Source organism: Heterodontus francisci, chromosome 38 (genome assembly GCF_036365525.1).
Source record: "Heterodontus francisci isolate sHetFra1 chromosome 38, sHetFra1.hap1, whole genome shotgun sequence".
Taxonomy (NCBI): Eukaryota; Metazoa; Chordata; class Chondrichthyes; order Heterodontiformes; family Heterodontidae; genus Heterodontus; species Heterodontus francisci.
This window is the reverse complement of record NC_090408.1, coordinates 34,053,250-34,125,338: the sequence shown is the minus strand read 5'-3', so window position 1 is coordinate 34,125,338 and position 72,089 is coordinate 34,053,250. Positions and strand designations below refer to the sequence as shown.

The 72,089-nt window shown below is 45.3% G+C and overlaps 1 protein-coding gene across 1 annotated transcript; it reads left to right on the top strand.

Moving 5' to 3' along the window:
- The first annotated feature begins 34,221 nt into the window (after positions 1-34,221).
- On the top strand, positions 34,222-64,094 carry rhcgb (Rh family, C glycoprotein b). The gene is made up of 11 exons (XM_068018070.1): positions 34,222-34,405; positions 37,563-37,755; positions 44,368-44,518; positions 45,694-45,835; positions 51,440-51,606; positions 52,400-52,537; positions 53,231-53,367; positions 56,539-56,663; positions 58,020-58,093; positions 59,762-59,855; positions 62,292-64,094. Exons 1-10 carry the CDS (start codon positions 34,222-34,224, stop codon positions 59,852-59,854), a joined length of 1,404 nt encoding a protein of 467 aa, XP_067874171.1. The 3' UTR covers position 59,855; positions 62,292-64,094.
- Positions 64,095-72,089: the final 7,995 nt, after the last annotated feature.

The following is a 72,089-nucleotide window of genomic DNA, read 5'->3' as shown; positions in this document are numbered from 1 at the left end:
TACCACTAACAGCCGTCCATGGATCTCCAATGCTGTCACGAAGAGCTGCGGCACCTGCAAATACTGGAGGATCAAGGCATAATGGCAACTTCCAGGAAAGCGTGCACACCGGCATAAAATGCTTCCTGTGGCGGCATGGCAGCTTGACGTTTAGAAAGTGAAATCCCATCCTGTTGAGGAATTTCCCTGGCTGGTCAGTCGGTGCCTCGCTAGCCACATGGGTGCAATTAATAATCCCCTTCACCTGTGGACATCCAACATGGGGGGGAAAATCCTACTGTGCTTTGAGCTTGAGTGCTGATATCTGCCTTGGATTCAATTTAGTCCCCTGTCCTCTCAAACAGAGCATTTGACACCTCCGTGATGCAATAGTCTGATCTGCTGCTGCCTGTGAGATGCCACCAATGTCTACGGCTGCTTCTTAGAAGGAGCTGGTTGCAGAAAGTGCAAGGCCACTGTGACTCTTAGAGCCACGGGAAGGCCATGGCAATGGTTCCTGCTGACGCTCGGATGACCCTCAGTGAGAGCACTCAGGTCAGCAACCATCTGCCTGGACAGGCACAGGGTTCTGCGGTGCTGAAGCTTCGCCTTCTCCAGGCAGCTCTGCCTTTGGTGGTGGATCCTGTGCTAAGGGTATCATCTGCATTGCCTTTCTGCCCCTGTCTCCTGCGCTCCTGTTGCCCAGGGGTCTGCCTCTGCTCCTGCAGATGCTGCTCCTCATCGCTGGTTGGACTCAGCTCGGAGTGGCTTGATCCCAATTCCTCTCATGTCCTTCCTTTCCATTGGAATCTTCCTGAACCCTCCCTGTTGTGAACCCCTGCGACCCATAAGCAGAAGGACCCGACCAGCCATACCGTCCACCCCCAGCCTCCCCAATGCCAGACCTCCCCGAAATGCCCTTGTCAAGAGATAGGAAAGATAACTCTCACTGAGCACAACTGCCTGCCTGTGAAGGAGGGCCTTCTCTGAGTCTTCTTACTTCAATAGTAGCTCTTGTTGCTGACCTGCCGTTCCAGCTGACTCCCCACTGTGTCACCACCTCTTCCTGTCCTGGTTGGGGCCCTGTCTGGATCTCGCACCTTAAAAAGAAAATTCAAACCTGTCCCTTAACAAGCTGACAACAAGCTCGTTAAGAGACTTAACTGGCTATTTAAGCATTTCGAGCAGGTTGCCTCCTCTGGCTCCCATCGCAGCCTTTTAAACCTGGAGCTGGTCAGTTTCGCTTCGGGAAACCGACACGCTGACCTGAGGGGCAACTGCCCCCACCCAATCCCGTCCTCTCAATCAAATAAAAATCCTGCCCTCTGTCACCGACACTTCAGTTTTTATTGTGGAAAAGAGAAAGGAGCACTCTCCCAAGAAACATCTGCGACTTTACTTCAGAGGGTACATCAGTTGGCAGAGTTTTGTAGGCAGCTGTACCTCCCTAACTTTTTTTGCCATGCTCCTGATCAGCAATCCACTGTTTCCCTCTGCCAATAAAGCACCTCTGGATGTCTCTGTAGACGAGAAAGGTTACAGAAACATAAGTTTTGTGCTGTGCCCTGTTGACAGACTTCCATCCTGCAGATCCACTGCAAAGCATGCACAAATCCTTAACAATAGCAACCTTATACTGATGCTCTGTGAAACCAGGGAGATCAAGAAATATCAAACTGAGAAAAAGAACAAACAACTTGCCATTTTTTTTTTGAATAAAGCGGATGCCAGACCTGACACATGAGGAAAAGGTATTCAGTGAAATAGAAAGGGTGAAATGTTACTCTAGCCTCCCTGTGTCCCATTAATTGTGCTAAATTTATTAGGCTTTCCAGTTATGTCATGTAAAATAATTGATGATATATTGAGTTGCACAAGATAACAGAAACATTCATTATTCTGCCATTGATACTCTCTCTGGACAAATACTTTGTGTTTTACTACCACTATTTACCACTCCCTTGGCCTATATTCCAAGACACCTTTTCATTTAATCTCTCACGCTCTCTGCCCAATCACAGACCTTCCCTTTTGTTCTTCTTCCCCTCCTACCCCCTCTCACTTGCTCAAAACCTATTACATTTCTAATCTTTGTCAGTTCTGATGAAAGTTCAATGACCTAAAGCATTAACTGCTTCTCTCTCCACAGATACTGCCAGACCTGCTGAGTATTTCCAGCACTTTCTGCTTTTATTTCAGATTTCCAGCATCCGGAGTATTTTGCTTTTACTCAGAGACATATCATTTTTAATGTGATTTCATTACACCTACATCACGTAACAGACCTCTCGGGATGTCGAAAAAGAGGCAGCTGTAAAGTGTATCCAACCTGTTCTGTATCTGACCTGGGAATGCTCAACAGGGAAGTTTAGAAGGAGCTTTACTTTGCATCCAAAGCATGCTGGATCTAGCAGTGGAAAGTGCTGGAAATACTCAGCAGGTCAGGCAGCAGCTGTGCAGAGAGAAGCAGAGTTAATGTTTCAGGTCTGTGACTCCATCGTCCATTCTGGTAGTCACATGATACAATAATAATTGAGTTGATCATAGCAGGAGTATTTCCAGCACTTTCGGTTTTTATTTCAGATTTCCAGCATCTGCAATATTTTGCTTTTATTTTAGTGGAATACTTGATACTAATAATGAATATCAAAAGGGATCCAGAAACTGCAATGTGATAATGACCAGATAATCTGTTTTTTGTAATGTCCATTGAGCAATAAGTATTGGCCAGGACACCAGGAATAACACTTCTGATCTTCAGCAAAACAATACCACAGGATCTTTTACACCCACTTAACAGGGCCTCAGTGTAATGTCGCATCCAAAGATCTCATCTCTGACAGTGCAGTACTCCCTCAGTACTGCACTGGAGTATCAGCCTTGACTTGTGTGCTCAAATCCTGGAGTGGGATTTGAACCCACAACCTCCTGAACACAGAAGTAAGAGCCACCGCTGACACACAATAGAGAGCTATTGCTATGATTTACTCAATTAATCAACTCAATTATCATTGTATCATGTGACTACCAGAATGAAAGAAGGAGAACAAGATAGCTTTTTGTCTTTTATTATCTAGCAATTTCTATGTTATCACTCGTGCTAGTACAGCCCTGTGTATAATTACATCACACCTATGCACACACCAGTTATGTAAGAACGTAAGAAATAGGAGCTGGAGTGGACCAGCTAAGTATTTCCAGCACTTTTTGGTTTTACTGCTGTCTCCACTCCATGTGAACTGTGAACAAATATTTTTTCCATAACAACCCACTTCATTATAGTCCATGATAAGCGATCGCTCACAGCCTGGATCATGGTTCATTGCAAGTGCATCAAAGGGTGTTATGCAATGACTTAACAATTCTGCAATGATGTTTGATAACATACCAGTTTATCGACACTATCTGCAGTGGTACATTGTATTAGATAATCCAATGCCAGTTTAAAAAAACCCCACCTAAAATAGCACTAAGTCATACAGACTAGAAGGTTCTATGGCTCTATTTTAACTCCGGGTCAATGTGAGGTGAGTGAGTAGAGGTGTGGGTTAGAAGCCCACGTGCTGCTTTAGAAAGGTGGCTCAGGGTATTTTAATGGGAAGGGGCCGAAGCAGTGAAAAATAACACGGCCTGGAGGCCACCTATTGAACTTAGGTAGATTGTGGAATCAGCTGCTGTGCTATTCCCTGGCAGTCTTAGAACAAGAAGGGTTATTGGGGGATATGTGAGGCCGTGGTAGGGGTGGCCTAAGCTTCCCGTGTGGAGCTCAGAAGACCAATCCCGCGGTACTGCCTAGATTTTCCTGCTCAAGTTCGGAGACTGAATTTTTGGGCCCCGCCGAGGTTGGGAACAAAGACGAAGGGGGCCCGAAAATTACCAGGCCAGCTGGCGTGCTGCTTTCCTGACCCTGTTCCCGGCATTGGTCATTTTGGTTGGCACGGGTTTGGTGCCCGCACGAGGCGGCAATTCGTGTCATTAAGAGTCTTGTCAACCAGGGAATTAACAGGCTGATTGGAATTTTACAGTCAGCCTCCAATTTCCTGATGTATCAGGGAGCAGATTAACTGCTTGGAGGCTGGCACCCAGCATCAGGCTGGGGTGCCAATGCTCCAGGCAGTCCTACGGGCCCTCCCTGCCTGCTTGATAGGGATGAAGGCAGAGGCTGTCCAGAGAGGGGCTACCCTGCTGCTGCTACCACCAGCACCCGCACCCCCCTCCCTCTGGACAGTGATAGCCTGGCTGCTTTCTGTATTTTTAATCTAAATTTTTAAAAATATGGCTGAGAGGGCACCTTCTTGTTGACACCCATCTCAGTTACTTAGCTCTTACTGCAGCCGGGTGGTCCTCTGAAAATGGAAGGCCTCTAATTGGCTCCAGCTATGAGAGTCCACCCACTGTCCTTAATTGGACAGGGAACCTGTCTCCATGCCAATTAAGGGGGTGCCCAGTCAAAATTCCATGTCAGTGACTAATTTCCCTCCCACCCCCCACCCCGACCCCACAAGCAGGTTCAGGACCCAGAAACAGTCCTGGCTCCTGTTTCCTGCCCCCCGGGCAACAATTCAGCCCCTGGAGTGGGACTTAAAGGGAACTTTCTAATTCTGAGGCAAGAGTGGCAACTGAGCCACAGCTAACTCCACAGGTAAACATCAGGAACTGTCCACTCCAGCTTCCCCATAGCGGGTTAGTAAATGGACAGTTTATCTGCCCACTAAAATAGCCCCACTAATCTTTGCTGAATCAGCTGATCTCATCAGTGCCACCAGTAGGCACTACTGCGCTTAGCTCACAAAGCAAAAAGAAAATTCAGTCAAGGTTCCTGGTCCTAATCACAATTCGATGACCCTTGTTGGAAAAGGCTTGTACACAAGTGTGGATATTCGGTGAGGACAGGATTGAGTTCGGCTATGATGTTGACGACAGTCAAATAAATAATTTGGTAACAGATCTTCTTCTTCAATGTGTCAACTGAATGCTTAGTGTTAAACATGGGGAAAAGGAAATGGAGCCGGCAGCCCAATGCATTAGGTCTCATCCTTGACAACACTGTCCCAGGATTTCCGGAGCTTCCCGGTAATAATGATCCAGAATTTTGTAGAGATATGCGTCATTGTAATGGCACATCTACATTAGAAGGGACCCTTCCATGGTGCAAAAAGAGGAAATTATGGAGTAAGTGACATACGCCACACTAGAATTCCTTGGGTCTTAACTTTGCTAAAAACAGTGGCAGGTAAACTATCATAGCCGTACTACACTCCTTTAAAATCAATGGTTCTAGATACTTTCCTAGATTAATGCCAGTTTTCATGCTGTTGTCACTTAGACTGAAAAATAATATCACTAGTAAGCTAGCCATGATGTGGTTAAGCGGCAAAAAGAGTGTTTGGGTGAAAATACTCATAAAACTTGTAAATATGAAACGACAATTTGTGTGAAGTTCTCGCCATTCGTAATTTCAATAAGAACTGGAACTCAGATTGTCCATGTAAGAATGGAGCTGATTAATCAGCCATGGATGCTCACTTTTGAATTTGGATTGTGCTGTTGCTTCTTGGAGCAAGCAAGTGGAAATTGCTTCTGATAACATCGTGTGTATAGCTAGCTGGCTGAAAACTGCATGTACTAAAATACAACAAATCATTTGGATTAAAGAATGTGGATGTACAGGTTTTACCGTATGCTGTGGCTACAATAGCAAGTCAGAGACTGGGCATTTTGGATCAAGTGGCTCACTTCGTGACTCCCCATAAACCTCTCCACCATCTACAAGGAACAAGTCAGGAGTGTGATGGAATACTCTCCACTTGCCTGGATGAGTGCAACTCCAACAACAGTCAGGAAGCTCGACACCAACCAGGACATAGCAGCCCTCTCACCACACCTTCTTCGACAGTACCGTCTGAACCTGCGACCTCTTCCACCAAAATGGCAGCAAATGCATGGGAACACCACCACCTGCAAATTCCCCTCCAAGCCACACACCATCCTGACTTGGAACTATATCGTCGTTCCTTCACTGTTGCTGGGTCAAAATCCTGGAACTCTCTCCTTAACAGCACTGTGGGTTTATCCGCACCAGATAGACTGCAGTGGTCTAAGAAGGCAGCTCACCACCACCTTCTCAAGGGCAATTAGGGATGGGCAACAAATGCTGGCATTGCCAACGACGCCCACATACAATGAAAGAATTAAAAAAACATGTCCTAATATTTTCTTATGTGGCTCAGTATTAAATTTTGTTTGACAATCACTCTTGTGAAACTCCTTTGAACATTTTGCTTTGTTAGAGGTTTTAGAGATACAGCAATGAAACAGGCCCTTCGGCCCACCGTGTCTGTGCCGACCATCAACCACCCATTTATACTGATCCTAAATTAATCCCATATTCCCTACCACATCCCCACCATTCTCCTACCACCTACCTACACTAGGGGCAATTTACAATGGCCAATTTACCTATCAACCTGCAAGTCTTTGGCATGTGGGAGGAAACCGGAGCACCCGGAGGAAACCCACACAGACACAGGGAGAACTTGCAAACTCCACACAGGCAGTACCCAGAATTGAACCCGGGTCGCTGGAGCTGTGAGGCTGCGGTGCTAACCACTGCGCCACTGTGCCGCCCTTGGTGTTATTTAAATACGAGCATTGTTGTCATAGGTACCAAATAATGGCAACATTTTGCTTTGTTAGAGCTGTTAAGCATCGTTGTTATAGGCACCAAGGAATGGCAGAATTTGGCCAGAGAAGGAAGGCTTGAGGTGGTTCAGTCAGATCTGCCAGTCAAACACCAGGTGCACTTCTGTTTGCACCTTCAGATTTCTTGGTGTACAGGTGGGAACAGTATTGGGGGATCAGAGTAGGAAGATCCCAAGGTTGATCCCTGGTCCACACTGGTCAAGCTAAATTTGTTAATGTCCCTGGCTTATAAGGACAGGGAGAAAAATTAGCCAATGTTCCTCCTCAAGATCACTGCCGATGATGGCCCATGTGCAGTCCTCAGGTGAGCAGAGGATTAGGTCTGGCTGTAAGGTTGTCCATGGCTGAACACTCTGCTGGTACTCACTGGGTGGGCTCACAAAGAATGATGAAGTACCACACCAAGCCCAGCACTGTTGGAACTGTATGGTGATGTATCAGAGGGCGACTGGCACTGTAGGAACTGTACCCCAGCATCAAGCCCAGCTTCAGGAGAGAAGATCTAAATGAAATTATTAAAGATATGCCATTTTCTCAAAAAAAAAGAGATAAGACTTTACTTTGGTTATATGCTATACAACAAAGTAAAATCATCACTGCACTTGCTTGTGGCGTTGAGATTGCAAAGTGGCACAAGAATTGTTGGCTCTTTTCTCTCCCTTGGAATGTTTTTTCATTAATACCTTGCCCCTTTAAGATATTTGGGAGTACTTGTGCACATGGCTAAGGTAGAACTAGTTGAGAACTTTTTGAATATATGATTGGCGGTTTTAGATTCCCGCTGCATTGTTATATTTGGAAACGGCACATAAATCACCTCTCATTGGCAGTCGTGAGACAGCAGACATTCCAAATGGTGTGTTTTTCGGTGAGTAAGTCACAATATATCAGACCACAAATTTAACATTTTTCTGTCAGCTGCGGAAATACTCTTCTAATTTCCAGCTTTCTACTGAGTGCATTAACTCAAAGTGGTTTCTTTTTTCTCCATGAACATTGTATCTCTGGATATTTGGGCGAACTCTAACTCAAAGAGTGCCCTCCTGTCTCTTAATCCTTGTGGTCAAGTTTCTAAATGAGATCAAATCTGTGTGCATCGACAACAAGAACAATTTGCATTTATATAACTTCTTTAATGTAGTAAAACATCCCAAGGTGCTTCACAGGAGTGATTATCAAACAAAATTTGACACCACAATACATAAGGAGATATATTAGGACAGGCGGCCAAAAGCTTGGACAAAGACCTAGGTTTTGAGGAACATCTTAGAGGAGGAGAGAGAGATAGAGTGCTGAAAAGGTTTAGGGAAGGAATTCCAGAGCTTAGGGCTCAGGCAGCTGAAGATACGGCTGCCAATGGTACAGTGATTAAAATCAGGGCTGGAGCCCATGTAAAACCCCTCAGGCTGTATGCACCAGAGAATGATTCACAGAAAATGTAAATGCACATTGTAAATATAACCTGTAATGGCAAATGTAGTGAAGCACCTCATGTACTTTATTGAAAGAAACTGATCTGTATTACACTTTATGTAATGCCAAATTTGAACTCTTATGTAATGTATTTTTACAAATTTTATGAATAAAGTATACTTTTGGAAATAAACTGATGTGTGAGTAGCCAGAATTGGAGGAGTGCAGATATCCCGGAGGGTGTAAACCTACAGTAGGTTACAGGGACAGGAAGGGCGTGGCCATAGAAGGATCCACATCCAGGCTCGGTGCAACATAGACCAGAATTTTACACCCCCAAAAAGAGCGGGCTGGTGGCAAGGTGGGGGAGAGGTGTGTACATAAAATGAAATGGGAAGCTGGGGGGTCCCTTCCCAACTCGCTCCCGCCTCTGCTGCAAATTTACGGGGGGGGCAAAGAAATGGCCCGCTCGCCCCAGGCCAATCAAGGCCCTTAAGTGGCCAATTAACTGGCACTTAAGGGCCTCCACACGGCGCCACACATATTTTACCCTTGGCTGGCGGGCGACTGAGGCCTCAGAAAGCCTACCTAGGCAGCTTCTGGTGGGCTGGTGGGGGGCTAACTGATTGGTCATCTTGTGCCCCACAGAAGGCCGCCCCCAAAGCCCCAACTGCCCCCTGCGTACAATATGCCCCCCCCGCACCCCTAACTGACCCTCCTTTCCTCGCCGGGTCCTAAAAGATTGTCCCCGGTGAGGCCCTAAAAACGTACCTTTTTTTCCGGGGCCGTCCATCATCTTCCTCCTGAGGTTGGGTGTAGTCCCAGCAGTGGCCATCACTCCTGGTGGCACTGCTGGGACTTAGGGCTGCCGGCCTGCTGATTGGCCAGCAGCTCCATTTGGCAGGAATTCCATCCTCAAGGAGATGGAAGTCCTGCCCAAGACCAATTAAAGGCCTGGGGACCATAAAATCTGGTCTGGATCCCCAGGCCCAGTGGAGGTGGGCTCACCAGCAACTTTTTGGCTGGTGGATGGGTCTCCCCCGCCAAGCGAAAATTTTCGGCCATACAGTGCATGTTGGGGTCACTGCAAAACAATTGGGAGCAGATGGATTTTCCCCTTTCCAACCCATGGACACAAAGGCCTATTGTAGTGCCATACCACTGCCCTGGCTCAGATCAGCATAGACCCAGAAATCCAACAGGGATAGTCTTGATCTCTACAGACCTTGAAAAATGAACTGAATGTTTTAAATTTTAAGAACAGCTTAGAAAACTTCACTACAACTAGAATATCGATCAGATCCTGGTGTAATGCAGTATTTCAAGGAGAGGGCCCAACTAGATGCTTTCACATGCATTACACGGTCTGGTCTGTTTATTGCTTAAGTGCCCGAGCTCAGCAGGATTCATGAAACTTTTTCCATAAGTGTACTCGAGAAAATTTTCTGTTGTCAATTACAGGCAGGAAAATGAAACAAGTTACAACTATATCTTGCTGAAAAAGTATTTGAAGAACTGTCCTTCATTTATAAGCCAACGTATAAAAACGCGGAAGTAAATTGTCTTGAAACCAATCATCTCGTCAAAGTCAATCATCCCATCACCACCTTGCATGATGTTGCCATAACAACAATAACACGTGACTGTTCTCCCTTTGCTAACAACCCTCTCACAAACCATCAGAGAATCAAAGGGCTTTTGAAGGTTATACTTTTGAAGAGTTGCCTTTCCGAATATCTAGATAAGGTAATGAATCAATTATTGTTTGGTCTGTGAGACCATCCATTTAGCATATGACCCACCTTTTCTTTGGTGCCTCTTTTTGTGCTGTGGCTCAGTGGATAGCTGTCTCACCTCTGAGTTAGAAGGTTGTAGATTCAAGTCCCACTCCAGAGACTTGAGCACAAAATCTAGGCTGATGCTTCAGTGCAGAATGTACTAAGTTCAATTGCGGTAGCGGATTTCCGCTGGGAGCCAGAACTGCCCTCAGTGCCTGACATATTTTTGGACTTTTTTGACCAACTTTACACAAAAAGGACTTGGGTAAAAGAGTTTGTTTTTAATACTAGGGTTTAAAGGCAATATTTAATCTTATAATTTGGGGGTAGTTTTGACATGTGGAATTGTGTAAAATGAGTGATGTTGAATTGGCAGCCCATTTTAAATTTCTCCCAATACATAGTCTCACAATTTACGAAAGAAAAAAAGAGACACTTGCATTTATTGGAAGAGGATTAGGCCATTCAACCCCTCAAGGCTGTTCTACCACGCAGTGAGATTATCTTTATCTTAACTCCATCCATCTGCCTTGCTTCTACATCCTTTTATATCCTTGTTCAGCAAAATTCTATCAATCTCAGATTATTAATTATTATCTGAGCTATTATCGACTGTCTTTTGTGGGAGAAAATTTCACACTTCTACCATCCTTTGAAGAAGTGTTTCCTAACTTATCTCCTGGCCTGGCTCTGATTTTAAGGTTAAGGTTATGCCCCCTTGTCCTAGACTCCACACCAGCAGAAAATGTTCCTCTCTATCTACCCAATCAATCCTTTCCTTAAAACCTCAATCAAATCACCCCTCAATGTTTTATATTCCATGGAGCCCTGGTAACATTCTGGTGAATCTGTACTGCACTCCTTCCAAGGCCACTATATACTGGCTGAAGTACAGTGCCCAGAATTGTACATGGCAGTAGAGCTGCAGCAAAACTTCCTCCCCTTTATATTCTAGTGCTGTTGTTATAAAGGCTAACATTCCATTAACTGCACAAACCCGCGATCTCTACCACCTAGGACAAGAGCAGCAGGAGCATGGGAACTCCACCACCTCCAAATCACATACCATCCTGACTTGGAATTATACTGCCCATCCTTCATCATCAAAATCCTGAAATTCCCTCCCTAACAGAACTGTGCGGGCACCCATACCACATGGACTGCAGTGCTTCAAGAAGCTGGCTCACCACCACCTTCTCAAGGGTAATTAGGGACGGACATTAAATGCTGGCCTTGCCAGCGAAGCCCACATCCCAAGAATGAATAATAGAAAACGTACTAACATCTCTCATCTGATGAGCATGGAATTCATAAAAGAAAAGGTTTTAAATAAGTTTTAGTGTCAGTGAGTGCATTCATTGGAATATTTAGAATGTTTCTGGTAAGCTATAATGTGCATGCAGAGAGGCTAGGCTGGAACACCCTGTCCCCATGCTGTGGCACCGTTCAGCACCACGTGAAATATTAAAAATGTAAGTAAATTAAAATGATAAATCAAAGAGTGGTCTGTCACTTTACCACTTCTCACATGCAGCTCTGTTCTGTGAGAAGGGAGCTCCATTCCCATATGGCTTCACACTGGCCACAATCAGCCCACATAACAAGGGATTGAACCACCATTGTGATCTGGTGTCCTCCATCGTAAGGTCAGAAATGGGAATGTTCACTGATAATTGCAGAGTGTTCAGTTCCATTTACAACTCTTCAGATAAAGAAGCAGTCTGTGCTCACGCGTAGCAAGACATAGACAACATTCAGGCTTGGGCTGATAAGTCACAAGTACCGTTCATGCCACACAAGTACCATCTCCAACACAAGAAGTCTAACCACCTCCCCTTGACATTCAATTACATTACGATCATCGAATCCCCAACCATCAACATACTGGGGGTCACCATTCATCAGAAACTTAACTGGACCTGCTACATAAATACTGTGGCTACAAGAGCGGGTCAGTGGCTAGGTTTTCTGCGACACGCCTCCTGACTCCCCAAAGTCTGTCCACCATCTACAAGGCACAAGTCAGGAGTGTGAAGGAATACTCTCCACTTGCTTGGGTGAGTGCAGTTCCAACAACACTCAAGAAGCTCGACACCATCCAGGCCAAAGCTGTCCGCTTGATTGGCACCCCATTTACCACTCAAATGTTCACTCCTTCCACCACCAGCGGACAGTTGCAGCAGTGTGTAGCATCTACAAGATACACTGCAGCAACTTGCCAAGGCTCCTTCAACAGCACCTTCCAAACCTGGGACCTCGACCACCTAGAAGGACAAGGACAGCAGGAGCATGGGAACATCACCACCTGCAAATTCCCCTCCAAGTCAGACACCATCTTAACTTGGATATATATTGTTGTTCCTTCAGTGCCACTGCGTAAAAATCCTGAAACTTTCTTGCTAACAGCACGATAGGAGCAACCACACCATATGGGCTGTAGCAGTTTAAGAAGGCAGCTCACCACCACCTTCACTAGGGCAATTAGGGATGGGTAATTAATGCCGACCTTGCCAGCAATGCCCACATCCTGTGACAAATAAAAAATCATTCAGAAAGTCTGCCATTTCTGTATTTTCATTTGCAATATTATCCTAATTTTTTTTACAGGATCACGTTACTGTTGAGTACACTTTGTCGTCTTACATCAGTGTAACAGCTTTTTATATTAATTTTGATATTTATTCCTAGCAAGTTTCATTTCATGCTCCCTTTGCAGCTCTTACTTTCTATTTTGTCTTCCTTTACTGCTCTTTATATCTCTCCCAGTCCCCTGGATCTACGCTATTCTTTGCACTTTTATATGCTTTTTCCTTTGGTTTTATGTTATCTCTAAGAGAGGGCAGGTGATCGAGCCAACAATCCGCCACCACATCTACCGGCCGACAACTGATGTCCCCACTGTGATACGGCTGATAAACCATCTGCAAACTCCCAGCCAATACTGACATCTCACCTCCATCTAGTGATCAGCAAAGAAGAATCGTCCTCAACATGATGATGATGATGATATCTCTCACTTCTTTTGTTGACCATGGATGTTTTATTTGGCAAGTAGAGCTCTTTCTCCTTAAAGCTATATATATTGGCCCTGTATTAAGTTAAATTAGTTTTTGAATGCCTCCCACTGTTCATCTGTAGTTTTACCTGATAATAGATTTCCCCAGTTGGCTGTTGTCAGTTTCGGCCTCATCTCATTAAAATCAGTTTCACCAAAATCTAGAATCTTACTATGTTAAATTTCTCCTTTCCAACTCTAACATTGAATTGGATCTTAGTATGATCACAATTCGATAAATGTTCCCTTACTGTTAAGATTATTAACTAAGTCTGGCTCATTGCTCATTATTAAATCTATTATGGAAAGCCTGCTTGTTGGTCCTGGAACATATTGCTGTAGGAAACTATTTGGATATAGTGCATTTCAGGACCTCAGGACGTTTCAAAGCACCTTACAGCCAATTAAGAGCTTTTTGTGGTACAGTCACATTTGTAACGTAGGAAACGCAGCAGCCAATGTGCACAAAATAAAGTCAACATAATAATGACTGGATAATCAGCTTCTTTTAAGTATTGGTTGAGGGAATATATATTGGCCAGGACACCAGGGAGAGCTCTCCTGTTCTTATTCATAATAATGTCATTGGTTCTTTCACTTTGACCTGAGAGAGCAGATGAGGCCTTGGAATAACTTCTTATCCAAAAGATGGCATCTCTAATAGTGCAGCACTTCGGGGGCAGGAATTGATAGGAAAGACACCAACAGCAGAGGACAGCCCAAGCCTTGCTGCCTACAAGACCCACCCCGCCCCCAGCCCAATGTCACCCCAGCAGAACAAACCCACCATGAGAAACCAGGAGGGGTTTCTGAGCCCAACGAATGTGAAACAGCTTGCCAACACTATGGGTATGCAGGAACATACCCAAGGACTGGGACGAGCAAAGACAGCTGGTGTGGGAAGCAACAACTAACTTAAAAATGGGTATAAAGATTGCTTCGATTAATGTGCGTAGCATTAAATCCACTACGCAATGTGGTTCAACCTTGGACTACCTCGCCAAGGTCAAAGGCAACCTGATGCTTCTGCAGGAATGTGGAATTGCACACCTCAGCACCGACAGGCAATGGTTGCGATGGTGGTCCCACGGGCCATCGATCTGGTCAGGATGAAATGATTCCTGTTCCTCTGGCCTGGGTATTCTGCTGCGGGGAGGTAACTTCACCATCTCTGAAGTTAAGGAGGTGGTGCACAATCGCCTCCTTGTAACAGATGTAATGTACAACAATGCTCCGCTCCGGTTGATCAATGTGTATGCCCCGGTTCAATGCAGCGAGCGGCTGACCATCCTCCAGCAGCTCCCACTGCTGCTGGCGACGTCCAGGCCGGTCATTCTAGGCGGTGACTTCAACTGCATCATCGATGCAGCTGGACGATCCGGCAGCGACGACAGCAAACAGTACGCTACGTCCAGATTCCTAATGGAAACAGTTAAAGATGCCAAGCTGCACGACGTCTTCAGCAAACCTGCAGACGGAGCACAGCGTAGATACTCATGGTCAAGAACGGATGTGTCTGCCCGTTCCAGGATTGACTTCCTGTTTGTGTCCCGTGCTGTCACGGTCAGATCCACCGATGTCAAGCCAGTGTTCTTCTCTGACCACTGCCTCTTACTGGCTGACTGTCACTTACAGGACGACCAGCGGGTGGGCAGGGGGACATGGAAGCTCAATGCTACACTGCTAACCCCAGAGAACATTGAGGATCTCAAAAGGGATTACAAAGGTTGGAGAACCGTGAAACCCCTCTTTGAGTCTCCGGTGCACTGGTGAGAGGCGATTAAGGAGAACATCAAGAGATTCTTTATCTTCAAAGGTGTTCAGAGAGCGAGAGAGAGTCAGAGGGAAATGTCCCGACTCCAGAAAAGAATGCAAAATCTTCTCCAGCTGCAGTTGATGGGGGTCGAGGTCAAGGAGGACCTCCAAGAGGTGAAGAGCCAGCAGGCTTCGCTCTTTGCCACGGAGACCTCCAAGATCATTTTCTGGTCCAGAGTCCGCTCCATCGAGCAGGATGAGACGTGCTCGCGCTACTTCTTCCAAAAGGTACACAGAGAGAGCTCTGTTATCAGCAGCCTGAAGGAAGAGGATGGCTCGGTAACGTCTTCGCAGTCCAACATACTAAGGATCAGCAAAGCCTTTTATGCTGGGCTGTACGATGTGAAGCCCATGGACAGCACGGCCTCCCAGTCCTTCCTGTCATCTATCACGGAGGTCTTAGATAACAGCATGAGGGAGAGACTGGACAAACTGCTAACTCTGGATGAGCTGACAAAGGCTGTCAGGTCCTTCGACATGAGTAAAACGCACGGAAGCGACGTCTTACCGGTTGAGTTGTATTCGGCCCTGTGGGGCTGGGTCAGCCCGGATCTGCTGGAAGTATACGAGAGTATGCTCCTGGCCGGCAGCATGTCCGAATCCATGAGGAAAGGCATCATCACCCTCATCTACAAGCGGAAGGGGGCGAGGGCAGAAATCAGAAATTGGCGGCCCATCTTACTGCGTAATGTTGACTACAAGATTCTGTCCAAAGTCATCGCCAGGCGGGTCAAGTCTGTTCTGGAGTTGGTGATTCACCCTGACCAGACCTGTACTGTACCCGGCAGGAAGATCTCTGATAGTCTCGCACTACTCAGGCCTATGTATGGGACAGGAGGGTGGACACCTGCCTCATCAGCCTGGACCAGGAGAAGGCTTTTGACAGGATATCGCACACCTACATGATGGGCGTGCTTTCCAAAATGGGGTTTGGGGAGGGAATCTGCAATTGGAGTCAACTGCTCTACACAAACATCAGTAGCGCTATCTCAATCAATGGGTGGGAATCAGAAAGTTTCCCAATCCAATCTGGAGTCAGACAGGGCTGTCCTCTCTCCCCTGTCTTGTTTCTTTGCTGTATCAAACCTTTTGCTGAGTCCATTAGGAAGGATGCAGGCATAAGAGGGGTGACAATCCCAGGCAGCGGAGGCACTCAGGTAAAAACCTTCCTGTACATGGACGACGTCGCCGTCTTCTGCTCGGATCCGCTGTCCATTCGCAGACTGATGAGCATCTGTGACCAGTTCGAACTAGCCTCGGGAGCCAAAGTTAACCATGGCAAGAGCGAGGCCATGTTCTTTGGGAACTGGGCCGACCGATTCTTTGTCCCCTTCACCGTCAAGTCAGACTACTTGAAGGTGTTGCGGTTATGGTTCAGAAGGGCTGGGGCGTGCGTCAAAACCTGGGAAGGAGTGAGTAGCCAGGGTATACCATAAACTGAGCATGTGGGAGCAGCGATCTCTCTCCATTGTGGGTAAGAACCTGGTCATCAGTTTCGAGGCGCTCACGTTGTTGCTGTATGTGGCGCAAGACTGGTCCATGCCCCACTCCTGCGCCGTGGCGGTCACCCGAGCCATTTTCCGCTTTATCTGGAGATCCAAAATGGACCGAGTGTTGCAGACTGGCACATTCAAAGATCCAGGACTACGTGCTGAGGGTCACACTAAAGCTTGGGGCAGCCGCTGCAAAGGCTCAATGGGGAATGACAATTGTGTAAGGTCCTCCCACCAAAGTGAACTGGGGGGCTGGACCCATGGGAAACCCCTCGGGCTGTATGCACCAAATATGGGTTTGCTGTAAAATGTACATGGCATGTAAAATGGAATGGAAGGGTTGTGAGGCAACTCAGTCCTGTATCGAAAAAAACTGATTTCCTTTGCACTTTTTGGAATGTCAACTTGGTGCTGTTTTGAACTGTTTTGTAATGCATTTTTAACAGATTTTTATGAATAAAGTATATTTTTGGGGAAAAAAAAGCAAATCCTTTTATACTGGCCTGTACGACATGAAGCCCATGGACAGCACGACCTCCCAGTCCTTCCTGTCATTTATCACGGATATCTTAGATGACATAATGCGGGAGAGTCTGGACAAACCGCTAACTCTGGATGAGCTGACAAAGGCTGTCAGGTCCTCCGAGACGAGGAAAACACTCGGAAGCGACAACTTCCCGATTGAGCTGTATTCGACTCGGTGGGACTGGATTGGCCCAGACCTGCTGGAAGTGTACGAGAGTATGTCTTTCCATGAGGAAAGGCATCATCACCCTCATCTACAAGCAGAAGGGGGAGAGGGCGGTAATCAGAAATTGGCGGCCCATCTCACTGCCTAATGTTGACTACAAGACTCTATCCAAGGTCATCGCCAGCCGGGTCAAGTCTGCTCTTGAGATGGTGATTCACCCTGATCAGAACAGTACTGTACCCGGCAGGAAGATCTCTGATAGCTTTATGCTACTCAGGGATACGATTGCCTATGTATGGGACAGGAGGGTGGACACCTGCCTCATCAGCTTGGACCAGGAGAAGGCTTTTGACAGGATATCACACACCTACATGATGATGTGCTCTCCAAAATGGGGTTTGGGGACGGAATCTACAATTGGAGCCAAATTCTCTACACAAACATCAGTAGCACAGTCTTAATCAATGGATGGGAATCAGAAAGTTTCCCGATCAAATCAGCAATCAGACAGGGCCGTCCTCTTTCCTTTGTCTTGTTTGTTTGCTGTATCGAACCTTTTGCTGAGTCCATTCGGAAGGATGTGGGCATATAAGGGGTGACAATCCCAGGCAGCGGAGACACTCAGGTCAAAGCCTCCCTGTACATGGACAACGTCGCCGTCTTCTGCTCAGATCCACCGTCTGTTCACAGACTGATGAGCATCTGCAACTGGTTCGAACTGGCCTCGGGAGCCAAAGGAAATTGCGGCAAGAACGAGGCCATGTTCTTTGGGAACTGGGCTGACCGATCCTTTGTTCCCCTTACCGTCAGGTCAGATTACCTGAAGGTGCTGGGGATATGGTTCAGAGGGGCTGGGGCATGTGCCAAAATCTGGAAGGAGCGCATAGCCATGGTAAAACATAAACTGAGCATGTGGAAGCAACGTTCTCCCTCCATTGTGGGTAAGAACCTGGTCATCAGGTGCGAGGCGCTCACATTGTTGCTGTATGTGGTGCAGGTCTGGCCCATACCCCAAGTCCTGCACCATGGCGGTCACCCGAGCCATCTCCCGCTTTATCTGGAGATCCAAAATGGACTGCGTCCACAGGGTCACAATGTTCAAACCTCTAGATAAAAGGCGGAAAAAACATACCCAACATCGCCCTCATCCTGATGGCTACCTTTGTGTGCGGCTGCATCAAGCTGTGTGTCGAACTCCAGTACCCAAACTCCAAGTGTCACTACATGCTGAGGTTCTATCTGTCCCCAGTGTTGCGAAGGATGGGTCTAGTCACATTGCCACGTAACGCTCCATTCAGTTGCACTGTGCAGTACCATCTATCCTTCGTGGAAAAGTCTGTACAGAAAAAGGTCTTTGATCACAAATCCATCAGGCAGTGGTCTGCACGGAATGTCCTCAAGACCCTACAGAGAAAAGAGTTGGTGGATCCTGTCGGGTGGTTCCCTGAGCAGACTGCCAAAGTGATTTGGCAGAATGCTTCATCACCAGAACTTTCAAACAAACACCGAGATGTAGCTTGGCTGGTGGTGAGAAGGGCCCTTCCTGTCACATCCTTCCTGCACGCCTGTAATCTCACCACCTTCGCACGCTGCCCTCGAGGTGGCTGTCGTGGGGAAGAGACAGTTGCCAACCTCTTTCTGGAATGTGTCTTTGCAAAAGAGATGCAGTGATTTTTGTCGAGGTTCATCCCAAGCAGCTCTGTAACACAGGAGTCTGTGCTCTACGGGCTGTTCCCAGGGACGCACACAGAAATAAACATCAACTGCTACTGGAGGACTATCAACTGGGTGAAGGATGCACTTCGGTCTGCCCGAAACGTGCTGGTCTTCCAGAGCAAAGAGTAGTCCACGACTGAGTGTTGCAGACTGGCACATTCCAAGGTCCAGACTACGTGCTGAGGGACGCACTAAAGCTTGGGGTAGATGCCGCAAAGGCTCAATGGGGAAAGGCTACTGTGTAAGGTCCCCCCGCCGAAGTATGCCGAGGGTCTGGAACCCATGTAAAACACTTCGGGCTGTATACACCAAAATGTTTTTTATTATGTAATGCCAATGTACATTGCATTTAAAATGGAATGGCAAGAATTGCGAGGCTTCTGAGTTTCTGTATCAAAGAAATCTGATCTCTATTGTACTTTCCGAAATGTGAAATTTGAACTGTTTTGAACTGTTTTGTAAAGTATTTTTGCAAATTTTAATGAATAAAGTGTATTTTTGGGAAAAAAGGACTGTTTCCAAGCTGAGCCCAGGGGGGGAATCAGTCATTCATGGTGATTTTCACAGGGTCACTCCTTTAATAGTCCTGGAGTCAGGATCGCCGACCAATTAAAGACAATGGGTGGGCTCAAAGCTGGAGGGCCAATCAGAGGCCTTCCAGCTTGAGAGCAGCAGCAGAAAGGTAAGTAAGAGAGAGGGTGCTTCAAAATAGAGGCACCCTGTCTCCAACTTTTTAAATCTTAAATTGCAAAAAGGCTTTTGAAGCCAGGCCACCACTGTGGGGAGAGGTGGGGGAGGGAGCGTGGGCAGGACCAGTGGGTAAGAACCCTCTACATGGTGGCCTGTGGCTGCCCCTGCAGGCAGGGTGGGCCTCTAGGCCTGCCTGGAGTGCTGGCCCCGGGCCTGCCGCCGGGAGGCCGCCTCCAGGCACCTAAACAGACCCCGCTGACTGTTAGAACATGCAGGCCGACTCCAGTTGGCCTCCTTTATTTGGTCTCAAGTGCTTCTTAATGAGCCTGATCAGCTAACTGCCACGTGCAGGGGCCAAAAATCAAGTCCTGTATCTCACCTTTCCCTGCTTGACCACCAGGAGTCTCTTAGCAAAAAGAAACAAGTTACGACTATATCTTCCTGAGAAAGTATTGGAGAATTATTCTTCATTTTTAAGCAAAACACGTAACAAAACGGAAGTAAATTGTCTCAAGACCAATCATCTTGTCGTCGTCAATCGTCCCATCATCATTTTGCATGATGTTGCCATGACAATGACACATGGCTGTTCTCCCTCAAAACTAATAATTTTTGCTGCAGGCAGTGTTGCTTTAACCTGGGCAGCTTTATTACAGATTAGAGCCCAAGAAGCAGATTCATTTTGAAATTTAAAAGGTCTAAGTTTCTTTTTGCAAAATGATCTAAAAGCTGCCACACAGCTTGCGCATACACCTATAAAATATTGACTTTGAGATATCATGAAGTTGTGAAAGGTGCAAATGCTCTCTTCAGGAAAACTTAAGGTGCTTTAGAGAGGAGGAATCAGACAAAAATGGATAGCGAACCAAAGAAGGAGGTATTAGGAGGGGTGGGTAAACACTTGAGGTGAGTTTTAAGGAGGGCCTTAATGAAAAGAGAGGACGGTTGAGTGTTGCTTTAACCTGGTAGGTAAATTATGGAAGAACTTCCAGACTCATAAATAATATTTTGTTATATTTAGTTTCAGGTCCCATGCCAGTACCTGTGGAGTTTACAACCCTCATGTCTAACTTATGCCATTAGTTTGCTCACTCTGTTGCACAGACTCAGTGGCAAAAATATAGAGCACACACATACAGTGCTCTGCTCCCTGGCTAAATAAATTTTCATGTTTGGAGAGAGCCTAGGGATATCAGCTAACACTACAATGATTAAAAGATTACTCCTAAAATGTTCCCAAGTGATTCACTGGATTACTGATCTGACTTCTAACATATACAGTGCACATGGAATCACTTCCAATCTATGTGAAGGTAGGAGTATAATGGGAGAGGGTGAGTATTTCAGAAGATTAATCTGTGTCTGGTTTAGGATCATCATTCACCTTGGGCCTTGGCAGAAACTGGTGTGGCAACTTTCCCTGCTGCTGTTGTGTTTTCTTTATTGTCGAAACAATGACTATTGGCCAAACTTCAGTTCTGACGAGTGTGGAATGATATTTCCAAAGCACTGTCTCAAACATAAAGAGCCACAAGAACATAGGAATGGGAATAAGCTAGCCAGCCCCTCAAGCCTTCTCTGCCGTTCAATTAGATCATGGTTGATCTGTACCTCATCTGCATTTGCCTGCCTTAGGTCCATATCCTTTGATACCCTTACATAACAAAACAATCTATCAATCTCAGGGTTGAAAGCTGCAATTATCCCAGCATCCACAGCCTTTTGATGAAGAGAATTCTAGATTTCTACTATCCTTTGTGTGAAAATGTGCTACTGATTTCCCTCTTGAATGGCCTAGCTCGAATTTTAAGATTATGTCCCCCTCATTCTTGATGCTCCCACCAGAGGAAATTGTTTCTCTGTATATACCCTATTGACATGATAATAAATATTTTAAAACATTTTCTGCTAGGTTTAAAGAGTAAGAAACAGCAAAATAATAGAAACCTGATCTATAAACAGAAAATTCTAGAACCGTGAGATCTGATAAAAGTATCTACGCCCAAAATGACATTTCAGGTTCTGATGGACCTGTTGCCTTTTCCAATCCTACAACCCTCCGAAAGATCTGAACTCCTCCAATTTTGGTCTCTTGTGCCTCCCCGATTTTAATCGCTCCATCGTTGGTGGCCATGCCTTCATCTGCCAAGGTCCTAAGCACTGGAATTCCCTGCCCAAACCTCTCTGCCGCTCTACCTGTCTTTCCTCCAGTAAGATGCTCTTTAAAAACCAACCTCTTCGACTAATCTTTTGGTAATCTGTTCTAAGATGCCCTTATGTAGCTCAGTGCCTTGTGAATGACCTTGGGGTGTTTTACTATGTTAAAAGCACTGTATAAATGCAAGTTGCTTTCGTCATATAGTCATAATGGCACAGAAGGAGGCTATTTGTCCTATCATGTCCCTGCTGGCTTTCTGTAGGGCAATCTGTAAGGAATTTTATTCTGGCGGTGGCAGGGGGGTGGCTGTCAGCGCCAACACCCCCCCAACTTCCTGATGCCGGGTCCCGCGTTCAGGCACCAAGTGCCATGAAACGAGGGACCCCCCCCCCCCCCAACCTCCGCACCCCCCCTGGCACTAGGAAGCAGCCCGCATGGTTGTCCGTCCTATGCTTCTCGTACGCCGAGAAGGCCACCCGCTGCATGGCTAATTGCAGTTGCGGTGGGAAGAGACTCTTAGTTGGAGGTTAAATTCCCAGTTAAGGGCCCCAATTGGCGGCGGGGCAGGAAGGCCGTTCACAGGTTTTCCCACCCCAGACTAAATTATGGCAGAGGCGGGATGGTTTCTGGGAACCCCCCCACCCCCCACCCCCTGCCAACCCCACCACCATCCCACCTGATTTTAAGCTCTCCCTGCCTCCAAACCCGCTTGCAGGGGAGAGCATAAAATTCCCCACCCCTACCCGTCTCCAGTCAGTCCCATTTCTTTTCAATCCTTTGGTTCAAAGATGCAGCAGTTTCAAGAAATAAGCTAGAAGTCCCTTTGGGCGTGACGAGATGATTGGTCTTGAGACAATTTATTTCCATTTTGTTTTGCATTTTGCTTTCAAATGAATAACAATTCCCCAAATACATTTTTTCAGGACAGTAAAACTTGTTAAATTTTGCTATGGGTCCCCCTGGTGGTAAAGCAGGGAAAGGCATGACCCCATGCAGTACTGAGCTACAGGGATCAGCATGTGTGAGGGTCAGTTGCTGATCTATGCTGTGGCTGGTTGATCTTCCCTGGAGCAACAGCTGTGGTGTTTTGACTAGCCTCAAAGCTGGTCATGTTTTTGAATCTTCTGACCTTTGCACAGAAAGTACTTAAGAAGGAGAGACACTTTAAATACTAGGGTTTAAAAACAGTGCGTATTCTCACAATTTGGGGGTAATTTTGAATTTGTGTGATAGCAAATCAGTAGCCAATTTTACATCTCTCCTGATTCTCAATTCCATTCACTTCAATGAAACGGTACTATCGCACAAAGTCAATATACCACCTTGAGAAAAAGAGCTCCCAGTCATGTTGGTATTAATGGTTAATATGCTAACTGGGTGGTTTCTTCAAGAGAACAAAACAATAACTGGTATTCAGAAAAACACCTCTCATCATTGTGTTTGAAAGCCATTTGATTTCTGTCAGTTTGTGAGAAGGTGGTTAACAACAGGACAAACATTTTGACATAAGAGAGAGCCTTGTAAATACAAAACATAAACACCAAAAAGGTAGACAGGCAGGATAGTGCTGCAGGATATTAGAAAGTGAGACTCCAGGGAGATTGGGCTCCGAAACAGAAGTCACAGGCATTACTCTGTTGGATCATCTTCTGCTCGGATCCGCTGTCCGTGCGCAGACTGATGAGCATCTGCGACCAGTTCGACCTGGCCTCGGGAGCCAAAGTTAACCACGGCAAGAGCGAGGCCATGTTCTTTGGGAACTGGGCTGACCAATCCTTTGTCCCCTTCACCGTCAGGTCAGATTACCTGAAGGTGCTGGGGATACGGTTCGGAAGGGCCGGGGCGTGCACCAAAACCTGGGAGGAGCGAGTAGCCAAGGTACAACAAAAGTTGAGCATGTGGGGGCAGAGATCTCTCTCCATTGTGGGTAAGAACCTGGTCATCAGGTGCGAGGCACCCACGTTGTTGCTGTACGTGGCGCAGGTCTGGCCCATACCCCACTCCTGCGCTGTGGCAGTCACCCGAGCCATTTTCCGCTTCATCTGGGGATCTAAAATGGACCGGGTCCGGAGGGACACGATGTTCAAATCTCTGGACAAGGGCGGGAAAAATGTACCCAACGTGGCCCTCATCCTGATGACCACCTTCGTGTGTGGCTGCATCAAGCTGTGTGTAGACCTCCAGTATGCAAACTCCAAGTGTCACTACGTGCTGAGGTTCTATCTGTCCCCGGTGTTGCGAAGGATGGGCCTGGTCACATTGCCGCGGAACGCTCCATGCAGTTGGGCCGTGCCGTACCACCTATCCTTTGTGGAGCAGTTTCTGCGGGAAAACACCTTTGACCACCGGTCCATCAGGCAGTGGTCTGCATGGAATGTCCTCAAGGCCCTACGGGAAAAGGAGATGGTGGATCCTGTCGGATGGTTCCCCGAGCAGACCGTCAAAGTCATTTGGCGGAATGTCTCATCACCAGAACTCTCAAACAAGCACCAAGACGTAGCTTGGCTGGTGGTGAGAATGGCCCTCCCCGTCAGATCTTTCATGCACACCCAAAGCCTTGCCCCCTCCGCACAATGCCCCTGCGGTGGCTGTGGTGGGGAAAAGACGGTTGCCCACCTCCTCCTGGAATGTGTCTTCGCAAAGCAGGTGTGGAAAGAGATGCAGTAGTTTTTGTCGAGGTTCATCCCAAGCAGCTCTGTAACACAGGAGTCTGTGCTCTACGGGCTGTTCCCAGGGACGCACACCGAGATAAACATCAACTGCTGCTGGAGGATTATCAATTCGGTGAAAGACACCCTTTGGTCTGCCCGAAACTTGCTGGTCTTCCAGCGCAAAGAGTTGTCCACCACCGAATGTTGCAGACTGGCACATTCCAAGGTCCAGGACTACGTGCTGAGGGACGCACTAAAGCTTGGGGCAGCCGCAGCAAAGGCTCAATGGGGAAAGACCACTGTGTCAGGTCCCCCCACCAAGCTGAACTGAGGGGCTGGATCCGTGGGAAACCCCTCGAACTGTATCAGGAAAATTTTCGTGTGCTTTAAAATGTATATGGCATGAAAAATGAAATGGAAAGGTTGTGAGGCAACACACTCCTGTATTGAAGGAAACTGACCTCCTTTGCACTGTTTGTATTTTTTTTTTGACTTGGTGCTATTTAGAACTGTTTGGTAATGTATTTTTTTTATAGATTTTTATGAATAAAGTATATTTTGGGAATAAAACTAAAGTTACTCTGTTGGACTGTCCCGTATCACCTATCCTTCGTGGAAAACATTCTGCACTCACACCGAGATAAACATCAGCTGCTGCTGGAGGACTATCAATTCGGTGAAAGACACTCTTTGGTCTGCCCGAAACTTGCTGGTCTTCCAGTGCAAAGAGTTGTCCACGTCTCTGTGTTGCAGACTGGCACTTGCAAAGCATTAAGGTAGATAAGTCCCCAGGGCCTGATGGGATCTACCCCAGAATACCGAGGGAGGCAAGGGAAGAAATTGCTGGGGCCTTGACAGAAATCTTTGCATCCTTGTTGGCTACAGGTGAGGTCCCAGAGGACTGGAGAATAGCCAATGTTGTTCCTTTGTTTAAGAAGGGTAGCAAGGATAATCCAGGAAATTATAGGCTGGTGAGCCTGACGTCAGTGGTAAGGAAATTATTAGAGAGGATTCTTCGGGACAGGATTTACTCCCATTTGGAAACAAACGAACTTATTAGCAAGAGGCAGCATGGTTTTGTGAAGGGGAGGTCGTGTCTCACTAATTTGATTGAGTTTTTTGAGGAAGTGACAAAGGTGATTGATGAAGGAAGGGCAGTGGATGTTATCTATATGGACTTCAGTAAAGCCTTTGACAAGGTCCCTCATGGCAGACTGGTACAAAAGGTGAAGTCACATTGGATCAGAGGTGAGCTGGCAAGATGGGTACAGAACTGGCTCGGTCATAGAAGACAGAGGGTAGCAGTGGAAGGGTGCTTTTCTGAATGGAGGGATGTGACTAGTGGTGTTCCGCAGGGATCAGTGCTGGGACCTTTGCTGTTTGTAGTATATATAAATGATTTGGAGGAAAATGTAGCTGGTCTGATTAGTAAGTTTGCGGACGACACAAAGGTTGGTGGAGTTGCGGACAGTGATGAGGATTGTCAGAGGATGCAGCAGGATATAGATCGGTTGGAGACTTGGGCGGAGAAATGGCAGATGGAGTTTAATCTGGACAAATGTGAGGTAATGCATTTTGGAAGGTCTAATGCAGGTGGGAAGTATACAGTAAATGGCAGAACCCTTAGGAGTATTGACAGGCAGAGAGATCTGGGTGTACAGGTCCACAGGTCACTGAAAGTGGCAACGCAGGTGGATAAGGTAGTCAAGAAGGCATATGGCATGCTTGCCTTCATCGGTCGGGGCATAGAGTATAAAAATAGGCAGCTGTACAGAACTTTAGTTAGGCCACACTTAGAATATTGCGTGCAATTCTAGTCGCCACACTACTAGAAGGACATGGAGGCTTTGGAGAGGGTACAGAAGAGGTTTACCAGGATGTTGCCTGGTCTGGAGGGCATTAGCTATGAGGAGAGGTTGGATAAACTCGGATTGTTTTCACTGGAACGACAGAGGTGGAGGGGCGACATAATAGAGGTTTACAAAGTTATGAGCGGCATGGACAGAGTGGATAGTCAGAAGCTTTTTTTAAGAGTGGAAGAGTCATTTACTAGGGGACATAGGTTTAAGGTGAGAGGGGCAAAGTTTAGAGGGATGTGCGAGGCAAGTTCTTTACACAGAGGGTGGTGAGAGCCTGGAACTTGTTGCCGGGGGAGGTGGTGGAAGCAGGTACGATAGTGACGTTTAAGAGGCATCTTGACAAATACATGAATAGGAAGGGAATAGAGGAATATGGTCCCCGAAAGTGCAGAAGGTTTTAGTTTAGGCAGGCATCAAGATCGGCGCAGGCTTGGAGGGCCGAATGACCTGTTCGTGTGCTGTACTGTTCTTTGTTCTTTATTCCAAGGTCCAGGACTACGTGCTGAGGGACGCACTAAAGCTTGGGGCAGCCGCGGCAAAGGCTCAATGGGGAAAGAACTCTGTGTAAAGGTCCCCCCACCAAGGTGAACTGAGGGGCTGGATCCATGGAAAACCCCTCGGGCTGTATCCAAAAAATATGGGTTTGCTGCAAAATGTACATGGCATGTAAAATGAAGTGGAAGGGTTGTGAGGCAACTCACTCCTGTATTGAAGGAAACTGATCTCCTTTGCACTCTTTGTATTGTTGACTTGGTGCTGTTTTGAACTGTTTTGTAATGTATTTTTTACAGATTTTTAAGAATAAAGTTTATTTTGGAAATTAAAAAAAAGCGTTACTCTGTTGGTTCATCCCAAGCAGTTCTGTAACACAGGAGTCTGTGCTCTATGGGCTGTTCCCAGGGACGCACACCGAGATAAACATCAACTGCTGCTGGAGGACTATCAATTCGGTGAAAGACGTTCTTTGTTCTGCCTGAAACTTGCTGGTCTTCCAGCGAAAAGAGTTGTCCACGACCGACTGTTGCAGACTGGCACATTCCAAGGTCCAGGACTACGTGCTGAGGGACGCACTAAAGCTTGGGGCAGCCACTGCAAAGGCTCAATGGGGAAAGGCCACTGTGTAAGGTCCCCCCACCAAGCTGAACTGAGGGGCTGGACCCCTGGGAAGCCCACTGTATACACCAAATATGGGTTTGCTGTAAAATGTACATGGCACGTAAAATGGAATGGAAGAGTTGTGAGGCAACTCACTCCTTTTCACTTTTTGGAATGTCAACTTGGTGCTGTTTTGAACTGTTTTGCAATGTATTTTTTTTTACAGATTTTTATGAATAAGGTAAATTTTGGGGAAAAAAGTAACTCTGTTTAAGTCAGGTAAGGTGAATCACTAATGGGCATATTCTTTACTTTGTATCATTATGTGAACATAAACTGGACTAATTGAACAAAATGACTCTGATCAGACCTGTTGCTCTGTACCTCTTACATTACAATGCAATAAAACAATGATATGAATTAAACCACATGCCACCTCACTTTGCCTTCAGAGAATTGAAGAAGTGTGCTCATGGCATGGATACTCAGTTTGGATCACGAAATGGTTTTATTGCTAACCTCCCCTCCGCACCCCCCCCCCCCCCCCCCACTTCCCGCCATACCCTGGGGTCCTCCACGACACAAGTAGATAGAAGACTCTCGTAAAAGTGAGATGCACAAACTGCTTCTGGGAGTGATTAACCCCACTGAAATATAAATGGAATCTATGGCAAATCCAAATTTGTAACAGTGCCTCATGGACAAGGAATTAAAAAATTAACCAGGATGGCTACTTCTGATGGTTACACTGTGTGTGTGTGTGTGTGTGTGTGTGTGTGTCTGTGTGTGTGTGTGTGTGTGTGTGTGTCGATGGTGGGTGATGACACGATCCGGCTCAGTTGTGATGCCCTCCAAGGTCCTGATGCTTCAGCCCTGAATCAAACCCATCCTGCCTTTTGAAGAAGTAACAAGGAAGATAGATGAGGGTAGTGCAGTTGATGTGGTCTACATGGATTTTAGCAAGGCTTTTGACAAGGTCCCACATGTCAGACTGGTTAAAAAAATAAAATCCCATGAGATCCAGGGAAATGCAGCAAGGTGAATACAAAATTGGCTCAGTTGCAGGAAACAAAGGGTAATTATTAATGGCTGTTTTAGCGACTGGAGGGCTGCTTCGAGTGGTGTTCCGCAGGGCTCAGTACTGTCCCCTGCTTTTTGTGGTATATATTAACGATTTGGAAGTAAATGTAGGGGGCATGATCAAGAAGTTTGCAGATGACACAAAGATTGGCCTTGTGGTAGATAGCTGTAGGCTGCAGGAAGATAGTGATGCTCTGGTCAGATGGGCAGAAAAGTGGCAAATAGAATTCAACTTGGAGAAGTGTGAGATGATGCACTTGGGGAGGTCAAACAAGGCAAAGCAATACACGATTAATGGGAAAATACTGAGAAATGTAGAGGAAGTGAGGGACCTTGGAGTGAATGTCCACAGATCCCTTAAGGTAGCAGGACAGGTCGATAAGGTGGTTAAGAAGGCATATAGAATCCTTTCCTTTATTAGCTGAGGTATAGAATATAAGAGCAGGGAGGTTATGTTGGAACTGTAGAACTCAATGGTTAGGCCACAACTTGAGTACTGTGTGCAGTTCTGGTCACCTCATTACAGAAAGAATGTAATTGCACTAGAGAGGGTACAGAGGAGATTTACGAGGATTTTGCCAGGACTGGAAAAACGCATCTATGAGGAAAGATTGGATAGACTGGGGTTGTTCTCCTTGGAACAGAGAAGGCTGAGGGGAGATCTGATTGAAGTATACAAAATTTTGAGGGGCCTGGGAAGAGTGGAGGTGAGGGGTCTATTCACCATAGCAGAGAGATCAGTGACAAGGGGGCATAGATTTAAAGTGACTGGTAGAAAAATTAGAGGGGAGATGAGGAAAAACCTTTTCACCCAGAGGGTGGTGATGGTCTGGAACTCACTGCCTGAAAGGGTAGTTGAGGCAGAGACCCTCAACTAATTCAAAAGGAGTCTGGATATGCACCTCAAGTGCCGTAAGCTGCGGGGCTACGGATCAAATGCCGGAAGCTGGGATTAGAATAGATGGATTGTTTTTCGGCCAGCACAGACACGAAGGGCCAAGTGGCCTCTTTCTGTGCCTTAAACTTTCTATGATTCTATGCCTGAAGTCTACACAATCCAGACAATCCAAATCACACCCATACCACTCCCCAAGAATGTAAGAATGATTCATTTCACATTGGGGGCTGGGGCGTCCACAGGGTAACAGTAGCTTTTAAAAGCCCAGTAAAGGACAACAGTCCAACCCTCACTATGTACTTAGGAACCTTGATTCCCATCCGACCCAGTCGAACTACAAGGATAACAGAAGATTATCTTGATCCCTAACATGGTGTTGTGCCCTACATGCTGGCTTTACATAATCTTTCTCTTTGTGCTCTGCTTAATGAATTTAAAATTTGCAAGAATAAAAGGAAAGGGGTATGGTCCCTTACTGAAATCCAATGTTATGTTTTAGGCTACATATAGTAAATTTCTGACATAACATCTCAAAAATATTTTGAATACCCATTGGCTGTCTAGGAGATACCACCAAATCAAAATGCCAATGTTCCAAAATTCCAAAAGTACATTGGTCTTGAGTGCATGTTCATTCTCATGCTCGATTATATCTCCTCTAGTATCTTGGGTCTATCGCCAATGGGAAACCTATTTTGAACATTCTGTAATGAGAACAGTGAGGCAGGGTGAAACTTCTGGAAAAGAAGGTCCCGTCTTATGAATTTGAATGAATTATTTTGAAGAAGTCACTAAGTTGGTGGATGAAAGTGACTCAGTAGTCAACTTCTACCTGGGTTTTCAGAAATATTTTGATAAAATACATCACAAGAGGTTCTCGACAAGATAAAATCTTGTGAAATTAGCTGTTATTTATTGTGTCTGTGTGGATCCCTTATTTCAACTGATTAGGTTAGGGAGAACGAGGGATCACATTTACAAGTCATATCAGGGCAAATCTAGGTTAGATGTTGGGAGATTCTTCTGTTTCCAGAGAATGGTGGATCTGTGGAATAGGCTGTTGGCCCATGTGATGAATGCTGAATATCTGTGTTCCTTCAAGACAGACCTGAGCCTGTTTCTGGCTGGGGCAGAGATCACCTCCTGCAAGAGTTAAATCATCCTATAGTACAATTCAGGGTCTAGTTGAGATTAGCTTTGATCACCTTAGCAGGTTGGAGAGGAATTTTGCAGTTTTTTTTTCCTTAGGCTTTTAATCTTGTTTTTCACCTTTTTCTGCATGGCTTTGGGATGTTGGGCAGTGTCGATTTTGTGATGCACCAGGCTTCACATATATATGGAGCAGGCTAGATGGACTTGTGTGTTATTCTTCCTTTCCATCATTTTTTTGTATTCACACATCAACACTTTGAGATTTGATATAATGGATGCTGCAAAAGTCCAGTACTTGATGCCAATGTAACTCATGGTTACTTTCTCCTCCTAGTTTCACGAGTGCTTCTCCAGTGCACTTTAACTACACAAATCCTTTCCACAGACACGGTGAGGAAGGACTACTGATAACTCCAATTTCAACTTATCGCCCCTGGTCCCCACAACATTCCCCCCATTTCCCTTAAAGGCACTGGTTCCTGTTCCATACTTGCAGTTAGTTCTCCAGTACCTCACCTAACTGGCCATTCCCTGTGGGAATCTATACAACCAGGGGGGGAAATTGTTCTTGAGCAGGAGAGGAAAATAAGTGAAGGTGGGTTGTTTCACACTTTGCCCAATTTCCTTTCCCATTGACTTTAATGGGTGGGGAGTGAAACAGCCTTCTCACTCCCCAGAGCTCATTTTATGCTAACAACAAAGACTAATTTCATCCCATGAGTTTCAACTGGGTAATCAAACGTGGAGGGCATCACAGCTGACCCTGATCTTGTCTTTACGCACCTTCCCCCCCCTCTGCCAGCCCTGCCAACCTCCACAGACAAGGGCTTTCAATGATGGGAAAGTGGTCAGTACTGAGAATCCTGATGACTTTTGTCATCTACACTGGAGGCGAACTGTAGCAACCTAAAAACTACCCTGGCTGAGCTCAGCTAACTCAATACGGACGAGGGATGAAACTTGTGATCTTCAGTGGCACATGGGTGTTCAGTTACCGGGCCATCAGAGGAATGCAATAAAAACCCATGACCAGCTACCTTCCCTGCTGTGAGGGCTCCACACATCCAATTATCTCTAAGCATTCGTAAGGGCTGGAAGGCTAGGAACAGACGAATCCCTTGAGGAATATAAAGACAGTAGGAAGGAACTTAAGCAAGGAGTCAGGAGGGCTAAAAGGGGTTATGAGAAGTCATTGGCAAACAGGATTAAGGAAAATCCCAAGGCTTTTTATACGTATGTAAAGAGCAAGAGGGTAACCAGGAAAGGGCTGGCCCACTCAAGGACAGAGAAGGGAATCTATGTTTTTTTTATTTAGAGATACAGCACTGAAACAGGCCCTTCGGCCCACCGAGTCTGTGCCGACCATCAACCACCCATTTTATACTAATCCTACACGAATTCCATATTCCTACCACATCCCCACCTGTCCCTATATTTCCCTACCACCTACCTATACTAGGGGCAATTTATAATGGCCAATTTACCTATCAACCTGCAAGTCTTTGGCATGTGGGAGGAAACCGGAGCACCCGGAGGAAACCCACGCAGACACAGGGAGAACTTGCAAACTCCACACAGGCAGTACCCAGAATTGAACCCGGGTCGCTGGAGCTGTGAGGCTGCAGTGCTAACCACTGCGCCACTGTGCCGCCCACTATGTATGGAGCCAGAGGAAATGGGCGAGGTACTAAATGAGTACTTTGCATCAGTATTCACCAAGGAGAAGGACTTGGTGGATGATGAGCCTAGGGAAGGGAGTGTAGATAATCTCAGTCATCTCATTATCAAAAAGGAGGAGGTGTTAGGTGTCTTGCAAAGCATTAAGGTAGATAAGTCCCCAGGGCCTGATGGGATCTACCCCAGAATACTGAGGGAGGCAAGGGAAGAAATTGCTGGGGCCTTGACAGAAATCTTTGCATCCTCATTGGCTACAGGTGAGGTCCCAGAGGACTGGAGAATAGCCAATGTTATTCCTTTGTTTAAGAAGGGTAGCAAGGATAATCCAGGAAATTATAGGTCGGTGAGCCTTATGTCAGTGGTAGGGAAATTATTAGAGAGGATTCTTCGGGACAGGATTTACTCCCATTTGGAAACAAACAGACTTATTAGCGAGAGGCAGCATGGTTTTGTGAAGGGGAGGTCGTGTCTCACTAATTTGATTGAGTTTTTTGAGGAAGTGACAAAGATGATTGATGAAGGAAGGGCAGTATCTATATGGACTTCAGTAAAGCCTTTGACAAGGTCCCTCATGGCAGACTGATACAAAAGGTGAAGTCACATGGGATCAGAGGGGAGCTGGCAAGATGGATACAGAACTGGCTCGGTCATAGAAGACAGAGGGTAGCAGTGGAAGGGTGCTTTTCTGAATGGAGTGATGTGACTAATAGTGTTCCGCAGGGATCAGTGCTGGGACCTTTGCTGTTTGTAGTATATATAAATGATTTGGAGGAAAATGTAGCTGGTCTGATTAGTAAGTTTGCGGACGACACAAAGGTTGGTGGAGTTGCGGACAGTGATGAGGATTGTCAGAGGATGCAGCAGGATATAGATCGGTTGGAGACTTGGGCGGAGAAATGGCAGATGGAGTTTAATTCGGATAAATGTGAGATAATGCATTTTGGAAGGTCTAATGCAGGTGGGAAGTATACAGTAAATGGCAGAACCCTTAGGAGTATTGACAGGCAGAGAGATCTGGGCGTACAGGTCCACAGGTCACTGAAAGTGGCAACGCAGGTGGATAAGGTAGTCAAGAAGGCATACGGCATGCTTGCCTTCATCGGTAGGGGCATAGAGTATAAAAATAGGCAGGTCATGCTGCAGCTGTACAGAACTTTAGTTAGGCCACACTTAGAATATTGCGTGCAATTCTAGTCGCCACACTACCAGAAGGACGTGGAGGCTTTGGAGAGGGTACAGAAGAGGTTTACCAGGATGTTGCCTGGTCTGGAGGGCATTAGCTATGAGGAGAGGTTGGATAAACTCGGATTGTTTTCACTGGAACGACAGAGGTGGAGGGGCGACATGATAGAGGTTTACAAAGTTATGAGCGGCATGGACAGAGTGGATAGTCAGAATGAGGGGTCACTGTTTAAAAATAAGGGGTCACCCATTTAAGACAGAAATGAGGAGTTTTCTTTTCTCTCAGAGGGTCATGAGTCTTTGAAACTCTTCCTCAAAAGGAGGTGGAAGCACAGACTGTGAATATTTTTAAGGCAGAGGTTCTTGATAAACTAGGGGGTAGGTGGGAATGTGGAGTAATCAGTTAATCTCCTCTCACCATGTCCACTCTATCCTATTATGTCCTCTCAGGTGGAAATACAAGATCCCATGACACAGTTTCAGAGAAGAACAGGGGAACTCTCCCCGGTGTCCTGGTCAATATTTATCCCTCAACTAACATAACGAAAACAGGTGATCTGATCATTGCTTTTTTTGAGAGATCTTGCTGTGCGCAATTGGGCTGCCGCATTTCCCACATGAGAGCAATGCCTACACTTCAGAGAAAAGTAATTTGGTTGCGAAGCGATTTGGGACGTTCCTGAGGGGTCGCCAAAGGCGCTTTTTAAATGCAAATCATTACATCTCAGGACTCTGCCAATTACGTAGCCTGGTCTGATCGTATCGGCAACGCAGGTGGGCTTCCCCCCGCAGGCGTCCAGTGGCTTCCAAATTGTGACTTTGTTGCAAAATAAAAGTTACACTTCAACCAGATCAAACTTACAAATTAAGTTTAATCAAAGTTTTTTTTAATGGAAAAGGCAAGTCTTGCCTGTTGCGCTTTATTCTTTTTGAGGAATGAGCCGGTCAGACTCCGCCTCCCCGCTGGGTCCCACCTTCAACTCTTCAAAGCTTTAAATCTGTGGATTGCAGGCGCATTTGAGTCATTTTCCATCTAGCCGTCCCCCGTCTTCTCCCAAGGTTAACGCAAAGTGCTTTTAATTTAACTAATCGCTATTTTCTCTTCTGCTGAACCACCCTACTCCTGCAGTTTGAAGGATGAAGGACACTTTGATGCGGTGGAAGTTGCCTCTCGTTTGCTTCATCTGGCAGCTGGTAATGATCATCCTCTTCGGGGTTTTTATTCGATATGATGAGGAATCAGATGCCCATTGGATTGTAACCAGAATATCCCAGAATATCACCAGCGACTTGGAAAACGATTTCTACTTCAGGTATCCCAGTAAGTACAGGAACACCCAATACATTCCCAGTGTCGCTCCATTTACCTATTCAATCGCTGCCCCAAGTCGTTTTCCCAATCCATCATCAATCCACAGCTACTAGAAATGAGTTTAGAGAACTCAACAAAAGCTGCAAATACTGGAGAGAGGATAAATGAAAACTCCTTACCAGTCCCTCTGACACCTGGAGTAAACTCTCCATTTGTAGCATTAAAACCAGGACAAATCAGGAAGGCTCCAGGTTCAGTTTCCTGAACTAGCATTGAAAGTCTCGACAATTAACTTCAAGAGCCCTGGGCTAGAGAAGGCAAAAATACCAGTTTGGTTTCTTCCTTAATGGACCTATTGTGCTCTTCCACCGCTGGCTCTTTTTATTTTCATCCAATTCATTTCTGTAGACATCTTTGCGTAAATGTTTGGTGTTAAGTATTGTGCATTGAGTGGTTTCTACAATCAAATTGCTGATTTTTTTTTTTTGATGCTGCATGTTGGTACAGACATACCGGAAGAATTTGAATACAAAGATGCAAATTTGTAATTGAAAATAGGGAACTGGGAGTTAGGTCACGGAGCACACGGGTGATAGGTGAGCTGGACCTGGTGTGGTTTGGGATACAGGCAGCAGAGTTTTGGATGAGTTGAAGTCTATGGAGGGTGAAAGATGGGAAGTTGGCCAGGTTAGCCGAGAATCATGGAATCTGGACGTGAGAAAGGCACGGATGAGGGTTTTGGCTGCAAAAGTGCTGAGACAGGTGATACTGTGGAGGTGGAAGTCAGCAGTCTTTGTTCTGAGGGATTTCCAGGCCCTGGAGATGGTAGAAAGCAACAAATACTCCATAACACAGCAAGAGAAAAAACAAGACCATGTAATAGAGAGAGTGCAAGAGAAATGGAGAGCGTGTGTTGGGGTGAGATGGGGAAAGAGATGGAGAGAAAGACAGAGCATGGCAGAAAGAAAGAGCATTACTGAGTCAAAGAGAGAAAGAGAAACAATGAGAAAGAGTATCACAGAAAGAGACAGACAGAAGAAAATTCGAGAGTGCAAGTCTATCGCAAAATAGATCGTGAGCATGGGAGATACAGCTGGTGATACATGCAAAAAGAGAACAAGACAGAAAAAGGGTTGGGGGGGAGGAAGAGAGAAAGAGACATAGCATTACAGAAAGTATGACAGAGAGAAATAGACAGACAGATAGAATGTTCATGATAGACAGATAAAAAGAGAGCAAAAAAGAATGAGAGATAGAGACAGAGAGAAAAATGGCATGAAAGACAAAGATAAGACTGGTGGAGCATCACATGTAGACATAGAGAAAGGGAACATAGAAAAATAGAAGCAGGAGTAGGCCATTCGGCCCTTTGAGCCTGCTCCACCATTCAATATGATCATGGCTGATCATCCAAACTCAGTAACCTGTTCCCACTTTCTCCCCGTATCCCTTGATCCTATTAGCCCTAAGAACTATATTTAACTCTTTCTTGAATTGTCAGATAGAGAAATTATTAGACAATTGGAGACAGACGTACAGCAGACAGAGAAAAGAGCGTGAGAGAAGCAGATTACAAAAACATCACATGAAAGGAGTGGTAGCATGAGAGTTACTGGAGAGTAAAACTTGCAGTAAGGTACAGGCAATCAAGAAGCTTTAAGAATGAATCACTCATTTCTGGAATGTGGCTTCAGGCTCTGCGATGATTCTGACAGTTGTTTTGTAGAAGATCAGCGAGACAACAACAACGTATATTTATATAGCACCTTTAATGCAATAAAACGTCCCAAGACACTTCACGAGTAGTACGAAACAAAGTATGACACCAAGCCACAAAAGGAGATATTAGTTCAGATGACCAAAATCTTGGTCAAAGAGGTAGGTTTTAAGGACTGTCTTAATGTAGGAAAGTGATGCAAAGAGGTGCAGGGAGGGTATTCCAGAGTTTGGAGCCCAGGCAACGGAAGGCGCAGCAACCAATGGTGGAGCGATTAAAATCAGCGATGCACAAGAGGCCAGAGTTAGAGGCCTGCAGATATCGTGCAGGTTGTGGGGCTGGAGGAGATTACAGAGATAGGGAGGGGCGAGTCCATGGATGGATTTGCAAACAAGAATGAGAATTTTAAAACCAAGATGTTGCTTGACTGGGAGCCAATGTAGGTCAGCGAGCACAGGGGTGATAGGGGAACGGGACTGGTGCAAGTTAAGGCAGCAGAGTTTTGGATGACGTCAGGTTTATGGAGAGTAGAATGTGGGAGACCAGCCAGTACTGTGTTAGAATAGTCAGGTCTAAAAGTAACAAAGGCATGAATGAGGGTTTCAGCAGCAGATGAGCTGAGAAGGGGCGGTCTCCAGCGATGTTATGGAGGTGGAAATAGGCAGTCTTAGTGATGGCATGAATACGAGGTCGGAAGCTCATTTGAGGGTCAAATGTGACACCAAGGTTGTGAACAGACTGGCTTAATCTCAGACTGTTTCTGGGGAGATGTTCCATGCCCTTTCAATAGGCTGTGTCTACGTCCATTCTGTATGTTGTAGCTACATTCATTCAATCTTCTTTCACACACCTTTACAATCTTATTATAGATTCGACCCCTACTCATTTAATCATGTATAAGTACTTCCTGATCCCCAAAGGTAGTCAAGCAAAGCTCCAGAATATTGATCCATATTCTCAGGTGTTAGTTGTGGTTCAGTGGTAGCAGTCTCAACTTTAAGTTAGAAGGCTGTTAGTTCAGGCTCTACTCCAGAGATGTAAGCACAAAATCTAGGCTGACACTCCAGTGCAGAATGCAGTCAGAGGTGCTGTCTTCTGGATAAGTTGTTAATCCCTGTCTTCCATGTCAGGTGGATATAAAAGATCCCAAGGCACTATTCACAGAGCAGGGAGTTCACCTTTGTGTTCAGGCCAATATTTAGTCCTCAACCAACATCATTATCACATGCTGTTTGTAGGACCTTGCTGTAAGTAAATTGGCTACATTTCAATCTACGTCATTGGTTCTAGAGATGTCTGAAGTTATTAATATCTTTCCTGTACCTTCTACATAATGCAGCCGCAGACAGTTGTCGTGGGTTAGCCGTAGGCAACAGGGCCACCTTCTGGTGGCTGCCTTTATAAAGAGCCTGAATTGGAATTCAGATGATTTCCTTCCTTTGATTTCAGGTTTCCAAGATGTTCATGTGATGGTTTTTGTGGGATTCGGGTTTCTGATGACCTTCCTGAAGAGATATGGATTTGGAAGTGTCGGATTCAACTTCCTCATTGCATCCTTTAGCCTCCAGTGGGCTCTGCTGATGCAGGGATGGTTTCATTCCTTAGATTTTAGTGATGGCAAAATCAAAATAGGTGTGGAAAGGTAAGTGATAAAAGCGGACGACAGATATGAAGGCAAGTGTGGGTGTGGGGCATTGGCTTGTCTATAGACATGTAAGAAAGACCAGGCATAGTACATAGAACATATAGACCTGGTCTATTAACACGTAGGAAAATATGGGCAGGGGCCCAAAAATGCCAGTTGCAGCTTGTACATCACAAATTCCAACTAAGGCAAACAAATACATACATGCAAACATACTACATACGATATAAAAGCAAAATACTGCAGATGCTGGAAATCTGAAATAAAAACAAGAAATGCTGGAAATACTCAGCAGGTCTGGCAGCATCTGTGGAGAGAGAAACAGAGTTAACGTTTCAAGTCATTGACCCTTCATCAGAACTATTAGAGCCAGGAATGTAATAGGTTTTAAGCAAAAACCTAAGTGGAACAAGAGATAACAAAAGAGAAGGTGTTGATAGAACAAGGTCACAGAGAATAACTGACCAGAAGGTCATGGAGCAAAGGCAAATGGTATGTTAATGGTGAGACAAAGCGTTAGTACAGAGTGTTAATTGACAAAAAAATGAACAACCTGGCCCCAATCACAAACATGAAAAAAATAGTAGGTAGACACAGTAGAAACAAACTAAAATAAAATAAACACATAAAGAAGAAAAATGAAAAAATAACTAAAAATAAAAATAAAAGGGGGGGCCCCTCTTCCTCTGAAATTATTGAACTCAATGTTCAGTCCGGCAGGCTGTAGTGTGCCGAATCGTAAATGAGATGCTGTTCCTCGAGCTTGTGTTCCCTGGAACACTGTAGCAAGCCCAGGACAGAGATGTGAGCATGAGAGCAGGGGGGAGTGTTGAAATGGCCAGCAACCGGAAGCTCGGGGTCATGTTTTCGGACTGAGCGGAGATGTTCCGCAAAGCAGTCACCCAGTCTGCGTTTGGTCTCCACAATGTAGAGGAGACCACATTGTGAGCAGCGAATACAGTATACTACATTGAAAGAAGTACAAGTAAATCACTACTTCACCTGAAAGGAGTGTTTGGGGCTTTGGATAGTGAGGAAAGAGGAGGTAAATGGGCAGGTATTACACCTCCTGTGATTGCAGGGGAAGGTGCCGTGGGAAGGGGAAGAGGTGGTGGAGGTAATGGAGGAGTGGACCAGGGTGTCACGGAGGGAACGTACATATGAATTAGGAGCAGGAGTAGGCCACTCAGCCTTTCGAGTCTTCTCTGCCATTCAACAAGATCATGGCTGATCTGATTGTAACCTCAACACCATATTTCCGCCTACCCCCGATAACCTTTCACCCCCTTGCCTATCAAGAATCTATCTACCTCTACCTTAAAAATATTCAAAGACTCTGCTTCCACCGCCTTTTGAGGAAGAGAGTTCCAAAAACTCATGACCCTCTGAGAGAAAAAATTACTCTTCATCTCTGTCTTAAATGGGTGACCCCTTATTTTTAAACAGTGACCCCAAGTTCTGGATTCTCCCACAAGAGAAACATCCTTTCCACATCCACCCTGTCAAGACCCCTCAGGATCTTGTATGTTTCAATCAAGTCGCCTCTTACTCTTCTAAATTCCAGCAGATATAAGCCTAGCCTGTCCAACCTTTCCTCATAAGACAACCCGATCATTCCAGTTATTAGTCTAGTAAACCTTCTATGAACTGCTTCCGACGCATTTACATCCTTCCTTAAATAAGGAGACCAATACTGTACACAATACTCAGATGTGGTCTCACCAATGCCCTGTATAACTGAAATATAACCTCCCTACTTTTGTATTCAATTCGCCTTGTAATAAATGATAACATTCTATTAGCTTTCCTAATTACTTGCTGAACCTGCATACTAACCTTTTGCGATTCATGCACAAGGACACCCAGATCCCTCTGCATCTAAGAGCTCTGCAATCTGTCATCATTTAGATAAAATGCTTCTTTTTTATTCTTCCTTTCAAAATGGACAATTTCACACTTTCCCATATTATACTCCATTTGCCAGATCTTTGCCCACTCACTTAACCTATCTATATCCCTTTGTAGCCTCCTTATGTCCTCGTCACAAGTTACTTTCCTACTTATCTTTGCGCCATCAGCAAATTTAGCAACCATACCTTCGGTCTCTTCATCCAAGTCATTTATATAAATTGTGAAAAGTTGAGGCTCCAGCACAGATCCCTGTGGCACTCATTTCAGGCGACGACTAGGGCTGATTTTTTAAAAAATGCCCTGACTGATTTAGCAGTGACCTGAACTCCTGTATAGGTCAGGCATGGGCTTCCTCTCGGCTAAATTGGTTATCGTTGGGCCTGTTCTAGCCCCATAACCTGGGTGCAATAATTTAGACCCCAGTTTCATCATAATGAAGAGGGAGAAAGGGTATGCAAGATGATGCATTTGCAACAATGGAGGAATAACAGTGAGACTGAGACCACAGTTCTATCAATAAAATAAAAAAAGACAAATGCTCTCATCCAAGATTTAATTAGAAGTATTCAGGATCAAAGATAAATGTGTACTCGCTCACTTGGCAGTGTACTGGCCAACAAGGGTTTCTATCGCAGGACAGAGAAGTGTATGACTCCTGTAGGGACTCCTAATGGTACCAATGCTCCAATGCAATCCATGGTTTTCCAATGAGACAGGGAGAATGTCACATTTTTCCCTCCAGCAGGGGTTAAGGCAGAGCTCCATTTGTCAGTGTCAAACTGCAGTCACATTTAACATTTACAAAGAGAGGACAGTAAAGTAAGTTAATTAAACCTGTTTGTGTTTGTGATATTCCCCTCATCTGACAATCAATCACGTCTGCTGTTTTACTGGTTGCGTTGGCTGGTTTCAAAACAATGGTGTGTTGGGAACACAAATAGTGAGTGGTTTGTTAGGTGAAATGTCTAGCCCCTAATATCTGTAATAGTCGTATCTAGACTGAGTTTCCTTCCAAACCTTTCCAGGTGGCTCATTGCAGTTGTGCTAAGGCGGGTGTGAGGATGAAATGGTGTGAGACTACCTCCTGGAGATGGTCACACCATCTGCCCAAGTTCAATTCAAGAGATTTCACATTGAAATTAAACTGTTTCATATCAAGACGAACTTTGTGATATAACTGATGTGAAAGAGTTTGTTGGGATTCAGAAGTTAGTCCCTGCTCGCCAGGATATTCACCTGTAGGATCCAAATCCACCACTAGAGGGAGACAGCATCCAAGATTCCATTCTCAGGTTCTCCTGTGAAAGAATCATTGGGTTGAATTTTATGCTCCTGTCTAAGGCGGGATCGTGACGTGGGGGTGGCGGGGGTGAGGTGCGGAAAATTGCACGGGAGTTGTCTGCCCCTAAACCCGGCAACGTGGGCTGGACTTTACTTACCCCTCGGCGTCGTGGATCGTGGCGGGGAGGCCCATAAAATGCTTGCAGGTGCGGCCCGCCACAACCCACGACGTCGAGAAGGCCCTGCCGTATATTAGCGGTGAGGCCTCGGTGCAGCCCCCCACCCCATTGGCAAGCGGCGGGGCCTTCATTTCAATATTGAAATTATGTCAAATAAATGCAAATCTCCTTACCTGCTCCCGGCAGCCGTCCGTCCCACACCAATTTTACGGCTGCCAGCGACAACACGCGCACCTTCGGAATGTTCCGAGACATGACACAGGTGGGGAGGGGGGGAGATGTTTAATTTTCAGGTTGGGAGGCGGGGGTGTAGGGAAAACACTTTTTATTGGCTGTGGGGATGATGGGAAGGGGTTGAAGGGCAAATGTGGTGAGGTTGGGTGGGGGGGTGAAGTTTGCACTGGGATCAAAGTACATTCCCATCAGATCGGACAATACAAACATGATTGTGGGGGTTGGGAAAGGGCTTTTAATGTTTTATTTTAATGACATGTCTTCATGCAACACTCTAAAAATTTATATTAGCCTGAAGGACTTGAAGCCCTTTAAGAATGTCGCCGGTACCTGTGTGGTTGCCGCCCCCTTTGCATCATTGGGGGCATTACTCCACCCTCTCTATTTAAATGAGCCCTTGCGCATCATATCAGGGGCTCTGTGGCAGCGCTTCCGTGACGGAAGGCCGCCGACTTCACAGTACCACCGTGGAGCGCTGATTAAATTCAGCGCCTTGCCACAGCGTTCCAATTATATCAGAGGCGGGGAAGTACTGTGGCCGTACTGCCGGCCCGACACGATGACGTCGTAATTTAAATGACTGAAATGGCTGCTTTGCATTGATTTGAGTTTAATTATCAGCGATCCAACAAATGTTCTGCAATTTTGTGGGTGATGTGCGGCAATTAGGCGCCTTCAGTTTCGCGATCCAGAAAAGATGGCGGCACCAAGGTAACAGGCCTCAGAGCTGTGAAAGGGAAGGTAACCTGAACATAGAAGCAAAGGGGAAGTGGGGGCTACAGTGACCATTACTGCTAGGCTGAGTGTCAAAGGGGGGTTCTGTGTACCGTGGGAGCTCTGCAAGGGGGATGTGAGAATGGTGGGGAGCTTTGCAAATGGTAGAGGTAGTGTGTGTCAGAGGGACATTAGAGGGTATCATAAATGATGCTGTTATGTGTGTGGTGTCTCACACAGCTGGAAAAGATGTTAGATCAACATTAACCTTTACCTTGAGCCATATCACGAGCAAAGATTTACAAAGATATTTGGCTAGACAGGCTCATGTCTGCATCTGAAGGGAACCGAAGGGCCCAGGGCACCTGCCAAGGGTCTCGATCACCCTGTATTTCTGAATCCCCTTTTCGTGTTGAGGCGCCTCCAACAGAGGAGGGGGGGGGGGACAAAGATGTAGCTGCACCTCAGCCTGAAGCTTGAAGATGTGAGCAGCAGCAGGAGCTGGCAAGGCCAAGAGGGAACCAGGTACCCGAGTCTAGAGGACTCACATCACCTACCTGCAGATGACCGAGCGACACTGTCAGTGAAGGCTACAGCGTCCAGGGAAGCTGTCTCAGATCTATGTGGCCTTCCACAGGATTTGCAACCAGTGGAATTTGGCAGTCACCCGATGCCTGTGGCCCTAAAGACAATTTCAATGTCTGAGCTGCTGTACAATTGAAGGACAGAGTGAATGCAGTGAGAGATGGCGCCAGCACCTGCTCCGACATCAGCTGATGACGTGGACGGTGTCTCACTTGCCGCCCCTGCCTCTTGATTAGGAAGACGGCCTCCTCCATTATGTTAAATGGCTGCCTGCTGCTTCATCACAGTGGCACGGCCACTCATGTGACAAGCAGGACCACCGCCATTTTGTGCGCCTGCCGCCACTCCTGGCACGGATTCATTAAATTCAGCTCATTGTTGCTTGAGTTCCTCCCTAGGTTTCCCTGTTGTTATTTTCATGCTGGCTTTCTATTCATATTAGCAGTCAAGGAAAAGATCCCCAAATGATCAAAACACTGCAATTGCGAATTGGGAAACTAGGAATGGGCAGCAAAACTTCACTATTCCCAGATAGCCCAGTGATTCCTGTGTGCACAGGAGTAATGGTGGATGGCCATCCATAGGATCTGTGGGATCACCGCTTCTGAGACCTGTGTTTCAAGCTGATTCAATCACTGGCCTGATATCAATGAATGAATACAATCATTGGAGAATGCTGAGTGGATTATGGACACAAGGCATTTCTGTATGGGTGCTGAAAGTCCATGTATTGTGAACACATGATGGGCCCAGATTGGTGCTTGATAATTTTTGATCCCTGTATTTAAAGACATGCAGTCAAGTTCTTGATCCCTGCTTAGTTCACAGTTGGGCAGAGTGTGGTATAGATGCTGCACAGATCAGTTAGGCTTAGAATTGCTGGTGCCCTCTGGGTCAGGGCACAGGCTGCAAACATAAATAAACAGCTCCAAATTTCAACTGCTATTCCATAATAATCTAAATGAATTGAGATACAGCCACCTCATATTCAGCTATATCTGCAGTGGGTTCTGTTTATCAAAGAATGGGCTCTTCCCAATCTCATTGTATACTCATGGATTAGGTTGTATGCTTCCATCTGCTCTGTTTGTTCTTTGGGACTCCACAGCCTCCTACATCACTGGGGCCAGGACGGAGATTGTGCATAAGGCAGAGAGAGGTGATAGCAAAAACAAATCAGAGAAATGAAGGAATGATGGATAGGCAGAGAGAGAGAGGGAGCAAGAGACAAAGAATTGTAGATAGATGAGAGAGATGAAGACAGAAAGTGAGAGTCAGAAAGCAGGAGTCACAAACAGAAACCCAGAGTGAGATGATGAGAGAAAGGAGACTTAGAAAGCTAACAGACAGAGAGAGATTGAGAGCACAATTGGTGAATAGCGAGATTGAAACATAGACATAATTGTTGGTTATGTTACCATGTTACCATGCACGTTTCTCTCAACCTTCTTCACTGGCAGTGATGCCTGTTTATTATTAAAAAGGTTAAAATATCAGAGAGAGGAATTCGATATGAGCACGTTAAAGATTCATACAATAGATTCAGTAATCGCCAGTTCTTGGACGTAGGAATAGAAAAGCTTGATTTGTCGGCCTTGACAAAACATAGTTAATAGTTAACCCTGTCCCGATAGTGATTGGATGCTGTTTTAGTGCCTGAGTTTTAATCCATGATATTTTGTTCCTCTGATTTCTCTTTTGCCAGTCTGATAAATGCCGATTTCTGTGCTGCCTCAGTGCTGATCTCATTTGGAGCCGTTCTTGGAAAAGTCAGCCCAGTCCAACTGTTGATCATGTCGCTGTTTGAAGTCACTCTGTATGCGGTGAATGAATTCATCCTACTGAATGTTTTAGGGGTGAGTTATCCAACCTGCCCCTTTTCTATTTGCCTTTCCTGTCACAAATCTCTGCAGGAATCGTTTGGAGACTTCGATCATAGAACATGAGAAATTTAGGAATGGGTAATGTATGTCAAGGGCTTCAAGCCTGACTCTCTCTGGTCGAGCAGTCCCATCTATTTCCCTCAAGCCCATCTCTCTCCAGAAGACCATCTCATTTTATTGGAGCATATTTATACCAGTCTGCTTCAGTGCCCTTCCCTAGTCGTTTATTCCACAAATTCTATTATTTTTTGGATGAACACATTCTCTCTAAAGCCCCTTGCACCTACATTCCTAGTTTGTAACTTGTATCCACTGGTGTTTGAGTCCTTTACCATAAGGAAAAATTTGCCTGGATCAATTTTGGCAGAGCCCTTCATAATCTTCAAAGTCTTTGCTATTCCGAAGAAAATCAGCTCCATTTCCTGAATCTGATACCCAGAATTAATGGCAAAGAAGATTCAAGGGGGGATCTCACCCTTGTCTTCAAACTCCTTCTTATGGTTGCCCCACCGTGGCTCTGCAATCCTTCCTGCCACACGCTGCTCACGCGCTCCAGTCTTCTGACTTCGGTTTACTGTGTTTTCCCCTCTTCTACGTGACCATCAGTGGCACAGCCCCGCACTCTAGAATTCCAACATCAAGTCCTACAGCTCAAAGACCGAAGCAATTGTGTTCTCACCAGTATTTACCTGCCTATGCTTTGGACTCCATCAAATTCCTTGGCTCACTGTTCAGTCTTAACCTCACTATTTTATTTGAACCCAAGTTGAGCTTTACATCCCACATCCGACCAATCACCAAGGTTGCGGCCTCCCAGTTATGAAGGCATTGTGCACTCATGTCCCTACCTCCCCTTGCTCCTGCTAAAACCCTCATCAACGTCTTCTTCACCTTCAGGGCTGATTATTACAGTGCCCTCCTCACTGAGGCTGGTCAAGAAGCCTGCAGCCCATCTCTGCTTCCTTCCTCTCTGGACTGGCCAAATGCCTGTCGTGTGGTGTCACGCAGCTCGGAGCTGGCTGTCAAGGAGCTCCAGAGGGCGGGCTCTTGTTACAGGGAAGATCCAAACTTTAGGGAAAGTGGCTTTGTCATATGTCAATAAATAAAAGTCGCTTAATAAGGAATGTCTGAAATCTCTTCTCACAAAGGCAAAAGATGCTGGTGGTTCGATGGTTATCCATATGTTTGGTGCTTATTTTGGACTCACAATCACCCGTATCCTGTACAGGCCAAATCTGGATCAAAAGAAGAATGAGTCTGTCTACCACTCTGACCTCTTCTCCATGATTGGTGAGTGTTTTTCCCTATAGGTCTTGAGAATTCCAGGTGAAGGGCCTTGGCCTACCAACAAGGCTAAAAGGATCGGGATGATAGTTGAGTTTAATGGAGCAGTTCTGGCTGATTGGGTTTCTACAAAGCTATACATGTAGGGGGATGGGAGGACTGGACGATGTTTCAGCTTCCACTGTTTTGAGGTCCAGAGAAAGAGTGGATTTGAGTAGGAGATGGTATGGTGAGTTTATCATAGTGAAGATGTAGAAAGAAGCAAGTGTCTATTATTTTGCTGTGGGTAATCTCTGTTTGCTCACTCATTGTCTTTATCTATTCACAGTCCAGCGGTCAAGGGTCAATCACTAGATCTTTGGGAGGTACCTTTCTAATTTCTGCAGTACAATAGGCTTCTGTGGCCCTCACACAAATATGCCAAGCCACAAAACTTGGAAGGTGCCAAAATCTTCAGAAAATCTGAAAAATATAACTTGCTGAATCAAGATCTGTGACCAAGCCACTGTTTCAAAGTGACTGAATAAATAAGGTCCTTTTTGTTATATTGGACTTCAGGATTTCTATAGGTATTTTGGGATCTCCTTCCCCAATTCAGTTTGTTTTTCTGTGCAAACTGAAACCCAATGGTTTTATGTGTGACAGATGAAAAGACATAATTATAGTGTGAGTGCATTGGGTCATGAACTTGTGGCAATGTTGAATATTCTATCAATTGTATTGCAAAGTATTTACAGCACAGAAACAGACCATTCAGCCCAACAGATCCATGACAGTGTATAGCCTCCATATAAGCCTCCTCCCACCTTTCTTTATCTAACCCCATCAACATATCTTTCTATTCCTTTCATCCCTCATGTGCTTATCTAGCTTACCCTTAAATGGATCTATGCTGTTCGCCTGAAATGGCCAATATCCAGGCTTGGGCTGATGAGTGGCAAGTAACATTCGTGCCACACAAGTGCCAGGCAATGACCGTCTCCAACAAAAGAGAATCTAACCATCTCCCCTTGATATTTAACAGCATTACTATCGCTGAATCCCCCACTATCAACATCCTAGAGGCGACCATCAACCAGAAACTGAACTGGAGTAGCCATATAAATACCGTGGCCACAAGAGCAGGTCAAAGGCTAGGAATCCTGCGGCGAATAACTCACCTCCTGACTCCCCAAAGCCTGTCCACCATCTACAAGGCACCAGTCAAGAATGTGATGGAATACTCTCCACTTGCCTGGATGGGTGCAGCTCCAACAATACCTAAGAAGCTCGACACCATCCAGGACAAAGCAGTCGCTTGATTGGCACCCCATCCACAAACGTTCACTTTCTCCACCATCAACGCACAGTGGCAGCAGTGTGTGCCATCTACAAGATGCACTGCAGCAACACACCATGGCTCCTTAGTCAGTACCTTCCAAACCCGCGACCTCAACCAAGTAGAAGGACAAGGGCAGCAAATGCATGGGAACACCACCACCTGCAAGTTTCCCTCCAAGTCACACACCATCCTGACTTGGAACTATATCGCTGTTCCTTCACTGTCGCTGGGTCAAAATCCTGGAACTCCCTTCCTAACAGCACTGTGGGTGTACCTACCTCACATAGACTGCAGCGGTTCAAGAAGGCAGCTCACCACCACCCTCTTGAGGGCAATTAGGGATGGGCAATAAATGCTGGCCTGGCCAGTGACGCCCACATCCCATGAATGAATAAAAAAAAAAGAAATACACCCTGTGGTAGCGAGTTCCACATTCTAACCAGTTTCTGGATAAATAGGTTTCTCCTGAATTTCCTACTGGACCTATTCGTGACTATCTTATTGTTATGGCTCCTAGTCTTGTCTCACCTGGAAGTGTAAACGTCTCTACACCTACCTTAGCAAACCTTTTCATAATCTTAAGACCCCTATAAAGTCACCCTTCCTGAAGAAAAGAGCTTGTTCAATCTTTCCTGATAGTTAGAACCTCTCAGTTCTGGTATCATTCTGGTAATTTTTTTTTGCACCTTTTCTAGTAACTCTATATCCTTTTTATAATGTAGAGACTAGAAGTGATCACAGCACTCCAAGTATGATCTAACCAAGTTTTTATAAAGTTTAACATAACTTCTCTGTTTTTCAATTCTATCCTTCTAGAAATGAACCCCAGTGGCTTTGTTTGCTTTTTTATAGTCTCATTAAACATTAGCCTCCAGATCCCTCTGATCCTCTACTCCATTTAGACACATATTTTCCAAGGAGCATGTGACCTCCTCATTCTTCCCACCAAAACGTATTGCCTAAAGGAGGGAAAATCTGAAGTGGACAAAAATGTGATGGCCCGGATTTTGTAGTCAGTGGCAAAGTGATGGTGCTTGTTGCTGACCTTAAACGGCTGGCCACAAAGATCTAGTGATCTCTGTGGCATGGATTTCCCCTTTCCCAACATTAATTTGAGTCTGGTGCCAAGATAGGGGGTCTCCAGGTGCCCAGCAACAGTGATGGCATCAAGCAGGGTAAGCAGCCAATCACATTGAAGAATTCTCATAGACAGCAAACCAGGAAGAAAAATGCACTGATTATCCTACAGAAAGTAAAATAAAAATTGGGGCATACACATTAGAAGCTGAAATGTCATAAACAATTTTTTTTTAAACTTGGAATTTTAATCGCAGTGGAAAAAATTGACATTACACAAATATGAAATTAGTTTTCCAGGACCAGAGAGGTCCTTCAGCAGTCGTTATAACTTAGTATGCTGTTAACAAGGTATAACTTTTCCAGGGGTTTTTAACAGCGATATTAGCATGTAAAAGGGGACATTCTTGTCAATTCAGTGATTTCTAATTGATTGAGTCTGCAGGGACTTCAACAGTGCACCCTATGAAGAAACATTGAATCACTGACAACAACTTCTGGATTTTAACTGCGTATGTGCAGGCTCCAGAAGTTGCTGTCAGTTTCGGAAGAGTAATGACGGGAAGGCTGATAAGTTCACCATTATTACTACTGCAAAATCCTTCACTTATGCAGTGGTGAATTTAGAAACCTTCAAAGGGGAAGTAGGGTGGGGCAAAATGTAAGCTCAAGAGGCCCATACCTCGACAAGAAATTTTAATCTTGACACTTTTCAACCCCTTTTAATGTATCTCTGCTTGTTCTCATCATCCCACTGAATAGCTTCCATTGGTTTCCTAATGCAAGACAGATTAAGAGATGTCCTTGGCAGCTCACAATTTTCTAATCAAGATACATGACCAGGAGAGACCTCTGACTTTTTAACTATCATTTAGCTCAAAATACCAAAGTGCTTTGTCCACCTGTTTTGTGAAAGCCTCCAGTTACCAGAAGACCTCTTATCAGATGCTGTACCTGATCATGTTGCTCTATGGTTCAGGTGAGAAATGGTTGGTAGCACGTCTTCTGATTTTATTGCCTGTTCGGTTACAGCAGGCAGACATCTATCTTCAACTACCAACTACAAATACAGTTTTAAAAAGTACCTGTAATTTGACACAGTCCCAGATTTAGGAGCCGGTAATGTTATAGGTTCAATTCTCAGGCATGCACCTGTACAGTGGTGTTGTCCAAAAAAATTTCCCCAAATAGCTCTCTGGTGTTCACTGAAATCTTGTAAACAGTAGCAGCACAGCACTTCTCTGCATGTGCAGGTTTTCAGCACATGCACAGAAGGAGCAAATTACTATGTTTTACGGAGTGAGTTCAGCTGGAGCAAGTAGGGTGATTGGAGGCTGAAAAAGTGCATTCCAAATGTGGATGGTTGTAAACTATGTTCATATTTGACACTAGAGCTTCCCCAATTAATTTAGAATCATTGAAACTTATAGCACAGAAGGAGGCAATTTGGCCCTTCATGCCTGTGCTGACTCTCTGGAGGAACTATCCAATTAGTCCCACTCCCCTGCTCTTTCCCTGTAGCCCTGCAAAATCTTCTGTTTCAGGGTTTTATCCATTTTCCTTTTGAAAGTTATGACTGAATCTGCTTCCACTGTCCTTTTAGGCAGTGCATTCCGGATCACAACAACTCACTGCATAAAAAAATGCTCCTCATCTCCCTCCTGGTTCTTTTGCCAATTACTTAAATCTGTGCCCTCTAGTTACCACCCCTCCTGCCAACCTATCAACTCTATCAAAGCCCTTCATAATTATGAGTTCCTCCATTAATTCTGCCCTTAACACTCTCTGTTCTAAGGAAAACAATCCCAGCTTCTATAGTCTCTGCACATAACTTTGACAGCACCTACCAATCCCACGATCTCTACCACCAGAACTACAAGGGCAGCAGACGCATGGGAACACCACCACCTGCAAGTTCCCCTCCCAACTCACACCCTAGCCTGACTTGGAAATTTATCGCCCTTTTTTCATTGTCACTGGATCAAAATCCTAGAATTCTCACTCATAGCACTGTTGGTATACCTACACCACGTGGACAGCTGTGGTTCAAGAAGGCAGCTCACCACCACCTTCTCAAGGGCAATTAGGGATGGGCAATAAATGCTGGCCTGGCCAGCGACGGTGACATCCCATGAACAAATAATTTTTAAAAATTGCTTTAGGCTGCAAATAAATCACCCAGACTCAAACAGAGTCATGTAGAGCAGGGTGGATCCACTTTTCCAATCTTGGTCTGTGCTGAGTTGATTGATCTCAACTGGGATGGTAATTGGATTGCTACAGCTGGTCTCAGTGTGAGATGGGAGGGTGTCTGCTGTTGTTGGATTTACATCCCACCGTGATTTAAATCCTTTGGGAGATATGGGGAGTATAAAGAAGATAACAGGGAGAAGAAAACTTTGTCCCCATTTTGCACTGTATCACCGCTCCCTCCTTAAAGGAACTCTGTGAAGAAGTCTGGGAAAAGGAACTCGGACAAAAACAAAGGCATGGGGTCAAGTTACAATATCGACTGGTTTGCAAAACCACTGGTTAATTAGTGTCTCACTGTGCAGTTAAGTTACATGTTCAGTGGTACAAACATATGAAAATCACAAGCAGGTAAAGGCCAGCTCAAGCCTACCCCACACTGAAATGGCTGGAGCATCACAGTTGAAGATCCCGTCCCCTCCTTCCCTCCCCGGACCCCCTCCCTAACTCCTCTCATGCCCACCCTGCCATCTATGTACTCTCCTTTGGTGCAAAGTGTTTCTGAATTTGCGCAGTTTAAAGCTGGGTATTAGAGCCGGAACTGACTCTGAAGCAAAACTTTGTGTCCTCCAGGGACTCTCAAACCACTTTGCTCTGGTGTCAGTCAGGCTTGACTCTGGCAGCAGCCTGTGCAACCTGAAACACCTTGATCACAACATCACAGTTGCACTGTGAACACAGCCAAAGAGCCTTTCGCAAGGCGGGGGGAGGGGGTGGGGGGGGAGGTCACGGGGGGAATAGGGAGGATTGTGAGTAGGATACAAAGGAGATTAAAGGTGCAGGCACAGTGTAAGAGATAGGTATTTTGAAGCCTTTGCGATGGCTTTGGGAGAGAGTTCTAAAGATTGGAATCTAGTGGCTGAGTGGGGGGGAAGAGAGATGCAGACGTTGGTCGTAGGGTATCCTGTGTTTAGGTTCAGTGATGGTTCAGATATGATGGGGTTTTTTGCTCTCATCCTCAGGCACCCTCTATCTCTGGATGTTTTGGCCCAGCTTCAACTCAGCAATTTCGAACCATGGAGACGCCCAACACCGCGGTGCCATCAATACCTACTGCTCGCTCGCAGCCAGTGTCCTCACCACCATTGCCATTTCCAGTGTCTTTGAGAAGAAGGGAAAAATCAACATGGTAGGGAACCACCTTGTTGGGCAGGATAGGCACATCGCGATAACTGGGATTTAACACAGTATCTAATCTTACAGGCCTGGCCTCGGCCTCAAACTCAGCATCATGTCACTTTACTGGGTATTGTGGTTAGACTTTGACCTTTCACAACCGGGAGCTGGGGTCGATTCTATCTCAGGCTGATTGGAATGACAGTCTCCTCTCCCTTCTGACTTCGGGACTCTGATACGAAATGAGTCTCAATCCAGCCCGTAGTAAGAATGAATCAGAGTACACCACTGAGAAAGGCCACATATCAGCCGTGATCTAAATAAATGGCGGAGCAGGTCGCGGGGCTTCTGTTCCAATAAATTGGGCCTGCCATGCTAGTACAGAGATGGAAAAGAGGGAGCTATACTGCTTATTTAGTTTTTGCTGGGGGGATGGTGGAGAGAGGGGTGACTCAGCTAGTGTTCCTATTTCCTGCAATTATCCCAGACCCTGCTCAAAAGTTAAAGTGTGCGAGTGTGCGCAAGTGCGTGCATGGAAGTGTATGCGCATGCATGCACGCATGTTTGAGTGTATGTGTGTGTGTGCACGTGAAAGTGTGTGCAAGTATGTGTGTGTGTGTGTGTGTGTGAGTGTGTGCATGCATGTGTATGTGCACATTGTGCCTGCATAGGTCGGGTAAGGTCAGGAGCGTGCTTGGCTGTAATGCCCAAGTGACCGAATAGCTTGTCAACACCTGTCGTCTGGACTCGCGCGTGAAGAATGGCTAATTGTGGGTTTGCACACTGCTACCTTGTTCTCTCGCCAGGTTCACGTTCAGAATGGGACGCTCGCTGGAGGGGTGGCCCTCGGCACTGCCGCGGAAATGATGCTGACTCCCTACGGATCACTGATTGTCGGCGCTCTCTCAGGAACGGTGTCAACACTGGGCTTCATCTTCCTGTCGGTGAGTTCAGATAGCTCAGTTTCACAAGCTGAGAGTCGGAGCAATAATAACGATCTTAAAAAAAAAGTCTGAACGTAACTCCCTCCCTCCACTGCCCCCACCCCCAACCCCGCCCCACAACCACCCCGGCAGCTCACTCTGAGTCACACAATCGGATGAAGCCCACCTGGTTTGGGAGTGGGTAAGTCAGCAGAGAGTTCAGGCTCCTGATCACCAGTTACCATGTCAGAAATTGGGGACAGAGCGGAGTGGCGGAACTAATTAGATAGCTCTTTCAAAGAGCCAGCACAGGCATGATGGGCAGAATGTCCTCCGTCTGTGCTGTGCTATGATTTGTAGGCGTTGGGTGGTGGGAGGATTAGGCTGTGCACTGGCCTCCCCACAACCTGGGTCAAATGAGCCAGTTAATGTTGGCTGAGTGGGCCTGAGGATTGGTGAGGCCTTTCTGTGATTGGAGAGCCAGCTCACGTTCAAGCTCAATGTTGCCATCCGGCTGAACAAGCTGAATATCAAAAGGCTTGCGCAGCTCTTGAGGCACAAACAGCTGCGGAGCCCTACAACACCTGCGAGTATTGTGTTAGATTCAACTCCCAAACCCTATGGCCTAAGAGGAATGGCCTGTGTGAATTTTAAAATTGTTTGCCGAATAAATAAACTTCATGAAGATCTGATGCTGTGATTTTCTGTTTTAAGCCACTCCTGGAAAAATATCTTAAAATACAAGATACCTGTGGCATCCACAACTTGCATGCCATTCCTGGTTTGATTGGAGCCATTGTCGGAGCTGTCACTGCTGCAGCTGCAACTGAAGGAGTGTACAGCAAAGAAGGGTAAGGTGGAGCAGATGGCACTGTAGTAAATAGAGTATATAGTGATAAAGGTTAAGCTGGAGTGGTCAGCACTGTAATTCAGTGGAACCACTGAGCCCCTGTCTGCACCGTGTGCAAAAGTATTCACGATATTGTCACTAGAGAGGCAGATTCACTATTCACTTCTACACCAAGCAACTGTTTATACATCGGCACTGCCTTCTGCGAGACCCATGCATTTCACAGTTACAAGTTGGTCATAGCGCTACGCCTAAGGTGTGACATAGTGCCATACACATCAGGAATATCCCAAGTTTCTGCCCCAGTTCATGCTGAGCCAGCTAATCCCAGATGAGGTGCCATTAAGGTTGTTACAATTGGCTTCAATGCCCCAGCCTAGGGAGCGGTAAAGATCAATCAGGATTCCTGCTCGCAATTGCAGTATGCTGGATAGCACAATGATGACAGGGTCCATCTCCGCGATGATGCATGCCACAGGCAAATGGTGTGCCAGCATCAATTGTCTCATTTCACATGCTTGAATGAGATATTGGAGAGCAACGAGTGTGTGTGCGATTGTACCCCAGTGAGTGCCTGTGTGATGGCTGTCTGATTGTACCCACTGTGCAACTGTACCCCAGTGAGAGACTCTGCAATTGTACAGACTGTTCGAATGTACCTCAGCGAGTGCATGTGAGATTGTACAGACATGGCGATTGTACTCCAGTGAGAGATGCAGGATTGAATAGACTGTGCGATTCTACCACAGCGAGAGACCGTGCGATTGTACAGACTGCGGGATTGTACGCCAGCGAGAGACTGTGCAAGTTTACAGACTGTGCGATTGTACCCCAGTGAGAAACTGTGCAATTGTACCCCAGTGAGCGACTGCGATTGTACCCCAGCAAGAGACTGTGCAAGTTTTCAGACTGTGCGATTGTACCCCAATGAGAGACTGTGCAGTTGTACAGACTGTGCGATTGTACCCAGCAAGAGACTGTACAATTATACAGACTGTGCGACTGTACTCAGTGAGAGACTGTGCAGTTGTACAGACTGTGCGATTGTACCCAGCAAGAGACTGTACAATTGTACAGACTGTGCGATTTTACCCAGTGAGAGATGTGCGATTGTACCCCAGTGAGAGATGTGCGATTGTACCCCAGTGAGAGACTGTGCGATTGTATAGACTGTGCGATTGCACCCCAGTGAGAGACTCTGCAATTGTACAGACTGTGCGATTGTACCCAGTGATAGACTGTGCAATTTTACAGACTGTGCGATTGCACCCCACCGAGAGACTGTACAATTGTACAGAATGTGCGACTATAACCCAGCGAGAGACTGTGCAATGGTACAGACTGTGTGATTGTACCCAGCAAGAGACTGTGCAATTGTACAGACTGTGCGATAGCACCCCGAGAGACTGTACAATTGTACAGACTGTGCGATTGTACCCAGTGAGAGACTCTGCAATTGTACAGACTGTTCGAATGTACCTCAGCGAGTGCATGTGAGATTGTACAGACATGGCGATTGTACTCCAGTGAGAGATGCAGGATTGAATAGACTGTGCGATTCTACCACAGCGAGAGACCGTGCGATTGTACAGACTGCGGGATTGTACGCCAGCGAGAGACTGTGCAAGTTTACAGACTGTGCGATTGTACCCCAGTGAGAAACTGTGCAATTGTACCCCAGTGAGCGACTGCGATTGTACCCCAGCAAGAGACTGTGCAAGTTTTCAGACTGTGCGATTGTACCCCAATGAGAGACTGTGCAGTTGTACAGACTGTGCGATTGTACCCAGCAAGAGACTGTACAATTATACAGACTGTGCGACTGTACTCAGTGAGAGACTGTGCAGTTGTACAGACTGTGTGATTGTACCCAAAAAGAGACTGTACAATTGTACAGACTGTGCGATTTTACCCAGTGAGAGATGTGCAATTGTACCGCAGTGAGAGACTGTGCGATTGTATAGACTGTGCGATTGCACCCCAGTGAGAGATGTGCGATTGTACCCCAATGAGAGACTGTGCAGTTGTACAGACTGTGCGATTGTACCCAGCAAGAGACTGTACAATTATACAGACTGTGCGACTGTACTCAGTGAGAGACTGTGCAGTTGTACAGACTGTGCGATTGTACCCAGCAAGAGACTGTACAATTGTACAGACTGTGCGATTTTACCCAGTGAGAGATGTGCGATTGTACCCCAGTGAGAGATGTGCGATTGTACCCCAGTGAGAGACTGTGCGATTGTATAGACTGTGCGATTGCACCCCAGTGAGAGACTCTGCAATTGTACAGACTGTGCGATTGTACCCAGTGATAGACTGTGCAATTTTACAGACTGTGCGATTGCACCCCACTGAGAGACTGTACAATTGTACAGAATGTGCGATTATAACCCAGCGAGAGACTGTGCAATGGTACAGACTGTGTGATTGTACCCAGCAAGAGACTGTGCATTTTGTACAGACTGTGCGATAGCACCCCACCGAGAGACTGTACAATTGTACAGACTGTGCAATTGTACCCCAGTGAGAGACTGTGCGATTGTACCCAGTGAGAGACTGTGCAATTGTACAGACTGTGCGATTGCACCCCAGCGAGAGACTGTACAATTGTACAGGCTTGGCTATTGTACCCCAGTGAGAGACTGTGCGATTGTACCCCAGCGTGAGACTGTGCAATTGTACAGACTATGTGATTGTACTCCAGCAAGAGACTGTACAATTGTACAGCCTGTGCAATTGTACCCCAGTGAGAGAGTGTGAAATTGTACAGACTGTGTGTGTTTGTACCCCAGTGAGAGACTGTGCAATTGTACAGACTGCGTGATTGTACCCCAGCGAAAGACTGCAATTGTACAGACTGTGCGATTGTACAGACCGTTCGACTGTACTCCAGCGAGACTGTGCGATTGTACAGACTGCGATTGTACCCCAGCAAGAGACTGGCCGCAGGAGAGACAGTAGGAGAGAAAATGGAAGAGAAATGTCTTTTAGTGATCAAAGTGGGAGGTGAATGCTCAGACTATCAATGTCAGGTGGTGTAGGCCCACCCAGTGTTAGGACACTAGACTCTGGTAACCAATCTCGAGCACAGGGACCTGTCTGATGGTGGGGAGTTGTTTGTATTTGGTGCCTGTATCATTTTGTGACTGTTTTGTTTTGCTTTCTTCAGGTTAGTTGCTGCCTTTGGTTTCGAGGGTGACTTTGCAGGACGGACGCCCAGTGTCCAGGGAGGGTTTCAGGCTGCAGCTCTGTGTGTTACTCTCGTCCTGAGTGTGGGGGGAGGAATAATTGTAGGTGAGTGGGCCTGACTCTGATATTAGGCAACTGAGAAGTACAGAAAATAAAGGCCTATGAACACTGTTAATTAAATATAGAAAATTGAGCCATGAAGCCCATCACTATTTTGCACCTTTGCACTCTTTTTCTTGAGGGAGCTGTGCAAAATGGTGGAAGGATTGCTGGGGTGATCAACAGTGTGACAGACCACTATGTAACTGGTCCTTCTGTGGCTGTAACCAGCCGATAGAAAGGGGTGGTTAGTCCCATATGGGGCGGGAAGGGGTGGGGTTGACGGGGGCAGGGTTTTACAGGCTCCCGCAATCCACATGGTGAGGGGATGGGACACCCACACCCAACGGACGTTGATACAGAGTCCGGAGTTGGAGTTCCTGCACGGGACTGTCTAGGGCAAACGTTTCTGACAGAGACAGGAATACAACCACGGAGTCAACGGCTCGCTCCCACACCCGTGAAGCTGATTCACAGGGAAAGAGAATGCCATAATTGGTCGAATAGCTCACTGTCTAGGCTTACATGAGGAGTGGAGTGCTGAAGGAATCTTAACCTGTGTAATTGTACACCGGCAAAGGATTAATGCCTTCTGGATTAGAGGAAAGAAAGCATACACCTGATGAAAATACCTGACAATGACAGAGTGATATCACAAAGTAGCTGCTCCTGATACAATATTCCCCAAACCGCAGAAACAGACATTAAATTTAAGTCTTTTGTTCAGCAGACATCATGAATCCATCAGACGTAGATGGGACTGTGGCATATTTGTAACACGGTTTTGCGTTGTTGTTGACAAGACAGGAGAAAAGTTTGCCAGAGGATTTTTTTTTCATTAAGGCACTGCACCTGTAAGAATGACTTTCTGAAGCAGATATTAGATCAAAAAGGCTGGACTTTGGCTGCCACCTTGTGGTGTTGCTATGCTTTTACACACCAGAGTAATTATTAAAACCTAGAAGAAATTTTCTTGTGTGGGAGTACTTTACGTTAAAAGAATGACTGTTAGAAATTGTTATATAATGTTATCCCTGCCTCAGAGAAGATATTCCAATCTGCGGAATAACAGTCTATAACAACAATGGCAAAGTATCGCAAGGCGCAGGAGATCTTTTGTAAGATTGCAAAGAGTTTTGGTTGTATAAGTCCATCTGATCTCAGTCTTCCTGATACCAGTCCTATTTTCTTCCCATTACTGCCCACAGCTGTATCTAGACTCATCCACCCTTCCTGCAAATTAGTTTCAGCCATTTTAGTCCATTCCTTTACTGCCACATAAATAGCCTGTCCTGACAACCTTCTTAACAGTTCAAAATTTGTCTGAAAAATCACTGATCACTGTTGATGGCCTTTTCAAAGGTTTTATTCTGAAGTTGCCATTCTGGGGAGATCCATCAGATGAAAACTGCTTTGAAGACCATGTGTACTGGGAGGTAAGTTCATGGAAGCCACACAAAGTAACGGCAACACTGTGAAGTTGTGACTCCTTATCACTGACACTGGGAGCTGTATCTTCTTTTGCTTTTGATGGGTTAATGTAGATATGCTTGCAATTTTGTAGCTGAACATATTTAGAAGGTACAAGTTTGTTTTTTGTCACATCTGCATCTGTCAGTTAACCAGTGAGTGTACTAATGACTTAACTAGAAGTGTGTTTGTTTTCATGTGATTTTGGTCACTAGCCATAGTTAATCCACTGCTGAGTCAGTTCATATTCCTGGGGTTTCTGGTGCAGTGAAAGTCACATATTACATAATGAGCTGCCCACCATTGTCATAAATTCTCATTTGGAGAATTAGCATGATCTCCTACTCTAAATCCTTTTTTTCTAGGATATTAAATGCCCTGGAACCCCTTACATTAATCAGGCCCCCATTCATCCTGCATTCCATGTGCTGTTAAAACTTAAACTCAGCATCAACTAATCACTACTTCCTGACTTAGCTTCTCTCCTACTCTTTTCAATCCTGCATTGCTATAAAGATGAGAACAGATAAGGGAGTTCATTCAGCTGACCTGTCTCACTCTTTAGCAGAAACCTACAGTCCCTGTGTGCACTAACCCTTCGCTTGGGTTCTCAATTTCACATTTTATGCCCCAATGGAGTAAATAATGAGAAATTCTTTCCAGTGACATTAGGGTCGGTAACCAGAAGACAGAATTAAGGTGATTGGCAGAGGAACCAAAGGCGGCAACAGGAATTTCTCTTTTTACACAGCAGATTGCTGTGATTGGGAATGCATTGCCTGAAAGGGTGATGAAAGCAGATTCACTTTCAAAAGAGAATTGGATAAATGCTTGAAGGGAAACAAATTACAGGGCTATGGAGAAAGAACAGAGGAATGGGATTAATTGGATATCTCTACCAAACAGACAGCACAAGCATGATGGGCTGAATGGTCTTCCTTTGATTCTACAATGAAGCCCATTCAACACCATCTGATTTTATGGAGTGAAATATTTCAGCCTAATTTAGTGCCTAAGTTGAATTTAAACCTTAATCCCCATGCACCACAAAAGTCATTAACCTCATTGATACATCAGCAGAGGCAGCTCTGACCTTTCCTGTTTGTTAGATCTAGTTTACATCGTACACCAACCTGGACGGTGAACAACCAGTCTCCTTGCTGAACACTGATCTGTCAAAGCAATGGGGGAATCTATCATCATCACATAGTACTTGCATCAGAATATCTGTTGATAGTTTGAAGCTGTTTTGTAATCTTCAGGACACTCCACTATTGTGGGATGACCGGTTTTAAAAGAGAATTTCTGTAAATGCAACAAATTCCCTTCCAAGAATGTAGGGCAAACCCAGAATAAAGGACCATTCTGCTCATCAAGTCATTCTATTAATTGCCCATGTACACTCTATCTAATCATGAACTTTATCCCATCCATCTAACCTCCTTCCACAGCCCCATCATTTTAATATCTAAAAAGACCCCAGCTGGTGCTCATTGAGGTTAATAACCCGAAAGTAGTTGTGGAAAATGTGGTTTTGTCAATGAAATAAGACCTCTCCAACAAAGTTTGTTTGGGACACGATGGTTTCAGATCCACCAACTATTTAATTCTTAAAAATAACTTTGAATCTGTAGGTGCCAGAGGAAGAGGAAGCTGCATTGTACGCTGTCCATTCCATGAACAACCCACCCATAAAACTTGCTGCAAATGGAGAGGCTCAACAATGAGGTGAGCTATGTGTTCTATGCCAGAAAGCCAGTTGAAGGATAGAACTGGAGCCAATCTTTACACACATTTATATTTATTTAGAGTTGCACATTACATCTGCTAACCCAACAACTACAGTCTGTGTCTATTTATAGGGATTCAATGAATCACCAGTTAATCACCAGCCTACCACCTGCATACAATTAAACACAATTAATATGCAATTAACATCATGTCTGGCTCATGAAGTATTAATGAGCTTCTTATAAAGCATGGGGCTAATGCTGATGCAGCAGTGCTGTAGTGAAATGGTTATGTTACTGGACTAGCCCTCTAGAGGCTTGGAGTCATCATCCAGGGAGGACAAGTTTAAATCTCACCGTGGCAGTTTGAGAATTTTAAATAATAATTAGAAATAAACAGCTGTTAAAAAAATGTAAAGCTGTCATTTTGTTATAACCTGGTTCACTAATGTCCTGTAGGGAAGGAAACCCACCATCCTTACCTGGTCTGGCCTATACATGACTCCAGACCCACAGCAATGTGATTACTCTTAGCTACCCTCAAAACATCTAGGAATGGGCAATAAATGTTAATCTTGCCAGTGCTGCCCACATCTTGAGAATGAATTTTTTAAAAACAGGATTTAGAAAATGATCTAGGCATCACTTCCCTCTTACTGGCAGCCTTCAGTAGAGAGATTGCAGAGCTCTGAGATGCAGAGGGATCTGGGTGTCCTAATGCATGAATCGCAAAAGGTTAGTATGAAGGTACAGCACTGTAATTAGGAAAGCTAATAGAATGTTATCATTTATCATGAGGGGAATTGAATACAAAAGTCGGGAGGTTATGCTTCAGCTATGCAGGGCTTTGGTGAGACCACATCTGGAGTACAGTGTACGGTACGGGTCTCCTTATTTAAGGAAGGATGTAAATGTGTTGGAGGCAGTACAGAGAAGGTTTACCAGACTAATACCTGGAATGGGTGGGCTGTCTTATGAGGAAAGGTTGAACAGGCTTGGATTGTATCCACTGAAATTTAGAAGAGTAAGAGGCAACTTGATTGAAACATATAAGATCTTGAGGGGTCTTGACAGGGTGGATGTGGAAAGGATGTTTCCCCTTGTGGGAGAATCTTGAATTAGGAGCCACTTAAAAATAAGGGGTCGCCCATTTAAGACAGAGATGAGGAGAAATATTTTCTCTCAGAGGGTCATGAGTCTTTGGAATTCTCTTCCTCAAAAGGTGGTGGAAGCAGAGTCTTTGAATATTTTTAAGGCAGAGGTAGATAGATTCTTGATAAGCAAGGGGGTGAAAGGATATCGGGGGTCGGTGGAAATGTGGAGTAATCAGTTCAGCCATGAACTTATTGAATGGCGGAGCAGGCTCGAAGGGTCGAGTGGCCTACTCCTGCTCCTAATTCATTTGTTCGTATATGGGGACAAAAATAGAAAAGAAACAATTTTCTTTGAAAAGTGAACATGGAACATTACTGATCAGTTACTGACTGCTTTTTTTCTTAAATTAACATCAGACCATCAAGGAACAGCAAATATTTTCCCTGGGTAGTTTTTCTGCTAGGTGGGTGTGTAACTCTTTGAGTTAATCACCACTAGGGGATGTGACTCTCAAGAAAGAGGTACTGAATATCCCTGAAATAGGGTCTCGGCCTTCCCAACTGGTTCATTGTGACACAGCATCAGACAGCCTACTCCACTTCATGTGCCATTTGTTGTGGCTCTTCAATTAACATTGAGTTTTCCTTGCTGTGCTTAGCCCCTAGGTGATGCTTTACATTGAGATCCTAAAGCTGAAAAGCATGTTTAATTAATAATCAGGTGCTGTCAATTTGATATGTATCGCCAGCATTTACTTTTTTAAAAAATCGACATGTGAAAATATGATTTTTAAAAATCCTGAACTCTTATTAGAGACAGTGCGGCCTTCAAGACACACTGGATATAAGTTGTGCTAACATCGTTTATCGGACAATGAATGACCAGCAATGAGCAGGATATTAAACTCAGTAATTCTAGCAGGAGAGCTTCTGATTGCCCAGACTGACTGATATATTTTTTCCATGTTAACATTAGACCCTCAGTGAAACTTTGGGCCTCTGTCTTCCTGCAATGGCTTCTCAAGGTAGTTGAAAGCTAAAGGTTGGTCCCGACTGGCATGCAGTGTTGATGCACTGGATTTAGACAGCTGCAGCTTCACTGGCTCGCCACAAGGGAGCGTAGCTCAGCTCTGAACCACATAGAGAAAGCAGTAGAGGAGCAGGGATGGAGGGGGTGAAGAGTTAAGAAAAATTATTTATAGCTTCAGAGCAGATTGGCAGGAAAATGCGCCAATTTGTATTAAGAAAAGTTAGACAGCAGATGAAGTGAGTCTATCAGCCTATTGAAGATCATGCCACTTATAAAATGTTTTTTTTTGTGTCTTTTTGGCCTGCTTTAGATCGCATGTCATGATTAATTTTATGAAGCATTTACTGAAAACATAAAAAGAACTTTTGTCACATACCTCTATGCTCTCCAGTACTGAACAACAAGTAAAAGCAGCATCTTCAGTGAACTCACCCAGAGCCGTGCAATATGTCGTCCCTTACGACCTCGCAGATGAAACTCTACGCAAAAGCCTGTGGGTGATGGAATCTTTCGAGACCCTCCTGGAATGATCTGGCAGAGACCAGGACCATCTCCATATCTTTAGCTACACTTACCAGGAGCGTTTGCTTTTACCTCAGGGCCGCACTGTTTCCTTAAGTGATTCGCTTTATAATGATGGATCTATTCAGACCCAGATCGCCTGCTCTCTTTTTTTTTAAATAGTCCCTTCTGATCTTCCTCCCTTTCTCTCCTGAAGGCACTGACTCTTGCTGGGGTACAGGTGGCAATCTCCCAAGCTCCCAACAACCTGTTCACTTGTGGGAGGCCAAAAATGTCAGAAAATATCTCTGGTACCTTTCACCACCTCGGAACATCCCAAAGCACTTTACAGCCAATGAAGTACTTTACTTTTTTAAAAAGGTGTGTATACAGTTGTAATGTCAGCCAGCCAGCTTGACACCACGACTGAGTCTGATTTTGCTCTCACTCAAAGTCCATAATCATGCAGACGGGGCAGGGAGGGGTAATGCCAACTCTTATCATCAGATGAAAAACAGGTGATCGGAAATCAGCAGCCTGCCTTACGTCTCTACAGAATCCCTTTTCCATTCTGTTTAAAGTGGCCTGCCGATTCCCTATCACCAGTTATCCATTGCACGTCGGTGGATAGTGATCAGGGGAAGGAACCTCGACTGATTTTATTTCCCCTCTCCCTGGCTCAGACCACTAAGGCCAATCCTAGTGCATTATGGCTGGTTAACTAACAGTGCCAAGCAAGACTCTGAACACAAGACTTTGCTAATGAGTATAACTCAGTTTTACACCCGGCAGTGTAGATATCCACTGAGCCATTGGCAACAGCACACAGATCTGTGTCTGATCATTGTATTCCTCATGCCCCTGCAAAGCTCCTGGGGATGGATTTATATGTCAAAGCTGCTATATATAGATGCAAATTGTTGTTATATATTTGAATCAGGAAACTCAACTTGTCTAGACACAGCAGTACTGCAACTCTAATGCCTGGAATTTCCTGGATGGTACTTGTGTGTAATTTACGCCAGTCGCTGTGCTGATCTTGCCAATGAGAACTTCTGCCCTAAGTCTCCAACTGAGCTCATTTGCCTGATTGTAAGAACCGCCACCAAGTAAGCGCAAATTCAACATTGTTGTCTTGCATTTGAATTATATTTAAAATAGCTGGACAGAGGAGGGTCGAGTTTAATCTCAAGCAGGGATCTAGCTGGGCCAGAACGGACAGGAAGAGGGTGCAGAGTGGCTGCCAGCAGGTGAAGGGTGGGAAGGGGCTTTAGGAGTGTCTTGTGGTGGGGAGGAGAGCTCCTGCCCCTCCTGTCCTGCACAAAAAGTAGAGTTTTACACATACCTGCTTCGCCTGGTGGTGTCCACTCTGCTCAGGCCTAGTTAATAAACAAATCAGGGTAATAATTGATGTCAGGGGATCCCGAGCAGCATTTATGCATCAGGCTCCCACCTGAGTCCGAGGGGCACCTCAGCTGCCACCAGAATCAGTGGCATTAAACTCAGCGATTGGTGGGAATGGAATGGGAGCACCCACCCCGAGGAGGGAAAGCTAAAATCCACCCTTCCCTAATGGTTGTTTTGGTCACATCCTAACAATGTGAATTGAAACTATGCACTTGTCTGCTGACATATTTCACTTCATTGCCTTTTAATTAAACAAATATGATAATAAATTAAATTGAGTTCTTTGTCATGTCAGTCTTTTACAAGTGGAACTAGTTGAGAAGACCAAGGGTTAACCTTTTAGTGGATCACACGGTTCCATACGACCTTCTTTATAATTGTATTGCAGAATTGGGCAAGTCTTTATTTATCTTGGGATATCTAGTTCTTGAAAAATCTCTCCTGTGCAACACATCGATCAGGTTTCTCCTGTTTGTAGGAAATAAACGATTAGCCATGATCTAATTAAGTGACAGAACAGATTCGAGGGGCTGAATGGCCTCCTCTGCTTATAATCTCCATTTCAGCAAATCAGATAACAATGGAGAAATAAGCAATTGCAAAAATTCTATGGAGATGCGGAAGTCGACAAAACGTAAGTGGTAAGAATGAAAGCTCGTGACCATGGTTCTTTAGAAATTACACATGTTCACTCAGTTTTATCAGGGATGCAATTTATGCTTGAAGGTTGAACGGTCATTGAAATAAGTTGATGGTTGCTGGAGGGGAACTTGAAAACATATTTGAATCCCTGGAGCAGACACTATAGTTTCTAATTAACAGTTAAAATTATTTATATAGAAGGAAATAAAAATGGAATTTTAAAACCAGGAATCTTCAATAGTTATAAAAGTATTTCTTTCTTAAAAGCAATGAAGGCTTCAGACCTGAGAAATACAGTAACTCCTCCAGTTAATTCGATGATGGATGACATTGGGTCAAGCTGGGCCGATATCGTTGAAGGAAATTATACACCAGTACATTCCTGGAGTAAATGCAGGAAACTCCCATGAGCTGGTCTTTAGCATGGGGCTGGACTATGCAAATGAGAAACAGGGTGTTGGACACTATGCAAGCAATCAAGGAAATTCGGGCCTAGTGAAGTTTCAGCGTAAAACCGGTGTAAGTCAGTCACACACAAATTCCCTCAGGAAAAAAATACCATCATCACTTCAGCCTTATGCCACAGTAACATTGAAAAGTTCCAGAAAATTCCAGGCCTTAAACTCTTAGACATTATGGCGGGTCTGCGTGTCTTACTAAAATTGTCAAGATGTCTTTTATTTGTGTAACCACGCGATAAGTTGAAAGACAATATTTCTCGTTCTTAATTTTTTTTTTGTCTTTATTAAGTGAGGGCCTTTTGTTTCAAGCTGAACAATGGATAATTTTTGATTTGACATGCAAAATACTCAGCTCACTGATACATTCAAGTTGAGGCAGTGGCTAGAAAGCAGTGATATCATTCAACACAACAACAACAACAACAACAATTTGCATTTAAATAGTGCTTCGGTGTAGTAAAATGACTTCACAGGAGAGTTAAAAATTAAAATGTAACACCGAGCCACATATGGGGAAATTTGGCCAGATGACCAAAAGCTTGGTCAAAGTGATTGGTTTTAGGGAGTGTCGTAAAAGGAGAGAGACGGAGAGGTTTAGGCAGGGAATTCCAGATCTTAGGGCCTAGGCAGCCAAAGGCATGGCCGCCAATGATGGAGTGAAGAAAATCAGGGATGGGCAAGGTGCCTGACTGGGAGGAGTGCAGAGATCATGGAGGGTTGTAGGACTGGAAGACATTACAGAAATAGTTGTCAGTTGCTGGTTTAACCTATAGCAGGGGTCGGTAAACTTAATAACAAAAAGAGCCATCTTTTACAATTTAGTCAAATACGCAATATTTTAAGAGCCCCGCAGTGCTGTTACTCAAATGCCAATAATAATTAAAAACAAGAGACACGTTTCAACGACATTTTCAAGGTTTTTGCAAAATTGCATGATATTTTCTCACAAGTACAATCTTAATAAAGGTTTAAAAATAAAACAAGCCATTTAATTACCACCCAAATGGTTGTGATTGATCAAAGTCGGGAGCCACACATGAGTTATTAATGAGATGTATGTGGCTCCAGAGCCGCAGATTACAGGCCCCTGACCGATAGCATGTGAGCTCTGGAGCTGGTCATGCAGCTCATATTTGCTTTATCATAGGTGATGTAACATATATCAAAACAAAAAGCAAGTCTAAACTAAATGGAATTAAGCAATGAGATAATAAAATGCAACACGTGCTTGCTCGCAACCTATCACTTAAATCCTCCAAGATAGAATTCGGCTGGATTTTGTTTTATGCTGAAAACTTAGTTTAATATAGAGACGTATTTCTGGGACCGCCTGTGACTGGATTACTCAAATGATCATTGTCACGCTGTAACCATTTTAACTTGATTATGAATTCGTCTTACAATGAGCAGAGTTTTATTCTGCCCTTGGAGGCGGGCATGGAGGTGGGGGGGGGGGGGGCAAACAAAATGGCAGGAGGTGCCATTCCTGTGTTGCCTGGGGCCCCTGCCATTTTTACTGGGGTGGGAAAGGCAGAGGACGGCCTTCCCACCCCAGACCAATTGAGGCCCTTAAGTGGCCTCTTTGCGCCTCCACTTCAATTTTGTAGAAGGCGGAGGGGCTCACCTCCGCAGAGAGACACCTCCAGGTAAAACCTGGCAGCCTCCTAGCGGGGTCGGGGATGGTCCCTCCTTTTGGGGGCATTCTAGGGCCCCCCCCCCATCAGCGGGTCACCTGTCCCCAGGAAGACACCTCCCCTGTCACCGGGGCCTGTCTGAATGGCTCCGGTGACCCTGACCCCCTTACCTTTCCGGGAGTCTCTGGACATCTTCATACTGCAGGGCATCCTGCAGTACCAGCAGTCACCACTGCTCCCTGTGGTGCTGCCAGCACTGCGAAGCTGCCTGTCTTCCAATTGGCCAGCAGCTCTGGAGGTGTGACCTCATCCCTTAAAGGGACTGGATCCCTGATGGCAGGTAGTTAATTGGTTGGCTGCCATCAAATGACTCTGCAGGGTCTGACGGAGAGCCGAGGCGTGGTCTCCAACCACCCCACCCCCGTCATCGTCAAGATAAAATGCAGTCCAGTGAGACTGAACCAAAATATGACTTCGTGATGTGAAGGATATCACCATGATTAGGCCGAGTGATTTGTTGCGTGTTCAGTCTGCTGACAAACCAAAATATTCATTGCCTTTGGGTCATTTAATATAAATTTGCGGCAACTTGCCAAAGTGCATCACACATGTGAGGGTTGATCTCGGCATGATCATTATGTACATCAGCATTGGGTTCGGTCAGAAGGGTATATCAGAATGAAGGCAGTGCCCTTAAGTGAGTTAGATCTCAATTTTATCACTTCGGGTCACAGGTGGATACGTTACACATAGTAAAAGGATGGCATGAGTGGACAGATGACCCCACTCTGACCTTCCACCTAATGCAAGAGGGAACTGCAAGATAGGTGGAACCAGTCTGAATTAACGTGAGCTTTCGTGGATAGGTTCTCAAATCCCCTTCCCGACTTGACCATGAATGCTTGAGCTGGGAAGAATTCCTTTGCTCATTATGTGGAGCAACATGAGAAATCTGGTAAAGGTTTCCTCTGGTTGGCATTTGTAGCAAAATGGTAAACGTAAATGCAATACTCAGTAAAGGGACTGTTGGTGAACACATTTCTGATGCCATTATGCAAAACTACACTTCCTTTTCAATTCTGCTGTAAGTGTGGCACAGACATGCAACACTGAGGTATTGTATAGTGGAGTACAGTCTATGCAGGAATATGCATTACTGGCTGGCATGGGTTACCGCTGGTGAGTTGTTACTAATTTGGTATGTGCAGTGTCAATCAGTGTTGTATTTACTGCGGACAGAGACTGGGGAGCCTCCAAACTTCAATCTGACCTTCCTGCCATTGTCTCACCTCTTTGCCAGAACATACTTCCTAGATTTTGCGAGCGGCAATATTTTGACAGCCTTTTAAAATAAACTGGTGTTGACTCCAGTTCAAAATAAATTTGAATTCTTTCAAAATATGCAAGCTTTCAGAAATCCCAGGCTCACTTGTACAGGGAGCCATGGTGCAGACAAATTAAACATTGATTTGATGTGGCCTGCAATGGTTTGCTTCTCTCCTCAAGTTGCCAACTCTCACCGAGATTCGGCTGTTACAGGTCCTGGTCACCCTCGGGAAGTTTGCCCAAGAAGCTGTTCTTCAGCTGTAAGCCTGTAGAGGGAGTGTCGGTAGGATGTTTAACCATGGGTGGCACCACAGCTATGCTCCATTCTACCTTCAGCTGATATCTATGCACAGGCAGTTTCCAGCAAGGGTCATCGATGGTGGTGAGGAACAGGAACCTCGGCTGCCTAATTTGCCCTCACTCCCCTCCCCGAGTCGTGGGACACTGCGGCCAAGTGCAGTGTCCCCAGTGGAAGCTTAACTAACATCAGTCAGCTCAACACAGATTGAGGTCTGAACCAGGGACCTCAGGTTCATTAGTATATGAAGGAGTGCCAAGAGTTAATTGGTAGAATCTGCTATCTTTGCCTGACTGGTTTCTGGGCTTTGTTCCTTCGCTCATTATGGTTTGTGGTAAACACAACTCTAACCAAAGTCCTTTTGTTCTGGGTGCAAAATGCAAAACAGTTTTGATAGGAAACATGCAGATGATGGGATTGAAGTTTGATTTTTAAAACTTATAAGATATATATGTCTTTAAAGCATGTTTTTGAGCTTAAATATATTATGCTGTAACTGTTTTCAGGGATTTTAGATTTATATATTCTAAAAGAATGTTACCTTCAAAAGAAATTCTTCATTAAAATATATTTTTTTCACTGTAACAATTCATCTCTGATTTCAATTCTGAGATACCTTCAGTCCTATCGGGCTGGAAAGTCAGACGGCTCAATCTCCCCATGGGCATCAGGAACCCAACGCCAGGACCATTTTTGGGTCCCAACCCCGCGTGTTTCAGATGTGCGCTCGATGGCCTCATTTTAGAGGAGGCGATTAATTAACGGGCCACCTCCGCATTTGCCATTCAATTAGTGATGGCAGGCGGGTTCCGGAGGCAGGAATGCAAGACACCGTACTCACTTCAATGGAATCCATCAGTCCCCACTGTGAGACCAGTGGGAGCCAGGCAGATGGAGGCGCTGCAGCCGCCATTAGCATCAGTGAAGCAGATGAAAAGTAAAATGCATCTGGCTATCGGAGACATCCATCCCCACGATTTTATTACTCAATGGCAGGCCTGCAGTATGGGCAGCCTTGCTGTTCGCTGCTGGTGAGCTTTTCAACAATGTCAGAAGTAATGAGGTTCAGACCTCCCGCTGTGAAGCCACCTCCTCTCACCCTCCGGGGAGCGGACACAGCAGGTGGCCATTTGTAAAATTTCAAGTGTGCCCAAAAATAGGGCCTAATTGTCCTCTCAGTGCCTTAATTAGCTACCCGCTGCAGCTGGATGGGTATCCGCTACCGCTGGGAGCCCGCCTCCAGGAAAAGTGCTTCGAGATGGGAATTTGCATGGAGCCAGACCAATGTGCAGAATTCCAAATTGGCATGCACCCCACCTCCCCCTCCCCCTCCCCACCCACTGCCTCAATATCTGCTTCCACGAAGCTGGGAAAAACCAGTGCGTTCTTCATTTCTAATCTATGGACAACTTTAAGTGAGGTATGAAAGGACCCACTGCTAAAATGAGCCACCTTGTGTCGTATGTTTAACAGAATGAGGAACGCACTAGTGAGAAATGGAACAGTGACAGTACAGCTTCGAAGAAGAGTGAAGTCCCAGGTTAAATATATACTTGTGAGATACAGCATAAAGCTTCCTCGACACTACCCCATTAAGCATACCCAGGCCAGATACAGCACTGATTAGATTCAGAGTAAAACTGTCTCTATATTGCAACACCAAGTGCTCCTAGGCCCGATATAGAACAGGGTTAGATGCAGAGCAAAGCTCGATAAGCACCATGATATCAAGCATTCCAGGTCAGCTACAACATAGTTTAAATGCAGATTAAAATGTTCTCAAAATTGGCCCAGCCAAGAATGTCCAGATTGCATACAATATGTGATAGGTACAGATGACAACATCCTCTACACTGCCCCCATAATCTGCCTCATCCTCCTGCAGAAGAATGTCCCCTACTATACCCATATGACATTTCCCATACCAGCCATCCTGTGGCCCCTTGATGAGATCAGTGGGGACAGTTTTGTCCTGTGGACTATTGGAACTACGAACCAGAGACCAGAACTGTACAAACTCAATTCAAGGGCGGCGCAGTGGTTAGCACTGCAGCCTCACAGCTCCAGTGACCTGGGTTCGATTCTGGGTACTGCCTGTGTGGAGTTTGCAAATTCTCCCTGTGACCGCGTGGGTTTCCACCTGGTGCTCCGGTTTCCTCCCACAGCCAAAGACTTGCAGGTTGATAGGTAAATCGGCCATTGTAAATTGCCCCTAGTGTAGGTAGGTGGTAGGAGAATTGTGGGGATGTGAAAGGGAATATGGGGATTAATGTAGGATTAGTATAAAATGGGTGGTTGATGGTCAGCACAGACTCGGTGGGCCAAAGGGCCTGTTTCAGTGCTGTATCTCTAAATAAATAAATATAGACCCTTTACAGCCAGCAGGGGGAGGACACTTTGATCACAAAGATAGCACTGAACGAACTACCTCACCCACATGGATTTAACAAAACTGTATCACTCCGAACAACCTGTCCCCTAGTCTTCTTCCATTTTCATTTCTCCTGTCTTGAAGGTGGTAAATATTACTGGGGGTGGTGCTTCCTAGGATCTCATCTAAGTGGTCATTCTTCATCTGGTTTATATGATTCTGTCCCACACTACATGGCGCATTTACCTGCTGAACCACATGTGCACAGTTGACCAATATAGAATCTGCACTTCAAAAGTAATTCAAGCCCTGAAATTCTGTGGGACTCTACTGGAATCCCAGTGGGAATTAGCTTGAACCCCTAGGGTTTGTTTAGATCATATCCCTGGGAATTCCACCAGTCTGTTGAAGCTACGGTGGGAAACTTGTAGAGATCCACCCCCAGAATCCAGGGACTTATTATTCACAAAGCACTTTGAAATCATATGGAGAAATGTTGATAAAGTGCAATTTAAATGCAAATGTTTGTTTATTGACAAAAGAAATCCTCGCTACGATATGATAGTTACATTATGACCAAAAATTTTAGAAATAATTTTCAGTCATATTTCCAGACTGCACAGGATCGCTCCTCAGGATATGTCTGTGTGGAAATTAGCTAAAGTAAATTGATCAGTTAAATAATAACACGATCAGGTTTTGGTTTCTTAGGTAAGTTTGATTTGTTATTCATTTAAATTTCCTCCGATATGAAATTCTGCTAATCGAAAAAAATCCTTTGAACATTCGATTTTGTTTCATTTAATTCATTTATTTAACATTTTTTTTGCCTGGAATCATTCTTTTCTAGTTTTTCTGTGGTGATTAATTACCTGTGGTAGTGTGGGAGTGTCAATGGACAAGCTCCATTCACTTCAATCCGCATTTATTTGGCTACAGATCCCAATGGTGTCCTGCGGTCAAAGGTCAAGAGGTCAAATGACTCTCACTGGTTTAACAAGGCCGCAAACCACTGTTTTATTGGAGGGACAAGATCGCTGGGAGATACCTCACATATTTCATTAGCTTTCTTGCCTTGCTCATTTCTATACAGCTTGGCAACTGAGATTGAGACAAAGAGAGGCAGCGGCTGTGAATGACAAAACAAGGGGGGTACTTCCCATTGTGGCTCCCAAAAGACGAGCGGCCTACAACAGGCTGCATGGATTAGGCTGACAAATTGGATGGGAGGAGAAGGTGAAATTGACTGAGACTATCCTGAGTAAGTTCCCATGGGGTGGGAGGTGGGGGGGGGGGGGGGTGGGGCAGCACTGAGGAGAATGATGTTCAAGTGTCCTAGGCCCTGCCCTTCCGGCTAATCCATCTGATCCTTGGCTAAAAAAAGCAGAAAAATAGGTCAATGGATTCTCATGTAAAGATGTCAGTTTTGAGGCTGGTATTAAAACTCCCGAGAGCTGTACCACTTAAT

Excerpts from the sequence above, each read along its gene's own strand:
- rhcgb (XM_068018070.1), top strand. The coding sequence starts at position 34,222 with ATGAAGGACACTTTGATGCGGTGGAAGTTGCCTCTCGTTTGCTTCATC. Across the intron at positions 34,406-37,562 it reads TTTCTACTTCAGGTATCCCA|GTTTCCAAGATGTTCATGTG; the intron begins GTAAGTACAGGA and ends CTTTGATTTCAG. Across the intron at positions 52,538-53,230 it reads TGGGCTTCATCTTCCTGTCG|CCACTCCTGGAAAAATATCT; the intron begins GTGAGTTCAGAT and ends TTCTGTTTTAAG.